This window comes from Peromyscus maniculatus, chromosome 6 (assembly GCF_049852395.1).
Source record: "Peromyscus maniculatus bairdii isolate BWxNUB_F1_BW_parent chromosome 6, HU_Pman_BW_mat_3.1, whole genome shotgun sequence".
In the NCBI taxonomy this organism is placed as follows: Eukaryota; Metazoa; Chordata; class Mammalia; order Rodentia; family Cricetidae; genus Peromyscus; species Peromyscus maniculatus.
The window spans coordinates 6,574,040-6,646,128 of NC_134857.1; the positions used below are offsets into that span (position 1 = coordinate 6,574,040).

Here is a 72,089-nt window from a genome sequence, read left to right on the forward strand (position 1 = left end):
TATTCTTCCCAGTCACTCTACAATGAACCTCACTGAAAGGATAGACTGGTTTATATCTTCAGAATTCTCACTGAAACTTGAGAAACTCGTTCACAAAGGCGTTGGGAGTGAGCCAATGGCGTGAGCACTGGGGGAAATCAACAGTCAATGTTGGAGAAGAGACACAACGAACTGCATCAGATGCTTTGCTTGTGGTAGGGTACAGCAGACGGAACAGATCCCGGGAGGCACAGGCTGGACCGGGAGACTGGCAGCTTCCTTCACGTGCAAGTCTCCCATGTTAGAAGCCACGATTATTTGCTCAAGGGCAGAAATCATGCGATAACCTCTGATATGCCCCTCGCTACCTTAAATGTAGCCAGGTATGGGCTGAAGCAGACTGGCAACTGATAGTAAGCGCCTGAGCAAATTGACCCATGTGTTAGCAGAGAGCTGAAGTTCACAGAGGAAGAGCCAGCCCTCTGCAGAGTGTCTTAATGCCCTAGCTGTAAAAGAAGACAAGCGTCCCAGACCACTGGTGGGTTTGGGAGGCTGGTTAGGGTTACCGGGTCCAGTACTGTCATGATCTCCTTCCACAGCTTTGGTACCTGGGTGAAAATGTCCATGGGTTGTGGAGGCCCATTCTAGTCTGTTTTGTTCATAAATGTGTGTCCCTGTCACTGACACAGACAATGGACCTGATGTATTGCTGGCGATCAGCAACCATTAAAAAAGAATGAGTGAATGTCTACAGAATTCTGAGTGTTGGGAGGCCAGAGCCAGGAAAGTTAGCATCTCTTGGTCTAGTGGCTAACCATGGAGTAGAGGACCCAGAGAATAGAGGTTTAGTAAGAACAGAGATGCCTGTGAAGTGTCCTCAGGACAGACAGCTGACGGGAGCTGAGCTGGGGGAACACCCAGGCAGAGGGAACATGTGCACTAAGGCTGCCATGAGAGAGCGTGAAGACAAGAAAACAAGTTGAGCTGGACCAGAATTCCCAGTACAAGAGATGAAAGATGGAGCAAGGAGCAAGTGGGAACCAGTTCATGAAGGTAAACCAAGCTTAGAGGCCATGGGGAGCAGGTGTGTCCAGATGTGAGGATTAAAGAAATCATCGTGGCTGAGATACTGAGATGGCACTAGATGTCCACTATGGAAGGCTGGAGACTGGTCAGGGGCAGCTTCCATGGTCAGCTCCTCGAGGAGTAGTGTGCTGGCTAGTTTTATGTCAACTTGACACAAGCTAGAGTCACTGGAGAAGAGGGAACCTCAATTGAGAAAATGCCCCAATAAGATCAGGCTGTAGGGTATTTTCTCCATTAGTGATTGATATCAGAGGACCCAGATCATTGTGGGTGGGGCCACCTTGGGCTGGTGGTCGTAGGTTCTATAAGAAAGCAGGCTAAGCAAGCCATGTGGAGCAAGCCAGTGAACAGCACCCCTCCACGGCCTCTGCATCAACTCCCGCCTCCAGGTTCCTGCCCTGCTTGAGTTCCTGTCCTGACTTCCTTCTGTGATGAACAGTGATGTGGAAGTCTAAGCCAAATGAACCCTTGCCTCCCCAAGTTGCTTTGGTCATCGTGTTTCATAGCAATAGAAATTCTAACGAAGACCAGAAGGAAGATTGTGTTAATGTTGAAGAACCTCAAGAGCAAGGATAGCTAGGTCTGCTGGTGTATGTCTAGTGTCTCTATTTAGCAAGTTCCAGGCCAGGGCTACATAGTGAGACCCTCTCAGAAACAAACAAACAAACGAAGGGCTGATTTTAACACAGGCCAGGGAGTATTCTCTCATATTCCCTCTCTTTGTCTCTCTGTCTCTCACTCCACCACTCACCTGTGCAGGCCTGTCTGAGCTTGTTCACAAGCTTGTAAGAAACTTAAATGAAGAGATGGGTAAAGAGAAGAACAGATGACAGAGTGGTCACCTGAAATGTTGCTCCTAAGTCAGTGTGTGTGTTTTAAAACACAGTCCATACAAAAGTATAGTCTGCTGAATGAATTCATTTCATTAAGCCTTCAGTGAGCAGACTGTGAACATCTGCCAAGTGGCTGGTGCTCATTACTAGCCATGGCTTGCATTTCAAGAGTAAAAGAATTTCCAAAGCACTCACTTCATGAAGTCATATCAGACAGAAGCAAATCAAATAGAACACAGTAGGCAAATACAGCAGATAACTCTAACTTTTTATGAGCAGCCAATGCCACAATGACACTCCCAAGACCTCTTAGCTGATTTATAACACACTACAAATCCTCCAGATAACAGAAGCTGACATGGATAACTTCTGGTTTAAATTATGTTTCCTGGTACTGCTTAGGGCCAGTAAGTAACAATTAATCAGTCGTTGTTTTGCTGGGTGATAGAGGGGGTATCTGTGAATTCTACACACCATCCTTACTTTTCTAAAGCCTTTTGTCTTTGAGAATTCATAATGAATATTTTTATATACAGTTAGCTTAATCACTGATTCATATTTATAATTTTTTACATAGTACCAATGTTAAAATGTATGTGATCTCTCTAAAAGATTGATTTACAAGTCGCAACCTTCAGCTTACATTGTGTGGTTAATTATCACCATGACTATGACTGTTTCATGCAATGTCAGCTGTGGCATTTGGAAAAGTAAGAGGGACTACACTTCCCACACTTGGCGTTTGTAATATGGAATCAGAGTAGATGGTAGCGACTGCTAGTTTGCTATTTGGTCCATGGTTACTTGGGGGAGGGACTTCTCAAGTTCATCTCCAATGCTGCATCCAGATGTTTGGCTCAGATGTTGGGAATAATGGTCTTCATTGTACTAATGAAGATCTGGCGTGAACCAAAAAAGAAAAAAGAAAAAAGAAAAAAAAAGGATAAAAGAAGAAAAAAGGTATTGATGGTGCTTTACATATACAGACGTGTAGCGCCATCTGCTGGATTCCAGCACACATGAGACAGCAGAGCACATGCTTCTACCAGCAGTGAAGGCCTAAGCAGCACAGCTCTGAAGGGGCGTGGCCCACTCAGGGCCTCAGACCCCAGTCTACTAACACTGGGAATACTTTGATATAAACAACCTTTCCATCCCTGGCTTTAGGAAAGAGCCAGAGAAAATTGTTAGCTGTTGTTTATAGTCACACACCTACACAACTGAGTATACAAACACACAGTCACACATACATACACACATATACACACATGCACATATACACACATGCACATATACACAGATCCATGCACACGCACATATACACAAATGTTTTCATACAGACACACACACACATGTACACATACATGTGTACATACACACATATCCAATACACACATGCTTATACATATCCATGCATACATACATACACACACATGCACATATACACACACCACTGTGATACACACACAGTGCACTCTGGCTTCATCTCATCACAGCACGTGAACATATGTGGACTGCACTCAATTAGTTACACAGACAGCACTTCTGCATGTAGTGGCTGACATTGGAAAAATAAATCTTCTGACTATTTCAGAAAATGATTAGGAAGTCTTTTAGGGTTGGGGTGCAGTCAGGTGGCAGAGTACTTATCCCGTGGGTGAGGCCCTGTGTTTGATCTGCTGTATTGGGAAAAAAAGATCAATAATTAGAGAAGCCTTTTTTATTGTTTTTCTGCATCAAAAAATGTTTTCTTTAAATATAACTATGGAAAATTTTCACATAAAAATACATATGTTGAACAACCCATTCATTAACTTGCAAGTATCAGGATGTTAACAGGTACCAGAGACAATGACCTGAACACTGGGGCAGTTCCAACAATGCCATCAGAGACACTGCAGTGTCTCTGCATGTCAGGTTAATGCTCCGTGGTGAGAGCTTGGAACCCACATTAATGTGCCCAAAAATCCCGATAAAGCCTGTGAAGGGCACGTTTCCACTAAGTACTAGTCACTGGACAAGAGCCACTGAACACGTGGAGCACAGCAGCCATTGGCCTCGCGACATTCTCCCTCTGGTGTCTATTACATCCTCCATCCTGCGATACTGCCTCTGGGGCCTGGGCACACACCAGCTAACGTGCAATTCCGTACACACCTTATCCTCAGGCATGATCTAGTTCTGCTGGGGATAAATTCCCTGTTTGTTCAGGTGTAACTAGGGAGGCAAGAGGCAGGTGAATCTCTGTGAGTTCGAGGCCAACCTGGGCTACCGAGTGAGTTCCAGGAAAGGCTCAAAGCTACACAGAGAAACCCTGTCTCGAAAACAAAACAAAACAAACAAACAAACAAAAAAGCCGGGTGGTGGTGGCACACACCTTTAATCCCAGCACTCAGGAGGCAGAGCCAGGCGGATCTCTGTGAGTTTGAGGCCAGCCTGGTCTACAGAGCAAGATCCTGGACAAGCACCAAAACCACACAGAGAAACTCTGTCTCGAAAAACCAAAAGAAAAAAAATTCTATAAAAGAAGATCTGAATAAATGGAGAAATGTACATTTCTGTGTGGGGAGACAACATAAAAACATTGTCAGCTCTTAAATTATCTCCCACATCCAATGTATTTCCACTGAAAGTCCTTGGGACTTCCTCATTTGAAGACAACGTCTCAGTCACTGTTCTATTGCCGTGCAGAGAACCCCATGACCAAAGCAGTTCTTAGAAAATGAAGTATTTAATCGCCGGGCTCGCTTACTGGGTCAGAGGTCCAGTCCATTATCACCGTGGAAGGGAGGGACCATGGTGGCGCACACGGCGCTGGAGCAGCAGCTCAGGACTACGTCCTGACCCACAGGCTGAGATGGAGAAAAAGTGAACCACTGGGCTGGGTGTGGGTTTTTGAAAACGTCAAAACCCACCCCCGATGACACACTTCCTCCAGAAGGCCACACTTAGTCCTTCTAATCTTATGAAAGAGTTCCACTCCCTGGTGACCGAGCATTCAAACAGATGACCCCATGGAGGCCATTTTTACTCAAACCCCCACAGACAAGTCAGGGGCTGGCCAAGATGTCTCAGTGGTTAAGGCTGCCTGCTGCTGCTGACCTGAGTTCCATCTCTAGGACTCACCTTGTGGGTGGGAGGAAAGAGCCAACTTCAGAAAGTTGCCTTTGGCCTCTGTAGGTGACATACATCTTAAATACAAGGGCGTGGTGGCACACGCCTTTAATCCCAGCACTTAGGAGGCAGAGGCAGGTGGATCTCTGTGAGTTTGAGACCAGCTTGGTCTACAGAGTGAGTTCCAGGACAGCTGAAGCCACATAATAGATAGAACTTGTCTTCAAAATAAAACAAAACAAAGCAACAACAAAAACCAAAAGAATAAAAACGTACTTTTTTTTTTTTTTTTTTTAATCATTTCCATTCTGGCGAGACGGCACAGAGTCAAGGCACTTGCTGTGCGAACTTCACAACCTGAGTATGATCGCTGGATCCCACTGTGCAAGGAGAGGCTGGCTGGCTTCTGTAGGTGGTTCTCTGGTCTCCGCATGTATGCCGCGGCGTACATGCTGTGGTACTCACAGACATGCACATCACACACACACACACACACACACACACACACACACACACACACACCTTAAAATTAGGCGTGTGACAAGAACAGCACATAGTTTGTTTTTAGGGTATTAATGGAAGGGCCAGGTCTTGTCACACAGCTCCTCCTCAGGACACAAAACACGTAAAGGTGAAAACATCTCCCACGAACTGCCACGGCACAGTCAGATGGACTGACAGCTCTGTGACAGCGCTGGTAGTTGGGTCAACTGTCACCCCAGACGCCAGAACGAAAAAGAAAGCACTGAGGACAGGATAGGAAAGAACGTGCTGTCTTACCAAACATGTTATCAGGGGATGATAAAGTGGGTGAGCTGTGTCCGGGTTCTTGGCCTCTAGTCAAAGGGTTGATGCAAAGGCACAGAGTTTCAGCAAGGTGACTTCATTCAAAGCAAGATGACAGCTCAGGTCAGATACACAGCTGGGACTGACTGTGGGCCACTGTGGGTCAGTGAGGACACCCAGGGCCTGATTATTGTTTTTGGCCATGTTTAATGGGGTTAGGAGAAGGAGCTCAGTGACTAGGGGCATAGTTTGGGCGTTTTGACTGGCGAGTTTGGATGACGTAATCCCTTGCTCAGTGTTCACGTTCCTTCCTATGATGCATGATTTCAATCTTATGCACGCCCAATTATGCATAGGCATGAGATGGTAAATAAGGGATTCTCCCTAAAAATCTCACTTAGATGACACTGTTTACCTTACTGTATGTGTATTCCAAACCAGTTTATGCCAGACCAGACCCCCTATCCTCACACCTACATGTATTAGGAATATGTCTGAACGAAAACCACCTCTCTTTGATGGCCATTAAGGAGAGGAGAATGTCTTCTGTTGTTCAGAGCAGAGTGTAGACACAGCTCAATGCAGAGGGACATCGTGGGTTCTAACAGGTGGCTAGGCCAGGTTCAGGGAGAGTGTGTGCACATGGCACATACAGATGAGGGGTTAGGTTTCCTGGTGCCTTGTTAGAACAGGAGTGCACAGTGCCCAAGCCTAGTGGAGTCAGGCTGGTAAGCTGTCCCCATGCTTGCCTGCCTCTCTGCGTCCTGGCCATCCTCTTCCTCTTCCTTTCACGTCCTGGCTGCCATGAGGGGAAGAGCTGTTTCCACCAGGCAATCACACCAATGTTGCACTGCTTTCCACAGGCCCCAAAGCAGCAGGACTCATCAAATGTGGGGCGAAATCTCTTACTAGGAGCCCAAAATAAACCGTCCTTCTTAATTTGGTTATCTCAGGTGCTTGTTACCACGATGGAAAACTGGCTAACAGAGACCAAGGGCAACATGGTGCTTACATAAAGGGAGGGACTTGAAATAAGTTAATGGTAACATACGGCACTTTCGGATTCTAGAACAGCTGCGAAAGAATAGCGGCTGACCGAAGGTGATAGATGCGTTTTGAAGATAAAACTGGCAAATTTAGTAATGGGTTTGAATCTATGAGAAAAAACATGAGGCAATTTTTTTGAAGGCAATTATTCTCAGTCGTAAATGAAACTCATTCACCCTGCAGCCAATTAACTAGGCCCCTCCGATTGTGAAGCCATGTAACCAGCTCCTTCTTTGTGAGGCCCCGCACACTGTGGCTGCAGGCGGCAGCATCCTGGGTGGTGCACAGAGCCTGCTGATTGGTGAGCTTCCCTGAGGGACCTTAGAGCTTTCCAGGGGATGGTCATGTTTCTGATTGCATGCTGCCCTCAGTGTGCACTCTAGACATGTATACAGGGTGCTGTTGTGAAGCCCCAGGTATAATTAGGGTTCCACTGGCCAGGTTACCATGTCCACCCTTAACGGGATGCAGAATAAGGAAGGTGTGACTGAGTCCCTGCATAGTGCCAGGTTCAAGTCCCTGGGTGCCATGTCTCAGATTTACATCTCAAAGAAGTGCAGATTTAAAGAGGTGAATGAAGATGAACTTGAAGACATGGTGGTGGGGGAACAGCTCTCCCAGCTGGCTGTGAGGTCTGACAGATCCTCAGTGCTGGTCCCTGCACTCTGGAGGCTTCCAGAGTGCTGCCCGTTTAATGATGCTGCCCACCAACAAAACATACACACTATCCAGAATAAATAAGTACGGTTCAAAAAAGGTAACTAAGGGTTGAAAGTCACAGCACTGGCCAGGCATGGCTTGCCCACCTGTAATCCCAGCACATGGAGGTTGAGACAGGATCACTGTGAGCTCAGCCATAGAGTTTCTATCTTAAATAATGACAATAAGAAATGGAGGCATTGGGGGGAATAGGATCAAAATACATTGTATGAAATTATAAAATATTAATAAAAGGAAGAAAATATAAAGCTAAATTTATCAAAGTAATAGCATTAGCTAAGTTAGAATTTACTGTGGTGCTATCTACCATCAAAGGCAATTTTCTGGTGGAGATGTAAGTCGGTGACAGAGGACTTCCCTGGGTATGTCCCCTGCTCTGGAAACTTTTCAAAAGCCAGTATTCTTTTCCTTGTACCATGAATCTGTAGTAAATATAAAATCTCTCTCTCTCTCTCTCTCTCTCTCTCTCTCTCTCTCTCTCATACACACACACACACACACACACACACACATTTATGACATGGGTATAGATGAGCATAAACATTAAATATTTTTAGATAGTTTGATGTCTGGTAAGCTGCTGTTTGTTTTCCTGGTCTTTCCTTGTAGAGCTGGTAAGACAAACAAAATGTTTTGTTAACTTTGGTCTTGAGATCTCAGCACAGGACTGGCTGGAAGTAACTGAAAACTGGAGGAGCCGCAAATGGCCAAGACCTTGTACAGTCAAGACTAGAGCGGCTTAAGCTCTGACGCAAGGCTTCCCATTGCTCCCGAGATTCAAAGAAATGCTTACAGGCCCTGAAATATAAAATGAGTATTTGTGTAAACACTGCCTACACAAATAGACCCATGTAGAGTTTAGAAAAGAATCAAGTGATCACCCAGTGTTTCAGATATAAAGTACCAGGCTGGGTTGAATTTAAAGGCCTCTTTCATCTCTGTTACGCTGTGAAACCTGTTACTTCAAGAGTCTACAAAGAAAACCCCTTAAATGTGTCCTCATTCACAACTGGAGAAAAGAAAATTAAGCTAACATGACCAGGGAGCCAGTGGTTTGGGGCCTCAGAAGCAAGTCCCTGAGGTGCCTGGAGGAGGTGCTTGCCTTCAAGGGGCCTTCAACCCAGGAGGTGGCAAACCGAGGTTCAGCAGAGGACTGTGGCCTGACACTCATCCCTCCAGCTAAGGCATGCTCCGCTATGAGGCTCCTTTTAGGGATAATTGATGGAGAAACAGAGACGAGCCTCTGTGCTCCCCTCTGTCTCAGTTATAGACCGACAAAGACGTCTTCACTCTGCAGACGGGCTGGTTATTGTGTCTGAATCTGGGGTAGGAGGGAGTGTGGGGAGCTGGGAGGAAGCGGAAGAATTCCTGGTGTATATTCTATCACCTAGGACCACTGATCCTTAAGCTGCCCCCTTTGTGGAACTAGAGAGATTGTAGGGTTAATTGTGTGAGCTGCCTCTCAAGCTGCTCCCATTTGGGGGGTGGGGTGGGGTGTACATTCTAATAGCTGGCTCCAAGAGCTGCCCATTAATGTCCTACATTTCCCCCTCCTATGTTTCCCCTTCCTGTCCCTGACTTTAGCTGTGGATAATGAAGGCGCTACAGCCACTGCCATTAGCCCCTGCCACCGGAAGCCCCTTAGGGGATGGGTCTAGAGAGGCCACAGGCGACCGGAAGAGTGAGCTGCTAGAGCCGAATGCTAGGACCTTGGGTTGGGTGCGTGACCTGCTGCAAGTGGGTTTGATAAAACTGGTGAAGACCATAACAACCGGAAAGAATTTAAGAAGTGAATTAACTTTTCAAATACCACATCCTCCTTGGCTTACTCTCACAGGAGTGTGTGGCACACACACAGCCCCCAAACGGCGTTTGGAAAGCAGTGGATTAGCTTTGTCAGCTTGCCTTCTGGGTAGGCAGGACTGTTGGGCTGTGCACTTCCATGCAGGCCTCCTGACTTGATCAGAACTTCGATGGTGTGAGAGCTGGAATGTTGCAGACCCCAAATTACCTCCGTCTGTCTTCAGTTTCCCTAACACAGTGGGAACCCATTGCCCATTTTACCAGGTAATACTTTCTGAAGTGTGTTAATTTAGCAGACTGTTAGCTTCCACCAACCCAGAAGCTAAGAATGTCATCAGATTATATCTAAAGCCTGTAGCCCAGACTTCCCAACTGTGCTATACTGTCCTTGGTGACATTTTCATCAGTGCATGGGAAAATGCCTCGATTTATAGTTTCCTTTTCTTCTGCAACTACAAACACGTCATCAAACAGTTTCCATGCTAGAACACGCTATTTGGGGCAGCCTGGATCTGTGTTCTCGGACCATGGTCCCTCACATATGGCTCAAGAATAAATTCGAAGTTCCTTTTGGGTACTATAGTCTCCCGCAACCTTGTGGTCCTCCATCCTCGCACCCTATAGTCCACCATCCTGGCATCCCAGGAACCCTGTGTCTTCCATTCCCTGAACTCTGTGATCCTCTGGGGCACCCGAGGTCGCAGATTTACTCGTTCTGGAAGTCCTGGAAGTATGCCTATCCTTGCAAGGAAAGCTGTGCCTCACAGAACCGGGCAAGCAACTCCCCCCACCCCACCCCACCTTCAGAAAGAACGAGGGAATTCTCAAAGGAAGTTCCGCCTTCCAGCCTTAGTGCTTCCTGTTTGGTAACTAAGGGCGCCTGGCTGTTGCTAGGACCGCAGAGTACAATCAAGCAGGCTCTGTAGATTCAGGCTGCGCGCTCCAGGGAAGGGTTTTGGGGTCTGTCTGCGCTCGCTTCAAGCCGAGCATCATGAGCAGCGAGTTTCTGTCAGAGCTGCCCTGGGAAGATGGGTTCGCTATCCCAGTGGCAAACCAGGAGAACAAGATGCTGGAGGATCAGGTGAGGAAGATCCGGTAGGAGTTAGGGGACAGACAGGAGAGGACCCGCTGAAGAACCGGGAGTGGGGTGTGGGGTTGGAGGGGTGAGGGTGGGGGCTGGTTGAGCACCGCCACGACAGCCAGATGAGGACCAATGGTAGGATGGAGGACTAGGTGAGGACCGACTAGGATGCATGGCCAGGTGGGTATCCATTGGGAATCAGGGGTCAAGACCCTCGAGGTCTGGGTGCCACGCTGCCCAACTCATCTGCGCCTACCATGCCCTGGCCTCATCCCTTAGGTCTGATGCCCATCCTCCTCACTGTCCCTGCTGCTCCTATCATTTATAACACATTTGAAAGTTTTATCGAAGTAACAATTTCTATTCAGGATCATGAAACCCGGAGTCTCGCTCCTCCAGCTGTTTTAGGTGCCAGCTAGCAGGCTTCCCTCATCCAACTAAGGATTGCAGATGGATTATTGGTGTTTGCCTAGTAACCGCTGTTTACGCACGTGAGCACGCAAGACAGCGATCTCGTGAGCATTAGCGTGTCTGTGATGCTTAAAGTGGCTTGAGTTGCTTTCAAGAGGGAACATTTCAGTGAAGTATGCAGTGTAGAGTTTCAAAGTGAGGATCAAGGTGTCACAGGAGGGTGAAATATTTCGCACTGTAGGACGAACTTGCACCAACTAGAATACATACCGTTTAATCCTCATGTTAAAAACAAAATCAAAAACTGCAACTGGCCCCACAAAGTTTACACATCTTTAGCAGCCAGCCTGAAGTCCCACCAAGTTGGTGCTAGGGTGTGGGGAAGATGGCCCAAGGACGGACAATGTGTACAAACTGACAGCGTAGGAGGGAACATTTCCTACCCTGTGAATAATGAAAATGGAAATCCTTTGAGTGGATCTGCTGAGAAGAGAGTGAAGTTCAGAAGTCTCTGCCCTGATTGCACGTCTGTTTGGGGCTGGGCATTTTCCCTTAAAGACCGTCAACCTTGGGATCCCTGACAGTGCGGGAGTCATAGCTGCCAGCTGTTGGCTTAGAACCTGCTTGCCACCCTGGTGTGAAGCTAGTGGAAACCATCACCCTTCAGTGCTATCACAAGGCACCAAAGATGTAGGGTGCCTTAAGTGGTGCTGTTTAGTGCGGCTGCATATTTGTCTCATAGGGCTTTATATTGCGTGTATTAACTGCTTTAAAAAATTATACAGCAGTGGAAAGAAATTCAGAGGCCAAAAACTGAGTTAATGAGGACATTATCCTGGGCATGGTGCCACACACCTTTAATCCAAGTACTGAGAAGGCAGAGGCAAATGGACTACTGTGAGTTCAAGGCCAACCAGGGCTACATAGTGAGACCTGCCTCAAACCAAACCAAAACCCAACCAAATCCCCAAATCACCACCAAACAAAGAACAAAGCCTGACATTATCAACTTTGTAAGTTTAAGATACTCAAATAGAATAAAATGTGTTTTTATTGGTCTTATCACCAGGGTTTATTATATTTTCGTGTAGTCCAGTGTTGTTTTGCTGCATATTTACATTGATTTAATGGTCCTCTCTGTGGGTGATGTTGCTTAGTTTAATCTTTCCTGAACTTTTCTCGCTGGTTGGGGTTTATTCTGGTCATTGCAGGAAGGTCCTGGGGTGCTATACTTTCAGCCATCCGCGTCCTTGCTCAGAAACCCCAAGCAGAGGCTTAAGACTCTGCCACTCCTCCATTCCTTCGACTGCCGCTGCGGTCCTGCAGGTCCCAGGAGGACTAATTTCCCACAGGCCTTGTTCTGCACTGCTGACTTGAGAATTCCTGATTCCCTGCTAGGTTGAGGTTCCAGTTCCAACACCACCTCCCTTGGATTATTTCCTTGTTTTGTTGAGATACTTGTCCTGTGTCTCCTGATTGTGGTTTGAATATGAGTTATCCCCTCAAAAGGCTGACGTGTTGAGGGCTTGACCCCCACCTGAGATGTGATTGGCTTGTGAGCTGTAACTTGGTCAATAGATGAACCCATTTACCACCTACTGTTTTATGGGCACCGAGGAGGTGGGGAATACTTGGAGGAAGCAGGTTCCTGGTGCATGGCCTTTGTAGGTTTACTGGCTCCCAGATCTTTCCCCTCTGATTCCCAGTTGCTATGAGGTGAGGGTCTTCACTCCATGTTCCCCACTGGGACAGTGCCAAGCAACCAGGGACTGACCTCCCCAGATCTGCTCAAACAATGCTTTCTTCTTAGAGTTGTTTTGCTTTATTTGAGAGACCATGAGTCACCTTCCCAAACGATGTGATGAAACACTCTGAGGCCTCCAGTCGCAGAGAATGGCTGTGTTTACCTTCACATTTGGTAATAGTTTGGAAATATATTTTCCCTAGGATTGGGAATGTGTTGTTGTGTTGCTGATGAGTGATCTAATACTGCGCTGATTTCCATTCCATTACAAATTCCTATTAGACAGAATCTGGGGAGACATTTGTGGGTCTAACTTCAAATGTTTGATTTGTTCTGGTAACCAAAATGATCAACTATGTTTTCAGGTTCTCTGCTTGTCACTTTCTGGGGCACTATGGTCTTGCAGGGGTCTGTTGTATTTCCTACCTCTCTCTCTGTGTATGTCCCTGTGTGTATTTAGTTCTTCGTTTTGAGTTCTGAATTATGTTTCCCCTGAGGTCTTGTTTATTTGTTTTGGTATATCATGTGTATGTCCTCAACAAATATCACTGTATATACTTCTATATTTAAAAAAGAAGCAATAAAGTCTGGGAGCCCTGGGGAGGGCTTGTCAAGTTATAATCATAATGCTTTCATTGGAGAAACAGAAGGTTCGTTCTGGAGGCAACATTGGCAAAATACTGCTGTAGTGAGCGACTTCACTAATGCCCTCCTCAGAATTAGACAAGTGTAATAGACAAAGACACAGAGATCATGAACAATAAAAAACAATAGAAAATGTAGAGAGAATATATCACTTGATACGCATCTTAGAAGGGTGCCCATAAAAAGCGTTGAGACTGAGTCATGTAGTAGACCCAAACACTGACCTTCCTGCTGAGAGTGAATGATGGGTCAAGAAGGCATCATGCTCTTAAAATGAATGACACCCAGCAGGACAGATGCCATGCAGCCATCCTTTTATGAGTGACAGACTAGTCAGATGAACAGGAAGCAGAATGCTGGTTTCCTGGGACCAGAGAGGGGTAGTGTGGGGAGTTTGTATTTAAAGAGCACACCAGTTCAAAATGGGAACTTGAAAAGGTGGTAGTGGTGGTGATGGTGGTGATAGTGGGTGGTGGTGGTGGTGGTGGTGGTGGTGGTGGTGGTGGTGGTGGTGATGGTGGTGGTGGTGGGTGGTGGTGGTGGTGGGTGGTGAGTGGTGGTGGTGGTGGTGGTGGTGGGTGGTGAGTGGTGGTGGTGGTGATGGTGGTGGTGGTGGGTGGTGGTGGTGGTGGGTGGTGAGTGGTGGTGGTGGTGGTGGTGGGTGGTGAGTGGTGGTGGTGGTGGTGGTGGTGGGTGGTGGTGAGTGGTGGTGGTGATGGGTGGTGGTGGGTTGGTGGTGGTGGTGGTGGGTGGTGGTGGTAGTACAACAGGTGAGTGTATTTAATTCTGTGCAATGTAATCTCAAAATGGTTAAAATTGCAATGTTTTTATTGTGTCATTTACTGTTATAGTCCCTAAAATATCATAAAAATAGAAATATTAAAGCTCATATTCCCTGATACAACAGAATTTATAGTAGATAAAACAGAAATCTTGCAAGCCATGGGCCCTGACATTAAATCAACAGAATTTACAGAGAAAATTTCAAAAAATCTTTTTTTTTTTAAAGTTTGAGGCATCTTTCTCTAAACACATTCTTGGTTAGTCTTATATCAACAAGAAATTGAACTGGAAAAATCCTTCAGAAAATAATTCAAGGGGACTTCTTTGTATCCAGATCCATGGGAAGCAGAAAAAGAAATTAGAGAAAATATGTAGCCTTACACACCTCCATAGTTAAACCAGTAAGTAAAAAAGTGAAGAAGCTAAGAACTCAGTGAATTTAAAAACAGCATCAAGGGACTGGAGAGATGGCCCAGCTCTTTCAGAGGACTCAGATTTGATTCCCAGATGACTCACACCATCTGTAACTCCAGTTCTGGGTGGTCAGATGCTCTCTGTTCACCTCTGCAGGCAGGAGGCATGCACACGGTGTGCAGGCAAATATGCAGACAAAATACCAATACACAGAAGACATAGAAGTAAGGAAATCTTAGCAACAGTGTCAAAGTCAACAAAAGAGAGTTAAAACCGAGAACAAAAGCTAATGCAACAGCCAGCATGAACAGAAGCCTATCAGACTCCGACATATTCACAGCAGTACTAAGATCTAATAATGCTAGTCTGCAGGTTTAGTAAAATCCAAGAAACAACTGAGTAAATCAGTGTTTTTGTCTTCACTGGGTAAAAGTCCTACGACTTGCTTCTGTGTTTCAGTGGAAAGGTGGTACCCTTGGTGAAGGCATGTAGTTCAAGACCATGAGGACACACTACTTCCTGAGCTCTCAGATGACCCAGGCTTGGTGCACTGTGTTCCAGCTTCCTGGAAACTCCTCAGAAGTTTATTTTGTTTGTTTAGCATCTATACAGTGTCTTATTTCTATTAGCAAAATTTGTTAACATACTGGTTCTAAGTATGCAAGAGTATTCTGTTAGGCTTTACCTAAATTCATTAAATCTATGAGTGTATAAGAGTCATCCTAGAAGAATGATCCGATCCTGCTGACTATGTATTCATTATTTGAACCTATGTAGGTTTTATGGCCCCAGCCTTTGCTTCTTTCTTTCTTTCTTTCTTTCTTTCTTTCTTTCTTTCTTTCTTTCTTTCTTTCTTTCTTTCTTTCTTTCTTTCTTTCTTTTTTTGGCGTATATGTTTGGAATGTGTGGTGGTGGATGTATGTGTGCACATGTGTGCACATGTGTGCAGAGGCCAGAGGTCAACTTTAGCTGTCATTCCTCAGGCTCCCTCTACCTTACTTTTTGAGGCAGGGTCTCTTATTGGGATGTGGGGCTCCCGGAATAGGCTAAGATGGCAGACCAGTGAGTCTGAGAAATCCTCCCATCTCTGTTTCCTCGGTACTGGAGCGACAAGAGCATGTCGTCATGCCTGGCTTTTTATGTGGAGGCTTGCAGAGCAAACATTTACTGGCCCCTTTATTTTCCTGATCATGTTTACCAAGTGTGCTGGCTAGCTGGGTTTTCTGTCATCTTAACATGAGCTTGAGTGATCTGAGAGAAGGAACTCACAACTGAGAAAATATCTCCATCAGACTGGCCTGTAGGCAAGGTTGTGCGGTATTTTCCTGATTACTGATTGATGCAGGAGGACCATGCCCACAGTGGGAAGTGTCATCCATGGGGAGGTGGTCCTGAGCTGTATAGGAAAGCAAGCTAAGCAACCAGTGTGGAACAAGCTAGTAAGCAGCATCCTCCATAGCCTCTGCTTCAGTTCCTGCCTCCAGGTTACCTTCCCTGCTTGAGTCCCTGCCCAATTTTGTCAGTGATAGACTGTTATCTGGAAGTGTAAGATGAAATAACCCATTTCCTCTTCAGTTGCTTTTGGTCATGGTATGTATCACAATGGTAGAAACCCAAGAAGACAGCCCATGGACTAGCCATGGGATAGAGTTTCACATTTGCCTACAGGGAAATAACCCTGCTATGTGAGAAGTGTGTTCCAGCAATGACCCTGCTGGTACTGCAAAGTGAAGGGTGATTACATCATGTAAACTAAAGTACTAATTGTCCTAATATTATCTCTAAGTTTTTTTTTTAAATATATCTAAAAGGTCAGTATGCTCAGTGGTGGTGGTGCACGCCTTTAATCCCAGCACTAGGGAGGCAGAGGCAGGTAGATCTTTGTGAGTTCAAGGCCAGCCTGGTCTACAGAGCAAGTTCCAGGACAGACTCCAAAAGCTACACAGAGAAACCCTGTCTCAAAAAACCAAAAGGAAAAAAAAAAAAAAAAAGAAAGAAAAGAAAAAAAATCAGTAGATTTTTAAAGAAGTTCTTTCTTGTGAACATTTAAAGAAGCCAAATAATGACATGTACTGGATGTAACCTTTTTTTTTTTTTTTTTTTGTATCCTTCCAAAACTTTTCATTTGATGTCTGAATTCCCAGTGTGATGGTATTTGGGAGCAAAGGTCTCTGCAGGGATGTTTGTGTAAGTTACTTTTCTGTTGCTGTGATAAGACACCATGATCAAGGCAACTTATTAAAGAAAGTGTTTAATTTGGGTTAGAGGTTTCTTGAGAGTTAGAGTCCATGGCAGCAGAAACAGCTGAGAGCTCATATCTCAAAACTGTAAGCAGGAAGCAGAGAGCACTGTTAGAAATGGCAAGAGTCTTTTAAAGCCTCAAGCCCGCCCCCAGTGACACACCTCCTCCAAGCCCGTACCTCCTAATCCTTCCCAAACAGTTCCACCAACAAGGGACCAAGTATATGAGCCTATAGAGGGCCATTCTCATTCCAACCATTACAAAGGCGGAGCTCTCATAAATTATATCAGTGTCCTTGTAAGAAGTGAAGAGAACTAACTTCTCTGTCATGTCTAGACACAGCAAGAAGACATTTGCTTGCAAGGTAAGAAGGGCTTCACTAGAAATCTTATAGTTCCTTAGCCTTCAGAGTTGTGGCAGATACATTTCTGTTGTTTAAGGCATCAAGTCTGTGGTATTTTTGTTACAGCATCTCAAACTGACTATGCTACAAAATAAGTGAAGATTTAGTTTGCTTGTTATTCATGACATTTATTACTTACAGTTATCAAAACTGCAGAAGGAAAAATCAAACTTGCAAGATCAGCTTCGTGACTATGAAGATCGAATTAATTCTATGACTTCTCACCTTAAAAATGTGAATCAAGAGTTTTTATTTACACAGGTAACGAAATATTGACACATGTTGATAGTGTTGTGTGAGATGTTCACCCTTAGTATGTAAATAATTATCTCAAATGTAAATACTATCTCAGATTATCTGTTAAGTATTACATGTGATTGATTCAATGTAAGCACCCTTTCCTCAAGTATTTATACCAAATATTTCTTACTTTTTGGTAAGGGATGAGTTTTAGCTTCTGACTGTCCTCTTACAGATTACTTTTCTTTAGTTTATACCATATAACATCTGAACTCCCGACAGTAGTCCTCCGAGAAGTATACGGTTAACCTCCTCATGGGTGGTGAGCAACAGCTGCTGGGTAACCACAGGCTAAAGTGGGAGAGATTCTACCCTGATGGAGTTAACAGACGTCCATCCGAGCATTGGGTTGGGGCTGTTTCATGCAGAAGCTTATTATATTTTATAATATAGAAATGTAAAGTGCTTCTATTTTGTGCATTATTCTTCAGTCTCTTTGCAAAGCAAGGGAGTATGAAATCGAAAGTGAAGAACATTTTAAGGCCATTGCTGAAAGAGAGCTGGGACGAGTCAAGGATGAGATCCAAAAACTGCAGAAGGAGATGGACACCATCCAGGAACGCAAGAGCGATAAGGAAGTGGGTGTGACTTGCTGTAGTCCTGCCTCTGCGCCTGCGCTCTCCAGGGAGCACCAAGCTTTTCCGTGATTTACTTATATGTCTATTTTTTTAACAATGAAAAGACACAGAGCTGTGGTTTGAATGAAATAATGATCAAATATTATGTTTCTGCTATTATTCTTCAGTTATTTTCATTTCCTCCAGGGACTCTGCTCTGCAGCCTGCCGGGTACAGGCGGCTCTGTTAACAGACATATCACTTTTGGTTTTAAATTTCACCTAAAACTTTTACCGTCCATACTCATTTGGGACCTGTCTTGGCTAGCATTTCTGTTGCTGTAATAAACACTGACCACAAGCAACTTGGGAAGAGGGTTTATTTGGTTTACATGTACTGATCTCTCTCGAGCGCTAAGAGAAGTCAGGGCAAGAATGCAAGCCAGAGCAGAGGCGGGAGCCATGGAGGAACACTCACTCCATACTGGCTTGTTTTTAGACTCACATTCGGCTACTTTTCTTATACCTCCCAGGAACACTACCCACAGTGTGCTGGGCCCTTCTTCATCAGTCATTAATAAATAAAATGCATATACACTCACATTCATATTTTAATGTTGTAATATAACATTTATATATGCAGTGCAATTAATGTTTACTGATTTTACTTATACATTCCCTGCTCTTTTGTGATTATAGATTCCTTAAGTAATATTTACAGACGTAATTTACCCCCTACACTATATTTAATTCAATTAAAAATGCTCCCAAATCTCTATATAAGAGGCCTCTTTAGGGTAGCAGATACGACTGGAAATGGATGGAGGGTACTTGTCAGGGGGTTTATCTATCATACCAAACAAGCTATTTTAACTGATGCACACACTCCCACACATTTGGGGTGACTTTGGTGTGTGTGGGGGATCTAATGAGTTCTGTATAGAGAACCACCCTCAGGCTTTTTCACAAGATCTTTGGCTTCAATGTTCTTGGCCATGTATGATCATCTCCATTTCAGAACTGGAGAATTAAAATACAAGCATGGTAGTGATAGAAGTGACTATAGCCGGGCGGTGGTGGCGCACGCCTTTAATCCCAGCACTCGGGAGGCAGAGGCAGGCGGATCTCTGTGAGTTCGAGGCCAGCCTGGACTACCAAGTGAGTCCCAGGAAAGGCGCAAAGCTACACAGAGAAACCCTGTCTCGAAAAACCAACCCCCCCCCCCAAAAAAAAGTGACTATACTGTGTTATATGGAAGGCAAGACTGGGTTTCTCCCTGTGTTTGGTAGTATAATGCTATGTTTTGTTTTAGTATGCAAAATAATGTTTTGTCCCCACCTTTTCTCCCTCATTCTTTGGAAATTAGACTGGCATATTTAAAGCTACTCAAAAGCTGGATGGTTTGAAATGTCAGATGAACTGGGACCAGCAAGCGCTGGAGGCCTGGCTAGAGGAGTCGGCTCATAAAGACAATGACTCTCTCACCCTTCAGAAGTACTCCAAGCAAGACGATAACAAAATCAGGGTGAGACGTTAGAAATTGCTAGAACGACTCCTCTCTGAGGCAACTTTTAAAACATGAAGCTGTAGTTACTGATGTTAAAGGCAACTATCCTTGAAGGTTTGTGCCAGGGACTCCTCTGAGAAGCTATTGAAATCCAGTGTCATTTCTCTAGAAAATTGACTGCAGTCAAATGCTACAGCACATTTTGGATTCTGTTGCTAATCCTTTGAAGCCCTCCGACCCACTGGAGAACTGGGTTAGGACTTTGAAGGACTTGTTAAAGCATTTTAGAAAAGAAAATTCTAGTCGTACTAGAACAATTAATTTTGGATACTTTGATATTTAATTTGAATATTACATGTAAGTTCTATTGATTTAATATTTTTTATTTGAAAATAGGATTTATTATTCAAATTGTCCTGTTTTCCCCATCCTTGGATGAAAATATGTTTACAATCTGAAAAAGGAGACAATATTCTACTGATGTAATGTTTTAACTAATCTTATTTGAGCATCAGTGAGATGGCTCAGTGGGAAACGTCTGTGGTGTGCAAGGCTGGTAACCTCGTTGTGAACACCATATGAAGATGGAAAAAAGGAGACCCCACAAAGTTGTCTTCCAGTCTCCACAATGTGTGTCATGGTCTAAAAACCATAATTATATTATACACACACACACACACACACACACATACACACACACACACACACACACACACCAAAAATGTTTTTTTAAAGACTAAATCTCATTACCATTTCATTATCTGGCATCTCTGGATAACTTTCTTTGAAGGCAGTACTTCAAGATGAAGTGCCAAATAGATAACTAATGGGGATATTAAGAAGCATGGAGCCAGGCGGTCGTGGCACACGCCTTTAATCCCAGCACTCGGGAGGCAGAGGCAGGCGGATCTCTGTGAGTTCGAGGCCAGCCTGGGCTACCAAGTGAGTTCCAGGAAAGGCGCAAAGCTACACAGAGAAACCCTGTCTCGAAAAACAACAACAACAACAACAACAACAACAAAAAAGAAGCTTGGAACACCAAATAGTATGTAGATATCCATACAACATCAAGCTATGTTCTGAGATATACAGTTGATTGGTGATTATTCTACTTCAATGTATTGATTTGAGATTATATTGCAATTGTTAAGTCATTGTAATATTATGTAAAATCTACTTGGAATCTCTCCTGGTGACAACGAGGTCAGTGTCACAAACATGCAATTTCTAGTAGATTAAATACCAAATGCATTATTTTAAATATTTTCAAATGGCAGGTTATAGTTGCCTTTTTTTTTCTAATTTGTGTTAAAAAGCATCTTAGAAACAAGTGCATTTTCAAGAGGGTATAATCAAACAGTAGATTAATCCTTGGGGCTAGACAATGAGGAAAATACATATTATTTTATATTGTTTATATAGTGTTTACATAAGATGTGATGAGAAAGAATACTAGATATGCTATATGCCAGCTTTAAAACTCAAATAACTGGTAGTTATGTATTTTCTATGTACCCACACCACAGGCACTGACCCTGCAGTTAGAAAGGCTGACTTTGGAGTGTAATGAGAAAAGGAAGCTTCTAGACAATGAACTAACAGAGACGCTAAGTGCACAGGTTGGTTTACAAAGTCTCCTTACTTTTCAAGGTGATATTTGCAGAAGCATTTTAGTAATGGAAGTGTAACCTTCTATCTGTCTTGACAGTTAGAATTAGATAAAGCTGCACAAGACTTCCGGAAGATTCACCTTGAACGACAAGAGCTCATCCGGCAGTGGGAGAGCACCATCCACCAGATGCAGAGGCGTGACCAGGAGATAGACAACTGTGCCCTGGTGAGCTAGCTCAGACCCTGCAATGCTGAGCTCTACTGTCTCCTGTTTAGCACATCAATTTAAAGTGTACATCATAGTCAGGCGTGCTGGTGCATGCTTTTAATCCCGGCACTCGGGAGGCAGAGGCAGGCAGATCTCTGTGAGTTCGAGGCCAACCTGGTCTACAGAGAGAGTTCCAGGACATCCAGGGCTTCATAGAGAGATCCCCATCTCAAAACAAAATAAACAACCACCACCACCACCAAAATAAAATGTATATTATACTGCTACTTGAAAGTCACTTTTCAGTGAGATTCAGTGGTTCTGGCAAATGGAACTCTATGGAGGTTTTTTTTTTCTTATAGATTATAATCCTTGATGATTGAGACTTTCTTCCAGTAATTCTGACCCATGGTTGTCTGTAGTAACTTGGGTTTCACATGGTGCTGTTTGGCCTCTGCTCTATCCTGTCTAAAGCTGACCTCTTAAGACTGGTATTTGATTTCCTTCTCAGTCTGCTCCTGAAAGCCCTACTTGGCTAGCTTAGCTTTCCTGCCCTTTCTTTTGTTCATGTTTCACCCCTTCCTGCCTTGTTCCCTTCCCATATCAGCCTTCTCCTTCTGTGTTTCAGCCACAAGAAACACTTCAACACAATAAACATTCCAACCCACATTTTAAAAAATTATTTATTACTTTTGAGATTTTAATATAATTACATCATTTCTATGTTCCCTTTCCTCTTTCCAAAGCTTTCCATATATCCCTCCTTGCTCTCTATCCAATTCATGGCCTATTTTTCATTAGTTGTTATATTATATGTATATATATATACATATATATACACACATATATACATACACGCACACATACACATACACACATGCACACACACACACACACACACACACACACACACACACACACACATTCACACACATATATCCCTAAATATAGCCTGTTCAATTTTTATAACATTGTTTGCAGGTATGTTTTCAGGACTGACAATTTGGTATAGGATAACCAGCTGGTGTGTTCTTCCTTAGGGAAGACTGTTTCTCCCACTCAGCATTCCTTAGTTGCCTGTAGTTCTTTGTCTAGGGTTGAGGCATCACGGACTTTTCCCATCTACTTCAGCATGTCTACTTGTTCAGTTCACGTTTGGGCAGTCATGTTGGTGAAACTTTCCAATTGTAGTTTTTGATGTTGCTAGGAGACACAGTCTCATAGAAAACGTCCAGATGCTCTGGCTTTACAATTTTTCCACCCTCTCCTTTCTCAATGTTCCCTTAACCTTAGGTGTGAGAGTGGACCAGGCTCTTCAACTCTGCATTTTGATTGGTTATGATTTTCTGTTATGGTCTCTGTCTGTCACAAAGGGAAGTTTCCTTGATGAAGAGTGAAGACTACACTTATCTATGAGTATAAGGAAAAGTATTTAGGATGTAGTTAGAGATTATATTGTTTTAGTAAAGTGGTCATAGGTTCTCCTCCAGCATCCATGACCTCACTAATCCTGGGTAGTTAGGTAGGTTTCTAACACCAGGAATGATTTTCCTCTTAAGTGGGCCTTAAGTCCAATTAGTCCAATTAAGATACTGCCAAGGTTTGACTGCCACTACTTCATCCATTGTGCCATGCTGGTTATTGATGTGGTTCATAGGCATCATAGATGGACTGTTGGTTGCTTCCCTCATTAGGAAGCTTGCATGGTGCCTTTTGATACCATGAAAGCTGGTTCTCAGGGTGAAGGCAAGGCTACCTGTGGATAATATAGCCAGCAGCTTCTGTTGGATAGGGGTTATGATCTCCTTTTTCTTGGAGTATTTTGCCTGTACATAAGGATTCTGAGGATTATTTTTATTATTATAACTTTAAGATAATCAAAAAGCCTGTAAGGACATTCTCACTGAAACCTGTAGTAATTTGAATGTAATTGGCCCCCATAATTTCATAGGGAGTGTCATGATTAGGAGATATGGTCTTGTTGGAGTAGACATGGTCTTGTTGGAGGAAGTGTGTCACTGTAGATGCAGGCTTTGAGGTCTCATATATGCTCAAGATACCACCCAGTGTCCCAGTTCACTTCCTGTTGCCTTCTGACCAAGATGTAGCCAGCACCATGTCTGCCTGCATGCTGCCATGCTCCCCATCATCATGGTAATGGCCTAAACCTCTGAACTGTAAGAGCCATCTCAGCTAAATGTTTTCTTTTTTAAGAGTTGCCATGGTCATGGTGTCTCTTCACAGCCATAGAAGTCATAACTAAGACAAAATCAATAACAAAAATGTATTTTTGTTGCATGTTGTCTTGTTGATACAGAGTCTCTTTGTGTACCCAGGCTGGCCTTGAACCATGAGCTCAGGGTTGCCTCAAACTTCAGCTACTCTCCACTCAACCGCCTGAATGCTGGCACTGTAAATATGTGCTACCACATCTGGCTAAGTTATTTTTAAAAAAGTAAAAATGGGTCTATACAGTATTTATAAATTTTCACTGAGGCCTAAGATTGTGTGCAAAAAAATATTCGGTACTATTTCTTTTTTGGGGGTGGGTGGGTATTCCCTTCCTGTATAAAGGGCTAACTGTTTCCTTGCTCTTCTGCAAGGTTCCAGAGAGATATAAAAAACACATTGGCATTCAGTAATGTGAATTCATAGATATTCAGGTGTAGCATATTGATATCCACCTTATTTTTAGCCAGGTGTGGTGGCACACACTTTTTTTTTTTTCTTTTTTCTTTTTCGAGACAGGTTTTCTCTGTGTAGTTTTGGTGCCTGTCCTGGAACTCACTCTGTAGACCAGGCTGGCCTGGAACTCAGAGATCCGCCTGCCTCTGCCTCCCGAGTGCTGGGATTAAAGGCGAGCGCCACCGCCCGGCCGGTGGTACACACCTTTAACTCCAGCTCTCTGAGAGGCAGAGGCAGGTGGATCTTTGTGAGGTTAAGATGAGCCTGGTCTTCACAGAGTGTTTCAGACCACCCAGGGCTACAACAACAACAAAACACTCCCTGCAACAGTAAAAGTATTTTTAAAGACTTTTTTTCCCTGTAAAAAATAAATACTGAATATAAAAATGAAAACGAAATTTCTTTGTATTTTAGTTGGTACTCAATATTTAAATGCACACATTTGTTTCAATCCTAGACATTAGCAAGGATCAAGCAGGAAATAAGAGAAAAAGAAGGTGTGGTGAAAGAAAAGATCAAGTTTCTGGAGAGTGAGGTTGGGAACAACGTAGAATACGAGAGAAGAATTTCTCTCGCCGAGCGGAAAGTTTTAAAGTACAGGGTGGATTACCAGCAGCATGAAGCCAGCAGGAGTCAGCTGAAGGACGAGGTGTGTCACCAAACACTGCTCTGTGTTCCTAACAGATTGCTCAGTCGATGCCAAAGGCCTGTTTGATTAGGGAGTGGCTTGCCGGCTCTTTTCCTTAAATCTGTGTGTGTGTGTGTGTGTGTGTGTTGTGTGCTCTCATGTATTTTTTTCTTTCTATTTTGGCAAGATTTCACTATGGCCTGGCTGGCCTGAAATTTGCTATATAGACCAAGCTGACCAGGAAATCAGAGGTCTACCTTCCTGTTTCTGCCTCCCACACAATAAAGGCATGTGCCACCATAGTGCACTCATATCCCCATAATGGGACTTTAGGGTACTTTCAATGGGACTTTAAGGTACTTTGTTTGAGCCCTTGGATGGCGAGGCCACAGGGAGTGTCTTAAACCTCAGGTCCTGTACAGGGATCTATGCTGGGCACTGCCAGAGCTCTTTCCAGGCCTAGCATCTGTGAGGATGTGAGGCCAGATTCTCCTAATGCTTCACATAGGGATCACGATGGACTTGGCACATATGAGGAGTGTTGCTGTAATGTTCTGAGAGATAGCTGGGATTGTCTTTCCAGTGTTGAGTATGTGTGACATTGGCTGACAGCTTCTGCCAGTGACCTGCTGAAGTTGTTTTTCACTTTGTTAAGGGACAATATTTCAGTCTGGCCGTAAGAGTAGGTGATGAATGACCTTGACACAGAGAGAGCAAAGCTCCTGTCCTCGACTTCTTTTGCAGCTTCCAAACAGCTAGACTGTTGCATAGTGCAAGTTAATGATCCTGTCCTCAGCAATGAAAGGACCCCCATGTTTCTGTACTGAGTCCCTGCTAGCTAAAGCTACTACTACTTAGGCCAAAAGCAGAATGCGAGAAACCATTTTATTATACAGTACGTTGTACATTCCTCTCTGATTATTTTTTCTGTCAAAGAGATAATTGCATAAGTTTCTAAAGAAAGTAATTTCTGCTTATGTTAGACGTCACTGCTGAGAGCTTTAACCATTGCAGGGAAGTGGACAGGGGTGTAATTCCCAAAGACCCAGCCGTCCTTCACATAATACAAATGAGTGGCTTCCAGGACATTCATGTAGTTGTGGGAATAGTCTGAATAGTCTCTGCTAGCTAACTAGAGTGTTTTTGTTACCCCCTAAAGATGTTTCTACACATACTTTCAACTTACATATGGAACTATTTACCATTTTCATGCTATGAAACAAGTCATTTAAAATTTGATATGGGAATCAGAAAGACCACAGATATGTGTTAATTACAAAAAGTTGCTATTTTAATGGGTGCTATTAGCTTAGAATTAGAAGTAGGGAGAATAGAGTTTCTCAGAAATGAAATTAATTTGTCCAATGTGAATATGTAATTTTTGTCTGTCTACTGACAAACAGCTGGATACTTTAAAAGCTACTCTCAATAGAACTTCCAGTGATTTAGAAGCTCTGAGGAAAAACATTTCCAAAGTAAAGAAGGACATCCATGGTGAAGCATCAAAGTAAGAAAAACCCATATAAATATAATATGTGTAAATATTAAATATATTTATGATCTGTATTTAGAAAATTACTAATGGTTACAATTATATAAATACTTGCAAGATTGTAACTGCTACATTCTTTTTGCTGGTGCTAGGGATGAAACCTATGGCCTTGAATATGGTAGCTGAAGTGTTTATTTACCATTCAGTGACATCCCCTGAGCTCCTCCCCATCTCCCTGAGCTCCACCCCATCTCCCTGAGCTCCTCCCCATCTCCCTGAGCTCCACCCCATCTCCCTGAGCTCCTCCCCATCTCCCTGAGCTCCACCCCATCTCCCTGAGCTCCTCCCCATCTCCCTGAGCTCCACCCCATCTCCCTGAGCTCCACCCCATCTCATTGAGCTCCACCCCACCTCCCTGAGCTCCTCCCCATCTCCCTGAGCTCCACCCCATCTCCCTGAGCTCCACCCCATCTCCCTGAGCTCCACCCCATCTCTCTGAGCTCCTCCCCATCTCCCTGAGCTCCACCCCATCTCCCTGAGCTCCACCCCATCTCCCTGAGCTCCACCCCATCTCTCTGAGCTCCACCCCATCTCCCTGAGCTCCACCCCATCTCCCTGAGCTCCACCCCATCTCCCTGAGCTCCACCCCATCTCTCTGAGCTCCACCCCATCTCACTGAGCTCCACCCCATCTCTCTGAGCTTCAGCCCATCTCACTGAGCTCCACCTCATCTCACTGAGCTCCTCCCCAATCTCACTGAGCTCCTCCCCACCTCACTGAGCTCCACCCCAGCTCCCTGAGCTCCACCCAGCTCCCTGAGCTCCACCCCATCTCACTGAGCTCCATCCCATCTCAGTGAGCTCCACCCCAGCCCATTGAGCTCCACCTCAGCCCACTGGGCTCCACCCCATCTCACTGGGCTCCATTCCAGCCTACTGAGTTCCACCCTAGACTACTGAGCTCTACCCCAGTACAGTCGCTCCATTATTAAGTTCCAGATTTTCTTGTTTTTGTTTTGTTTTGTTTTCAGAGAGGCTCAGAGCAATACTTTTATAGCCTATTAGATTCGTGATGGCAATGAAAATGTCTGCAGCAAAAGAAGCAACTATGTTTTTGTGTGTCAAATATTCTTTTAAGCATGCTTTCTATATTTCCATATAAACCCTATTTAGATTACAAAAACTTAAACGTCACAATGAAGTTGTAAAACAGAAATTAAAAATGATAACTGAGAAAACCATATCTGTTGAAGAGAAAGCTACGAACATGGAAGACATGCTGAAGGAGGAGGAGAAAGGTGTGAAGGTAAGGTTTGCTTTGCATTTTCCCAGAACCACAGCAGCTTTCAAAAGAGTAAAGTGGTTACTCTTGGGATCCGAGGACTGTGAAGTCTTAACGTACAGGGCTCTGTTTCTAAGGGCGGCCCCACACTATGCCCCCTAGCCCATTCCTGCAGTGCCCATTGTGCACATGCACCCCACATCTGTATCTGTCAGTCAGTGTGCTGCAGTACACATCTTAGCCAGTGTCCTTGTTCTATAACTTCTTCTGCTGCCTTATCATCTCGTGTGTATTTGTGATCAAATTCTCCCCTCCCCGTATTTTGGCCAATTGCTTGTATCACTGTTTGGTTTTTTTTTTTTTTTTGAGACAGGGTTTCTCTGTGTAGCTTTGTGCCTTTCCTGGAACTCACTCTGTAGACCAGGCTGGCCTCGAACTCACAGAGATCCGCCTGCCTCTGCCTCCCGAGTGCTGGGATTAAAGGCGTGCGCCACCACTGCCCAGCTCATCACTGTTTTAACCTCTTATAATCTGACAGTATTTTTGGCAAGCAGCCTATGAAATGGACTATTTCATTAATTATATTGGCCTCTTCATCCACCAGTCTCTGGTGTGCTAAAACCAACTTGAAAGAAACTGGAGAAGGTTGCCTTGCCATCCTGTCTTTGGAATCTTGAAGATGACATCAACATTTTTGACATGGTAGCCCTGTTTCCTGATTTTTCTGTATTTTGCAGACAGAGGAGGAGGAGGGATAATGAAGACATTACAGTTTTTGAGCACTTGATGAGGCTTATATAAAATACAACTCTGCTTATAGTTGATGACACCTGGTTCCTCAATGTGTTCTGAATTCCCGAGTAACAAAGCCATTTGGCCTGAGTGGTATTTAAGTATAAATCATGCCTTTTTGTTTCACTTTGCCTTAAGAACATGATTTTCTATGGTACAAATATGGACAGCTATTAGAACTTCTGAAAAAAAATCCTTGAAAAACTGAAAGTATATGAAATAGATCTTTTGATCACAAAGCATAATGAAAGTTGTGACATTTAAAAACTAATCAGGTGAATTGAAATCACTGTAGCTGCAATTATCAGTATAAGACTTGCACAAGACTTGGCCCATCAGCATTTCACCACAGATTAGGGGAGGACCCTTGAGACTCGCCACTTCCAGAAAGACATTGACAATTAATCCTTATTGCAGGAGCTGCCAATAAGCTACCCTGCAACACTGTATAACTTTTCACCCATGCTCAGTCAAGTAACTAATTAAACTCAGTGGACCACATAGAAAGAAGTCATGGAAGGCCAGGTGTAGTGGCACACGCCTTTAATCCCAGCACTTGGGGGGCAGAGGCAGGTGGATCTCTGTGAGTTTGAGGTCAGCCTGGTCTACATAGTCACAGGACTGCCAGAACTTCACAGTGAGTCCCCGTCTCAAAACAAACCAATAACTGAGAAGTCATGAAAATAGGAGGTAGACTTGATGAGAAGAAAGGTGCTGGAGGGAGAGGGAGGGGGATAAGAGAAAAGAAGTCGGGTGTAGCGACTACAATTCATTATATAAATGTATGAAACTGGCAATGAAAACTGGAATAAAGAAATAAACACCATTTGAAGACACATGGTAGGTATCTGACTATATTGCTAGCTAAGCAATGCTAAATGAAGTCACTAAATTGAATGAAAATGATAATAGGAGGACACCCAGGCTTTCTTAAAAGGATGAAGAGGATTGAACATGTCACACATGGCGAACAGCTACAAAAGACTTTTTAAAACTCGTATTTAACAAGGAAAACTAGATGTACTTGACCATAAGAATACTGGTGCAGCTGTAGCAGTGATAACATTAGAGGGCTGTGCTTGTCACTGTTTTCATTTGTTTTGGGAAAAGCTCAATGGACTTGGCCACCACTTAGTCTAGACTTTCAAATTGTGCTGAGTAATCTTTGGGAAAGTCTTGAGTTCAGTGAGAAGTGACAATTGCATGAGAAATACCACATCGATTATTGGTTATTTCTTGATTTGTGAAGGTTTGGTCATGTGCTTGTTTTGTTTCACATCGAGGCTCATTAGCTACAAAGGGGAAATGTGGTTAGGAGTGAAAATTATTTCAGTATTTGAAAGTGGTAACTTGCAGTTGGTCTGGGTTTGGTAGGTCAACAGGAAACTTGGAATGTTTGTCATGAAGCCTTGACAAGGTAAGTGCTCTTAGAGAAGCAACAGGATCGGACTTGCTCCTCTTTCCCAGAGGCCGGCACAAAGGGAGACTAAGGAGTGCCAGCCTCAGTGAAAGGCTGGGCATGAGGTTTGCTGGGGGCTGGTTCCTACCAGTTCTCAAGAGATGGCAGTTCAATTTTCAGGAATGTTGTTAAGTTCACTGCTAAATACAGTAACCAATAAAACCCAAATTGTAAGTAGACATAACTAAACACATTATATACAAATCAGAAGTAACAAATAACATTCATTATTTTTGAATTATACTCTATGATTAGCTGTGTACTCAAGGTTAAAATGACATCTCTTACATATGCCATTTGTATGTTGGTTTGCTTCTGTATGACATCTCATGGTAGTGTAACTATACAAGTAGCTTGAAATTGCTCACTGTGGGTGTGCTTACACCATAGAAGGAGTATTTGCCTTTAGTCTGCATCCACTGGAGAGCTGACGGCTAAGTTTTCACCCTGATAGTGGCCCTAAGAAGTTCCCAATTGGACAGTATGATCTCTTCCTTGAAATCCTCAAGACTATCCAGTGAGCTCTGAAATCACAGGGTGTCTAGTTCTGAGGCTAGGGATGGAGTTAGGATGATAGGTCAAATGATGCAGGACTAGAAAATTACAACCTCATTTCCAGTACAGGAGAAAGGAGATTTGGAGGAGTGGTGGAAACTTGGGAAAACTTTCTATTTTTCAGGGGCTAAATGTTGGCTGGGAGGGTCTTGTTTGTTTCTGAGCTCCTAAATTTTAACGTTCATGTGAATACCAAGTTTAAGCTGTTATAATTTAACTAACTGCCATATTCTCACAATTTCTTATCAGGAAGTGGAGGTTCAGCTGAACATAGTGAAGGATGTGCTATTTAAGAAAGTTCAAGAGTTACAGAATGAGACAATGAAAGAGAAAGCCCTGGTATCAGAGATTGAAGGAACCAAGTCCTCCCTGAAACATCTTAACCAGCGGTTACACAAACTGGATTTTGAAACCTTGAAGCAGCAGGAAATAATGTACAGTCAGGTAGGTGCTTTTCTCTGTGAGTATCTTCTGTGAGGATTTGTAACGCCTGTGGTGGTCCAGTTACCCCAGTGCCTCAAGAAAATGAGGTGTTCTAGATATCCTAGATGGAGAGCAGATGAGAACAGCTGGCTACCATGCTAGGAACGCAGAGCCTTAAGTTATTGTTTTCAATCTAAAAGGAACAGGCCAGGGGACAGCCACTCCAGTGAGGGAGAAAGGACTGTGCTTTAAAGGAACCTGGAGCGGTGGGAGCCAGAAAAAACAAAAGAGGTCTGCAGACACGAGCATCTCCCCCCACCTTATCTCCACAATACAGAGGAAGGCTTTCCCCCTCAGTCTTGCCTACATACCCTTTCATGTTTGTGATCTATTTCTAAACGCCTCCCCCACACACCTTAATTTCTTAATCTGAAAATATTACTAGTTTTGCAATATCATAGATGCTAAAATAAAATTTAAAAAATTCACTATACATTGAGCTTTCCATGGTTACTGTGACAATTTTTTTTTAATCCTTTGAAAACTGTCCCTTGGGAATCCTCATGGATACAGATCCCATGATTTCCTAAGCTCCCCGAGGCACCGCGGTTGTTTCCTGATGATGCCTGTGTTGCTGTCCTGCACCCTGACTGCTGAGCAGTGTTGTTGCTCCCTTTAGTCTGGAAAGGATTTTATCCTAATTTTCTGAAGGACCAACTTGACTTTAATAACTAATGGTGCCCAGACCAAAGTTAAGAGTGCATGTGCTGCTTCTACATTTACACAGAGACGCTCATTTGTATACACTCACTAACTTCTTTTCTTAAAAATGATTAACAGGATTTTTACATTCAGCAAGTAGAACGCAGAATGTCACGGTTAAAGGGAGAAATTAATTCAGAGGAGAAACAAGCCCTTGAAGCAAAAATCGTTGAACTTAAGAAGACACTGGATGAGAAAAAATCCACACTTTCTCTTTTGGAATCGCAGATCAAGAAGCTCCATGTAACTCATCTTTTTTTTTTTTTTTTTTTTTACATGTTCCATATCCTGCTGAGTGTTCAACACATTCCTGTTGTGGTCAGTGATTGCCTAGCTACCCACACACATAGCAAATGCTTGTATTTCTACGCTTTCAGAATGTCGTGCCCCTCACTTGAGCTTTTACTTTATATAATGTTGCATTACATGTCTCTACCACATTGTTTTGCTTAACTCTTATAAATGCCTGGTAAAGAAGATGGTTACCATTCTAGGCAAAGACACTTGTTCAGGGTTACACAGTGAGTGCATGGAGAGGAAGGATTTAAACTCGGATCCATTTGACTTCAAAGCATCCTTACAGAGTACACTATTTAGGATATTGGCAAACTCCATTTTTTGCCACAGTAAAAATTGCTACCAGGAAGCTTTTCTTTTTTTTTCATAACTAATTTGTTCTCATGCAACTATGCACTTATAATGTTTGGAACAACTACAGTTAGAAGGGAGCACATTTCATCTTTAGGGATTTGATTATGCCTGTTGTAAACCTCTGTTGAAGTTTAAATGGTGGGAAAGGGCAAGGGAGGGGGATGCAACCTTAGCTGGTGAGCACTAAGTTGGAAAGACTGGTGATGAGTGGCCTCCAGTGGTCAAAAGTAGAATTGTTAGTTAGTTGAAGGCAAGACATTTATTTTACAATGAAGCTTTTTCATTGGAGTTCATAGTTTGTAGCTTGATGACATAGTTTTCAAGTGGTACCTTGATTTGCTGGAAAATATCACCGGCTTTGGGATCAGGCACAAGTTTTAATGTTAAGGTTACCTGACTACTGCTATTTTAACGTTCTTGAGCATAGTTTTCTAATTCACTAACAAGGGAAAAACAGAAGCAATTCGTGCCGAGTACACTCCACATGCGGTGCTGTTTTGACCATTTACAGTAGAACATGAGGACCTGAGTGTAGAGATAGGAGTGGGCTTTTTTAGCTGCGCTGTGTGGGGAGCCCCCAACGGTCTTTGGGTTCTTAACCAGCCCAGCTGCTCTTGTCACTATGAAGCTGGCTGGTGCACATGCCCATTCTGTTTCACACAAAAACTCACAGAAATGTAAGGAAATCGCAAGTTAATGCTGGCTAAACCACAGAGGATATGCTCTTCTCTGCAGTGGTCAAGCTGAGAGATTCTGTGAGAAAAGTCCCACTCCACTTGAGCTCTTACCTTCGAGAAGGGTTTTATTTATGATGTATGTGTGCAGGCATGCATGCCACTGTGTGTATGGTCTACCTGAGCCCAGAGCCATGCTATTAACCAAGGGTCCTTTGCTCTCTAGACCTGCAATGTTTTTGTTTTTGTTTTTTGTTTTTTAACCACCCAGCACTTGGTGCCCTGTAATGAGCTATTAGCAGGGTCCTTTCTCCTTGTGGGTGGTGATCACCTTGAAAACCAGGCTGAATTGGAACTGTACATAATACTTCTTGGAGTTATTGCTCTCAGGCTAATGCTGAAACATCCCAAATGGTAAAAATAACATTTCTGTGTGAATACATGTGGATATAAATAACACGAGGAGAGGTTGAAATTTTTAGCTGTCGTGTTGAAACATGACTTAATGCAAGGCATATCTATTATTGTCTGCAACTCATTCCATTGTTTTACACATATATTCCTTCCCCTTTTACAGAATGATCTCTATTTCATTAAGAAGTCAAACGGCAAAAATAATGACGAGAAACAGTCTCTCACGAATAAAATAAGTGAACTGCACCTTTTCGTTGACAGATCAGAGAAGGAACTGAACAAGGCTAGAGCTGCAAAACAGGTGAGCTGAATCTGCATATGAAGTAGGTAAGTCACACGCTTCCACAGGGATCACAGGAAAGGTAAAACAAGGAAGAAATTGAGGATAAGTCACACTCTTCCACAGGGATCATAGGAAAAGTAAAACAAGGAAGGAATTAAGGGTAAGTCACATGCTTCCACAGGGATCACAGGAAAGGTAAAACAAGGAATTGAGAAAATTATCCATAATAAACACTATATCCAAAATGAAGTGTTAATGTGTATTATTTCCTATTTTAGAAAATTGCCTCTATTATGTTTTACTCACAAATGTTTGATATATTACACGTTTCCTACAACATCAACTCCTCTTTAAGATGTAATTCTCCAGCATTTCCTACGGGACAGTTTATGAGCTTGCATAATCTATCTTGTGATCTGGGGCTGTTTATAATATATGTTAAGCGCTGTGGTCCAGTGTGTTGTCGAGTTGCTACTGTGTAATTAAGCTAACAATGAGCATGTTAGAAACTTTAAGCTGTTTTAAAGCCAAATTGTCCTCTAGATGGTTCCATTAATAATCTTTCACCAGCCATGTGTAACATTCTATTTATTTTACCAGCACTGTGGCTGGATCATGTTTCCTACTTGATGGACAAATATGGAATCTCAGTATTTTAGTTTGTACTTTTTATTTGGTAAAATTTTAATGCCATTTATTTAACGTTTAAAACATATCTAAAATTATATCATGTTCCATAATTTTTAATAGTCAGTTTTGATGGTTCATTTTCTTCCATTAAGGGATTTATATTTTGTTGTAAATTGTTATGTACAGTATTGCCAATACTTCCTCCACTTGCCTTTAAATTTTGAGTGTTTCTGACATGAATCATTTAACATTGTTTCAAGGGTTTTTACTCTATGTTTAGAAGCTTCTGCTAAGTCAGTCCAATGTTTGCTCTTTATACTGGGTTGCACTGATTTCATCTGTTGCATTGGTACTTCTCATTCATCAGGAGTATCTTTCTGGGCATGTGAGATGTAGTGATCTCATTCTTGCAAACTAAAAGCTGTCCTTGAGAAGCAGCCCGCTTTACACTCCAGGCTGTTTGCTCTGTGGTTTCATTGGAAAGTCAATCAATTTGTTGATTTCAATTAATACTCTACACATGACAGAATGATTTTAGACTATAGATGTATTTCTACACTATTTTGTGATAGCTATTTTGGAGCATAAAGTGTTTGTTTGTAGGACTTATATGTTCCCTGGGCATTACATTTCGATTGTAAGAATAACAGTGTATTCTAGTAAAGCTTGAACTTAAATTTGAATAAAAATGATTTGGAGCAGCCATAGCTCTCCACGCTGCCTTCTTTCCTGGCTAATGTCTTAGTCAGTGGTCTACCTGGGAAACGTTTTCAAGTTTGACTTTTACCACAATAAAAAATAAAAATACCTTGGTTTTGGTATAGAAATAATTACTCCAATAAATGAAAACTTTGTTGTTGGTAGGATTTGATGATCGAGGACAATCTTTTAAAGCTTGAGGTTAAACGCACCCGAGAAATGCTTTACAGCAAAGCAGAGGAAGTACTTTCCCTGGAGAAAAGGAAACAGCAGCTCAGCGCAGCAATGGAAGAAAGAGCTGAAGAAATTAAGGTGCACAAAGCGATGCTTGCCTCACAGATCAGATATGTTGACCAGCAGCGGCAAACTGTGAGGTAAGTATCAGTTTTTGTTTTTTCTGCTAAAGAACTTTGTAAAACAATGTCAGGGTGGTGTCAGGAGAGCCCCCTGCCCCAACAACACCCTTATGGTCCACCTTTCTCTGACTCATCTGAAAGGCTTTTGACTTCAATAGAAGACAGGATACACTGAGCCAGAGGTCTAGGTTGCTTCCTTTAGGCTAATCCTGTACCCTTGAGACTCATATCCCTAAGATGAGTAATCTATTTGGACTTATTTTTTTAATGCATGTGTATTCATGTATATGTATACGCAGGTGCATATGTATGTTCCTACATGTGGAGGCCACAGGACACTCAGGTGTCATCTCCAGGAATATCCTATCAGACAGGGTCTTTCACTGGCCTAGAGCTCACCAATTAGGCTGGTCTGACTGTCCAGTGAGCTTCAGTCACCATCTTCAGATTCTGGGGTCACTGGTTCCTGCTACTGTACTTGACACTTTTACATGGGTTCTAGAGTCAAGCTTGGGTCCTTATGCTTGCAAGACAAGCACTTTGCCAATTAAACTATCCCAGCCCTTGGAACTGAGTTTTGTATGATTTCTAAAAATGGTCTAGTAAAACGTTCCCCATATCTAACTCTATTAAGCTTACTGAAGCAATTTTCATGTAGAACATTTTACTATCACTTATGTGATTATTGCTATTTTTTATTGTTACTTCCTTTTAAAGCATGCCATTTTCGATTGGTTACTGGCATATACGAATATTACACAGTTAATTTCTATGTATTAAGTATTCAATATTCTTACTAAAGTTGTAACTTTAACGCAAATTTTCTGGGCATTCCATTCATATCACTTTTGAGTAATTGCTTCTTTCCAGCCTTTAAAGCTTTTTTCTTTACTGTACTTGCTAGCTCAATACTAAATAATGGTAATTACAGGTACCTTTGTCTTTGCCAGATCTCAAAGGGTGGGTTTCCTTATAATTCAAGGGCTTCTGTAATCTAATAAATCTATTTATTTTTTATGGTGCTGGGAATTGAAACAAGCTAACCTACACTCCCCAGTCCTGTTTTACCCTTCATCATGTTTAAAGAGCTAATCTAGTTTTACTTTTTGCTCAAATCTTGCTTCAATTTTATTTAACTGGAAATACACATTAACGTTTATATACTTTTCTGCATTTATTGACATCACATATTTCCTTTGATCTGTTAATTACAATGATCAGTTTATTGAAGTTAAGCCAACCTTATATTCCTGGAAGTAAATTTACCTTTTGTACACATTGGATTTTGATAGATGCATTTTAAACCTGTATGCAAATGACCCTTGGTTCTCTTTGCTCCTGTTACCAGGTTTTTACAGTGTGTGTTTCTTCATAAAATGATTTGTGTGTTCCTTACCTTTCTCTATTCTGGTTATTAAGTATGCAAATGAAGTTTTTCTCTTTATAGAATTTTCAAGACCTCACTGGTGAAGCCATTGGGGGCCTGAATATTTTAATGGGGGATGTTCAAACATTGATTCAATTTACTTATTATTTCAAAAATGTACTTGCTATTTCTATATGATTTAGTTTTTATAAATTTTATTTTCTTTGCAGAAGCAGCTCTTGCTGGGGCCATACTCCAGGAGTATATTTATTTTTGTTGCTCCATCTTGCCTTCCATTTTTTCATGAACTCATGAAAAGATTTTTTTCCCAAATGATTTTTTTTATCTTTGGTGTTTGTCTCTCTTTTAAAAAAAATATATTTTATTGTTTATTTTTGAGATTGGATATTGATAATAAGCTCAGGCTGGCCTTGTCCTCACAGTCCTGCATTAGCACTGAAGGTGTTTGCCACCATACCCAGCTCCTTTTCTTGTTTAGAAAGCTGGAAAGGTGAACTTCTGCTCAGTCTGCCATCTTTAGCTGATGAGAAAGTAAGTTATGATCACACAAGAATGAATACCTTAGGTCGTTGCAGGGAGTGAGTCAATCTACACCCTGCCATACAGATGTTAGCATTATTAGTGTAACTCCTGAACACAGCTCATAAGGTAAGTTTACTGAAAAAAAAGGAAAAAGTAACTAACATTTACAAATCTGATACCAAATGTTGGGAAATAGTTCATGAATTATTTTATTTTAATGCCTTGTAAAGAGAGGTACCTAACTCATGTTCTACTGTTTGAATAGCAAATTAAGAGGTCATATTTCCCTCCAGAGCAAAAATTAGGTGTGTTTATTTCCCACTTGAAAATATGTGGGATTCCTGAACTATAACACAAACCTGTGGTATCTACCTGGGCCCCTTCTTGTCTTCATGAGATGTGGGAGCAAGCCATGGAGACAGGAAGCTCCTATCTCCTCCTATGTCATGAACGATAACACCCTTCATCTCTGTTACATGTCTCATGTCTTCTGCTAGAATCCATGGAGCTATGACAAGTCAACTTCACACAGAATTATTAAAATAGGGGAGCACTTAACCTGCTTGAGTACAGCACAGTAACAATACAAGTGCAAAGCTCTTCAATAAAAACACTAATTTTAATTTCTTTGTTTTCACATTAGTGCTGAGTTTCATGAACGGCTAAGTAAAATTGATAAGCTTAAGAACAGATATGAAATTCTTACTGTTGTTATGCTGCCTCCTGAAGGAGAAGAGGAGAAAACACAGGCCTATTATGTAATAAAGGTAACATTTCCCTGATGTACATTTATGATTGCATGAAATACACATATATACATATACTCACACTTCACATCTCAGATATACAATGTATTTTCTCTGTAACTAAAATTAGTCTAGCTTTTATCAGAAATTATTCATAGCCAGAAATAGAGAAAAGCAGTGTCATGTTTGTGAGGTTGTCAGTTCTGTTGGATTGAGGCCCACCATAGTGACCTCATCTTGCCATCTGCAAAGGCCTGACTTCTCCTGAATGAGGTCACACTAAGTTACTAGGTGTTGGGACCTCAGCACATTGGCCACAGTAGCTCCTGGTATTGGTCCTGCAGTAGCCTTTGGCTGATGTATAGGGCATACCAGGTTGTTTTCCATATTTCATCTTTAATGTCTGTTTCTGTTTAAAAGCAAAACTGGAAAACATACCAAAGAGCTATCACTCTTCATATTTCATTCCCAAGATGCTCAGTCTTGATAAGCTAACAGTCTTGTTCTGACCAAACTGGAGTGATACTGTCCAATAAAGCTATTTTAAAAAGCTGTGATATTAAAGTTATATTTCAAAATACAAACTTTCCAACACCAAATAAATGTACATTTTATATATTCGTACAAAATATGATTTACCAACAGAGAGAGTAAACAACTATTTTAGGATTTAAAGGCACACCTAGAATTAAGTCAGGAATTTTTAAAGGATGAACAAATCAAACTAATTTGATAGATTTTGGGGAAATAACTGGGTCCTGAGGATACTAACCTCATCAGTGGATTAATCCATTGATATTTAATTTAGTGGAATTACTGGGAGGTAGTAGGGCTAGCTAGAGGAAGTAGGCCACTGGAGGCATTCCTAGCTTAGGTTTATCTTGCTCCTTTGCTTCCTGGCTAGCATGAAGTGAGCAGCTAGGGCTTAACCACAGATACCCTGTCCTGCTTTACTGCAGTCCAGAAACAGGACCAAGTGAAGGGACAAAGCCTCGGGACTGAGCAAAAATGCACGTTTACTTCTTTATGCCAAGTATTTTGCCAGTGACAGCTGACAAGTAATATTTGTTACAAAAGTATGTGTAACTCATATTTTGAAACATAATAAAAATGCCAGTCCAAATGTAAAGAATGGGGGCTGGAGAAACGACTCAGTGGTGAAGACCATGTATTTTTGCAGAGGACCAGAGTTTAATTCCCTCATCAGGCAGCTTACAACTGCTTGTAACTCCAGCTCCAGGGACATTCCTAATGTCAGGCACACGCACATATGCAGACACATACACATAAATAATTAATATATTAAACAGCTTTCCCATCAACGTGGTTTAAAATATCTAGTGACTGAATACGATTCTGATTAAAAAAGGGGGCTTTACAGCAAGCAGCCTTTAATATATACTGATGCTATTTTGTCAACCTCAGAGTTCTTTGGAATTGTAGAGAATTTTGAAGGAGCCCATCATAAAAGTTACCTTTGTAAAAGTGCATCATGTAGGAAATTTGGATTTTTAAAGCAATTTACAGGACTTCATGTTTCCTAGCTACATTTATTACAAGCATTACCATCATTTGTACAGTTATCAACATTAAAAAAAAAGTTTTTCTTTATGTGTAGGTATGTGTGTCTACATGTGAGTGCAGGTACCCGAGGCCAGAGATGTCAGATCTATTTGAACTGGAGTTACAGGTGGCTTTGAACTGCCTGATATAGGTACTGGGAACCAGACTTGGATTCTCTGGAAGAGCAGCAAGTACTCTTAACTGCTGAGCCACCTCTCAGGCTCCAAAGTTATCTTTTAAATTATAATAACATATATTAGAAAATATACCCACATTGTGTTTCTGAGTATACTCTGGTCACCTTTTACCCTTATCTGAATCAAAGTAGAATCCAGTTCCCAAACCTTTCTCAGACCAAAATATCCTTCTGATTCATAGTTTCAAGACCTTCTTTGAGTCACCCCATTTATCTCTTGCTTAGCTACCCCTCTCATCCCCCACCCTTCTTCCTGCACTGGCTACATTTCCACCATGGTTTTGTACCATATATATATATATATATATATATATATATATATATATATATATATATATATATATATATATATATACACACACACACACACACACACACATAAACTGTATTTTGCTGACTAAGGATTAGGTCTTGTGTTTGAAACTGAGTGCAAGAAGTAAGTATATGCAGGCCCTAAGGTAAGTAGAGATGGCTGTGAGTTAACTGTTCTCTGCTTCAATGCCAGATCCTGATAAATGACATCAGTATTATTCTGTACTTTATAGGCTGCTCAAGAAAAGGAAGAACTTCAAAGGGAAGGTGACAGCTTAGATGCTAAAATCAACAAAGCTGAAAAAGAAATCTATGCTCTGCAGAACACCTTGCAAGTACTGAACAGCTGCAACAACAATTATAAGCAATCTTTCAAAAAAGTGACTCCATCAAGTAGGTAGCAGTCATTACAACACGTGATGAGACTACAGTTAAATGAATGTGGAGGAGGAATATTATAATTCATGGAGAATAAAATGTGCCATGATTGAGCCTAAAAAACAAACAAAAAAACCCAATTGTTCATCTCCCTGAATGTTTTAATCAGTATGAGGTGATTTATATCATTAGTTTTATTGGTATATGGCATATCTCTTCTTTAGGAATTCGTTTTGAATCTGAAAAATAGATATTGCTGTTGTATGCTTACTAAATAAGAAATGTCTACTACATATCTATCCTGTTTTTCATATGGATCTAAGACATTTAACCTTTCGTAACAAAAAAGGTAGTTGTTTGTTACTATATATATATATAGGCTTTCTATATATTACACTGGAAATTAAAATTCTCTTGTAGGTGATGAGTATGGATTAAAAATTCAATTAGAAGAACAAAAAAGGGCCGCGGAAGAGAAATACAGATACAAACAAAGGCAAATCAGAGAAATTCAAGAAGATATCCAGGTGAATTTTACAGGTTTTTTAGTAATTAGCCCTAAATAAAGGTCAACTATCATTATTACTACTTAACTCTTCTACAAAGAGCCCCTTTGGGGAAACAAACCACAAAAGACATAAGCCTCATATAAAGGAAAACAAGTGAAGGAAACATGGAGTCAGTCAGTTAAAATCCTATTGCTGGGTACCAATAACTTTATTAGTTATCAACCACAGCTGGACAGTTAAGAGTTCTCCAACAACCATTACTCAGTGACCTCACTGAATTCCTTAAGGAGCACATTAAGATTGTAAACACAAGATTTAAAACTGAAGATCTAGGGTAAGTAGACACTAGGGCAAACCCCGGAAAGACAAGAACATGCTTTGTTATGTAGGCTCTAACTTAGGGAACACATGACACAAACTGTGAATCTTTAAAAACTGGATAATTTCAAGTAACTTTATAGTTTTTCCAATGCTATAAAAAGTTCCCAGTTAGCCAGGCGGTGGTGGCGCACGCCTTTAATCCCAGCACTTGGGAGGCAGAGGCAGGCGGATCTCTGTGAGTTCGAGGCCAGCCTGGTCTACAAAGTGAGTTCCAGGAAAGGCACAAAACTACACAGAGAAACCCTGACTCGAAAAACAAAAAACAACAACAAAAAAGGCAAAAAAAATTTCCCAGTGGAATTACATTCAAAACTCACAGCATCATTCTTCTTATACACTACTAATACAGTAAACATAGTACATATATAAGCAAACAAAATAATTAAAATTGAGGGAACAGCTGGCAATTGGCAAGTATGTCCTTTTTATTCTGACCATGAATATGGTACTATTTTATTTTCTACAGAGCATGGAAAATACTTTTGAAGTTATAGAACACTTAACAAATAATGTGAAAGAGAAATTATCAGAGAAACAAACTTACTCACTTCAACTCCGCAAAGAGACTGAGGAGCAGCAGCCGAAAATGGAGCGCGTGACTAAGCAGGTACTGACAATTTCTTAGAGCCGGCCCTAGCATTCACTGTCATGGACCAAATGCACTCAAACCCCATTTCCTGAACTTGGTGGAAAGGAGGTTTATGTAATATCTGACTGTTGTTATTAACAGTGTGCCAGACTCAGGAGAGAAATCCGTATTTTGAAAGAAACAAATGAAGAAACACTGGAAGAACAAGACATTCAACTCCGTGAGATTAAACAGTTTCACAAGGACATTGACCAAATGTTAGTGAATGTCATGGAAAATGCTGAAATGCACATCATTCTTCAAACATATTTTGAGCAGGTAACAGAGTATAATATAGTATGTCTGTGTATCTAATTAGTTTTCTTCTAAAATGTGGCAGGACTAATGATTTAAATATTCTTCCAGAATGGGTTAGAACTACCTACAGCGAAAGGCCCGAGCTCCAGATCTTCTTCACAGTCTTCACACTTATCACTGAGGTAAGGGCAAGGTTAGAAAGCAGGACAACTCTCACAGCTGCTGCTCGCCAGCACGCTACCCACTCTCCTCACCTTCAGCAGCCTCACTATGCAAACACAGTATAGCAAGACCCCTGCAGCCCCGTGCATTCTAACTAGTACGCTATTTTAGGGGTACGAGTTGGGTGAAAACTGAGGTGATACAGCTAACATTTTGGGTGAACTCCAACTCTGGGAAAATTTAAATCTTTTTTAACTGTAAAAGGGCAAGTCAGATGTACAGAGGTTTGTAATTACAACTGCTTCTTTGAAATTCTATGTAACCAGCTTCGACTTACAGTGTCTTACTTAGCTTAATGCAACCCAGAAACCTATCAGTAGGGATAAGTCATGGCCACGAAGTCTTTGTTGACAGATTTATTAATGATGATGCTGGTTTTACAATTTCTACTGCTGACAGCTATTTATTAGTTTTTATTAGTCTGTGAAACTCTCAGAAAATATTAATAAAAAAGGGATCCTCCAAGACAGTGTTTTAAGTTTAAAAAGCCTGCTTCTATATAAATATTTTAAGCTACTCAATATACTTACTATTAACATATTAAATTTCTTGTATTTTTAATAAAATTATTTTAGAACTGAATGGCTACTTTCCAAACACTCTCACCGTTTTTCCTGGCAACACACCTCACTTTCCTCTTCAGCTCGAATGACTTAAGACTAACATTTGATGACTTTTCAAGCACTTGCTCCTCTTTTTTTGTCATTTTACAAAATATTGCTTCCAATTCTAAGAAACTGATTACAGTTGAAAACGATTTGCTCACAGAAACAATTATTGAACTACTTACTTAAACTATGTTCATTTCTTCTTTTGAAAGAATTGGTCATACTTTAAATTTTTATTAACACTAATGGTTTTCCTTGTTCTTTACTTATGGAATTATGATTTTTTTTTTGGCCAATAAGGTCTATTTTAAGTACATTTTGCATTATGTTTATAGTAAATCCTTTCTTGTTCTAGGTCGCCTGAGAGCCCAGGTTCTCCCGCTTCTCCCGTTTCAGCTAAAGTATTACAGATCAGCTTCCCTGGGTCTCCGACAGAAAGCAATGGTTCTAGGTCACCTAGTAATGGCAGCAATTCGAGTACTCCTAAGGGAAAAAAGCCCAGCAAATAAGCATTCTTTAAAATCTCTTGTGCAAATTTTGAACACAAATGAAAATCGCATTAATGGTTAAGTCTCCCTTTTTCTGGGGTTCCATTTATTAATGACACATACAATCCTACTAAAATAGTATTGGAAGTACCACAGAGCAAAGTTCTGCATAGTGGCTAAAACAGCTGTTGAGAAAAGAACAAAAGCAGTTGGTTTTGTTTTCCCCTAGTGTTTTATTCATAGAGAAAGAAATGCAGAACCATAGCCAGGTCATGTGTGATAAAGTGTGGAGGGTGCGGGGGTGGGGGGTGGGGGAGAGAACACTGATGTCTGTAGTGTTAGATGTCTTATGCAGTCACTTAGATTAGAAAAGAAGGTTCTCTTAGGAATACACTTCTAAAGGTTCACTGCATGTCTTAATAAGGAAATTTTCATTTACTCCAAAACACAAAACGACTTTTTAAAATTAAAAACAAAAAGCAAACAACCATATTCCTCCAATTTTTTTCTGAGGGTGACACACACCTGTTATAGGCCTTTTTTTGGTTATAATTTGTAACAAAAAGATAGCATCATTACCCTTCCCTTGGTAAGAAAAACACTGTATGTGTGCACACATATACATTTATCTCTATATATGCATACATCAAGTACAACTTAAGTTGCTAAGACTGTACTCTGACCTTGAAAAAATTGAACATACTAAATTTACAATGGAGGTAGATATTGCATACTATATTTAAAATTAGTTTTTTCAGGTAATACTTTATATCCAGCACTTTGAACTTCTTGGACTAGAGTGTGAAATACTACTATAAAGCTAGATTTTTAAATATATTAGCATTCAGGTATATAAAGGAACTTCTCCTTTAAACCTTACAACAGTGATTGTCTTAGAACCACTACTCAGCTACTTCTGAAAGCAGTAGTGGTAGTTTCTACTCATAATCTTTTTAATTCAGAAATAGAAAGGTATAGTTAAATGTAATAACTAAAATGGCAAAGAAAACTGTGGGCACTTTTTAGTTGAAACGCTGCCAAAATGCATGATGTTTAGGATCTAAAACTGATTAATCCAATCATTTTGTTTACTAATGTTGTGATTCTCAGTCACTTATTAGTTTGTAAGTTACTTGGAACTTATACATTAAACTTTGTGTTCTACGAAGGTGAGGTTTTTGTTTCTTATTAGGAGGCTTACTTTCCTATGCTTTTTCTTCTTGTAACACAGGGATGATTAACTGTATTACAGGCTTATTGAAGTAACATATAAGCAAAACATACTGGTCTTGAAGCATAGTAATAGTATTATAAGTAGTTAACTTCTACCTATGGAGTCACTACTAGACCTTAGTCTGGAATGGCCAGCATACAAGTTTACATTTAATCACTACACTAACTGTATGTAATAACGCTAAATGGCAAGACAAAGGACCAACCCCTCTGTTTGCAGATCTGCAGTTACCTTAACATCCAGAAGTCACAGTTCTACTCGTGGAAACCAAGACAAAGCTAGCCAGGGTACATACAAACTATGGACATATTAATGTGAAAGAAACAACTGAAGACATCACTGAGGATCAATTAAAACCTATATTTTTTCCTGTGACAACTCCTTAAATATCCCAAGGAGCTAGATGCTTAGATTAGTGTAGACTGCTTAAATTAGCATGTCCTTTCCTACTAGGAAAGATGTAATCCTATTAAGAAGGCTGTAATTTCCAAATTCTGGTAGCCTACCCCACAGGCACTTTCCTAAGGGTAAAGTAAGATGATATGGTTAAGATTATAAGGTATATAATTGGGATTCTCAATGATCAAGCAGTGTGCAGAGAGGTGGTTTCTACTCTTTAACAAACCCCCACTACGTAGAACTAAGACTGGAACTATTAATACATAGAGCACTCTTAAGAGTTCCTTGGTGCTGGCCTGGCAAAATGGCTCAGTGGACAGAGGTACTTGCTGTCAAGCCCAATGACCCAAGTTTGATTCCTGGGATCCGTAAGGTAGGAGAGAATTGATTCCCTCAAGTTGTCCTCCAATCTCCATATATGTGGCACAGATGCTCACTGTTCTCCCCACCCCCAGTCCCAATAATAATAATAATAATAATAATAATAATAATAATAATAATAAAATAATATATTGAGTTCCTTGGTACAAAAACTAATACTGAAGTGATTATCCAATTTATGCTGCCGTTATTTACTGTTCTTAATTAAGGTTTCTTTTCCTACTGTACTGTTTTTTCAGTAGTTTTCTATCACTATAATTTGGAACAAATAGTACGTATCATTACTAAAACTTTAGTGTTTTACTGTTATAAACAAACATGCAATGAGTCTTTTTCTGCCACTCCCTATTTCTCTCATGTATGTCTGCAGGTGGATTCTGTTTAATGACTAACAAGAGATTAAAAGCTCACTGCCATTTACACTTTCTAGAATCCTAAATGAAGAGCATCGTAAGTGCAACAGCTATGATACCTACTAATGTCTCCAAGAGTCTACTTTTCAATTTTTAGTGATTTAGACACGTTCTTTGGAAGTCCAAGAGGATTCCTTCATTAGCTGTTTGTGTAGCTATGGTGTTTGTAGGTGGCTGTCAGAGGACAAGTTCTGTCCCTATGCCTTGGGGTCTTGGGATTGAACTCAGGCCATCAGCTGGGATGGTACTTCTACATACCGAGCTATCCCAGAGGCCTGGAATTTATTCTATCATTCACTAGGATTCAGAGAAAGGCTTCAATAAGGAGAAAATAATAGAGAAGAGTAAACCGCAAGCCAGTCCCTCCCCTATTTAGAAACATGCCTACTGACTTCCCAAGCATTTGCAATATTAAGACAGAAAAATCCAGATTTACAGGGTGCTTCTCTGCTGCTATTTTTACTAAAAATTATTTTCTATTCTCATCTAGTCTTGTCTAGAATTCCCTAAGGGTTTTGTCAATATTTAAAGTTAAAAATTTTCTTATGACCATAACCATTAAGTAAAAATAATAATGGAGAAATAAGTAAAACAGGCTCTGATTAACCAACTTTCATGGTCTTATTATTCTTAAGGTCTTTTGTTAAGCTGGGAAGAAAACAATGTTCACAAACCATTTACATCAGGCATTAAGAGGTAAACCAAGTCATAATTTATCACTTAAAAATGAAATGGTGCAAAAAATTTAATGCCTAAAACAAATGACTTAAAATAGAACCTAAGAAACAATCAACCATATAATATTCCCGCCCCCCCAAAAAAAACTAATGGCTTTTTAACAAAAGAGAATAAGTATTTTTTGATAAAACATCCAACTGTTTAGCGCAAACGTATTTCTCTCCAACAGTGAAATATGATAGGCCTAGGGTTCTCACAAACCACAATACAATGAAGAAACAAAGTGCTCAGGAAATATCTTGAGGTGAAAAGTTTAAGTTGACAGAGTAAGAGCTCTATCTGCACATACCTGAAGCACTATGATGAAGGGGAAAACTGAAACAAAACCTAGAAACATCTTGTCATCTGCTGCAAATAATTTTAGATCCAGAACTGTTTCTTAGGATTAAAGCATCCCCAGACTTCTGAAAATTTAGTGAAAATTTCCTAAGCAGATCACTTTCTTGGCTTATTTCCTTTTTCTTTCTCAAATTCAGCTATCTGATTAAATATATTGAGTAGATTTTGAGGTAAGTTTTTCTTAATTCTGCTTTCTGGTTGCTCTTTGCTATTTAGTGTGTCTTCTGGAGCCTCGGTTTTGTTACCCTCTCCACAGCTGTCCTCCTTTACATATGCACGCTCTCCCTGATTTGTACTGAACTGGTATCTCTGCTCAGGTCTACTGTCACGTGATCCAGAAGTGTATTTTTTGTGTTTTTCAAGTGACTTCCAAGAGTAGTCCGAACTTGCTGGTGAAGTAGAGTACTTCACAGACCCTGGCTCCCACCTCCTAGAGTGATCTTTTCTTCCCTCTGTGTCCTTTTCAAATCTCCTAGAACTAGAAGCTTTCATCTTGTCCTCTGAATTTCTACAGAAGGAATCTGAGGAATTTCTCCTACTGGAGAAATACCTTTCTGACTTATATGGCTTTTCGGTTTTGCTACTACCTGCCTGGGTTTTATAGTTATTGTAAGACTCTCTTGTGTCTTCAGACCTACCTCCCAAATCATCTGGCACTTCACCTGAAGATGTGAGAAGGCATCTCTCTTTCTCTTTTACCTGGGTGTTTGGATATTGTAACCTATCCTGCTTTTCCAGCAGTTTCTCCACTTCTTGTTTTTGATTAAGGAAAGATGCTGAAGTATTAGTTGGAACTGGGTAGCAATCATCTTTCCTATTCTGATCTATGTGACTTGAAGATGTCTTAGACCAGTGCCTCTTTGAACTGCGAGAAGACTCTGAACGATTCCTCTTACTTTTCTTATGCCGTTTGTGACTAGAAGAGGAAGAAGATGAGGAAGAAGAAACGGATTCATCAGCAGAAGAAACACTTGAAGAGGAAGATGATGATTTTCTTCTCTTCTTCTTCAGCCTTAAAAAAAAGTAGTTAGCTCATCAGACAAGTACAAGAAAATCAGTCAAATATCCCTCAAGATTTGACCTTATTTTGTATCACTTGCAGATATTCTATAATCTGTCACTCAGACATAATTACAATCTCAATTAATGCATCAAGTTTTACCATGAAGCATGACTTTGGAGAACGCCTATGGAGACAGGTGTCACTATAGGCAAATCTACTACTTCTGAAAGATGCAGTGACTTCTCTATCATTGCTTTATGCCTACCTGGACAAGAAAGAAGAACCTGAGTTTTCTATCCAGCTACCTCTAGTTTCATCATGTTTCCCCTCAGCAAACAGCTCCTTTTTTTTTTTTAAGGGCCAAAGAGCTCTTTCCTGAATGCAGGAGCAGACTGTCCTGTGCACTGCAGGTGTTTAACTGTTCTCTAAACACTAGATGCTAGTATTTTTCCACAACTTACAATGACTACAGAACAAACCACCAGTATCTAAGAACCACAGTTCTTCTAAAAGCCTATCTCCCAGAAACAGTTAAATAACTTCTTCTATATTTTAACCCTAATTTTTAAAAAGAATTCTAAACTTAGACACTACTTCGCTTAATTTCTTTGACATATAAACATGTGGAACATATGCTTGCTAAGAATTATCACTTGGGATACTTTTTTTCTTTTTTTACTTACTTCATCTCCACATGGCACTTTGGTTTCAACTCAGTAGTTGCTTTTAAATTTAAAAAATACTGAATATTATAGTTTACCTTTTCTCCTCTTTTAAGAGCTTACGCAACTTTTCTGCACTTGTTTCTATTTTCTTTGTTTTCTGCTTTTCTTCCTTTTCAGCTTGTTTTTCTCTTAATTCCAAAGATTTCTTTTAGAACCCAGATATCGGAAAAAACCACACGTTAAAAATAAAAATAGCAGAATAAGCAATAAACAGTATTTAAAAGACCACCCCCCCAACCAGAAGCCCAATTTAGTATAATCAAATCACCATACAGCCAGTATTAAACAAGTTATTTTTTTCCAAATAAAAAAATTAATGACACACGTTTGGCATTAATCATTTGAATGGCCAGAACAGTATTGAGGACCATATTGCAGTTGGCATCCCAAGAAAAACAGGGAAGCCATTGCAGTAGTACCAATGACCCAGAATGCAGGTAAGATAAAAAAAGATGAAAAATTATTTTTAAAAATTGAAAAATGTAAGCAGGACATAAATTTTACAATCAATATTCAAATAAGGACATTCCACAAAGGTGAATTGAGGGAAAATCACCATGTTCAAATACAAACCATTTTAAAAATAGCACAGCCCAGTTGGATGCATGATCACATAAGAAATCATTTTCCAGTTTGTGGATGGGGTGAGCAGCGCCAGATGTCAGACACAGCAGCAATGGTCCAATTCGGAAGGAAATGCATGAGAAAACATCATCATCAGTATTACAGGGAAGGACCGGTACAAATGTCTACAGAGGTTTGTACAATTAGCCCAATTACATCAGCAGTACTCAATCTTATAACCACCAGGTAAGCTCCCTACAAAGGGGAACACTCAAAATCACACACTGAGTTTAGGTATAGGTATTCTCTAACAGTGCTATTTTTCTTTGGAATATAAACAAAAAAGCAGTGATAATACAATGCAATGTCAAACCTAATTAGGAAAAGCTACTCATTTTCATAATAGTTCATCTATGTAATCTAGTTTTTCCTAAAAGAAAATGACATTTTGGTATTAATTTTAAATACCATTAAATTTCAAAGAGGAAATAAAGAATCACCTGCATATATTTATGAAGTTTCTGCAAAGCATCCTCTGCATCTTTAAAAGTCTCATCCAAAGCCAGAGCTTTCTTATAGTAACTTTCAGCATTTAAAAACTTTTCTTCTTCTTCTAACCTATTAGGAAGATTCAACATTTTGTAAACACAAATTTAGCCAAGTACACACAGAAGTCATCAGAAGCTTATGACAGAACTCAGAGGAAAGTTATGTTTAGTAAATTATTTTCTAATTACCTACTCATGTGCTTACTTAGTAAAAAGACAACTTACATAAGATGGCTTCTTAAAAGTAGTTATGAAGTTTTCCTTTCTATGGAAAAATTTGCACTGGAAACCATTAAAATTCTTTGGAAATAATAACATACACACAGAGTTGTAGATATCATTATAACCTACAACCATTATCATATAATTTCTAAGTCTATGCTGTGGAAAATCAAAATTAGAAAGTTTGGCTGGGTGTGGTGACATACAATTTGTTATCCCAGCACTTGGGAGGCAAAACAGCAGAGAGTTACTATGAGTTTGAGGCTAATCAGGTCTAAATAGCAAGTTCCTGGCTACATAGAAAAAGAAGTTTGTATATAAGTCAGTGAAAGGACTTTACAAAGTACTTCTAGTGAACTGAAGGAAAAATTATTACTGAAAAACAAATGGGGTTAGTTTTGTGTCAGTAGACTGGATGTAAGGAGCTGAGGGACAAGAAAATCATGACTAATACTTGTGGTTTGGATAAATGGTTAATGCAGCCACTCACTCAGCTAAAAGATGCCAAGACTCCAGGAGTAAGACAACCTCATTTCAGTGATACTAGTTCTTTTCTTGGTAACAGTGGAAAAGCTTCTCCGGTCACTAATTGAAATCTCTTAATTTGGAATTTGTGGCCATTCTCATCCTACAAATACTTGGATGGAATGCTCATCCAAGCAAGAATGGCTAGGCAGAAGACATATGATATAGAAGATATCAATCTTTCTTCAATAATAGCAAAGATGGCTAGGGATGTAGTTCACTGGCAGAGTGCTTGTCAGGCATGTTTGAAATACCCTGGGTTCCACTCCCAGTATTGCAAAAAGAAAAGCAGCACAATGATGTTATCATAACATTTTACAGCTTTTAGTTATTAAAGCTGACTATTGCCTGCTGGAACATGGTCCATGAATGAAGCTGTGTGAGATTTCTGAGAGCTTGTTTAAACTCCAGGTAAACAATACAAGAGTCTTGTAATCTGTTACTCCATACAAGGATTTGTTATTGGCATATGCTTCCACAAGTAGTATGTAGGAGTGGGTTTACTTTGGATTTACATTGCTTCTTACTTTTATTACTGAAAAGTGTTTCCACACATGGGTTGCCCTTGTGACTGTATACAGCATAAACTCGTCTGACCCTGCTTCACCCTCTAAATAACTTCATAGTATAAATTGTCTGATGCTCTGAATAAAGCTGGCTATTGCATGAGACTTTAGCCTGCCTCATTTTTAGGCTCTATTCTCCCAGGTTCAGGCCACCAACTAGAGTTTAGTTGCAACACTTCCAAATACTTCTAACTCCACCATTTAATCTGAATTTGTGGAGCTTACTAGACAGAGCAGAGCTACAAGCTGAATATAACAGCAGAATCTTAATCACAATTCACTAGAAATCTCTCAATTCATATCTGCAACATTACATACTATTACAATAAAATGATTTAAAAACTAAATCCTTCATTAGAGCAAAACCTGGTATATACTCTGGAATAGAACACTTACTTATTCTCTTGTACTTTTCTATGTAACAAAAATATGCATTTAAAGCAATTAACCCTGAGGCACTACAGTATCTGAGCCCCCCCCCCCCCCAGTAATAAGGCAGGAAAAAGGGACAGAAAGGAACCTGACACCCAAAACTGAAACAAAGAGTACTTTGAATTGCACATGTTAAGAAGCTACTTCCTGAGCTGGGCGGTGGTGGCACACACCTTTAATCCCAGCACTCGGGAGGCAGAGCCAGGCGGATCTCCCTGAGTTCGAGTCCAGCCTGGGCTACACAGTGAGTTCCAGGAAAGGCTCAAAGCTGTACAGAGAAACCCTGTCTCGAAAAAAAAAAAACAAAGCTCCTACTTCCTTACATAAATCTCAGGGTATTCCAGGAGCTGGTTGCAAATCGGACTTTTACTATGAAATGAAACCCCATACTTACTGCCCTCCCCTTTCGACAAGTGTCTGGCAGAGGTATTTTCTTGCATTCCTGTGAGTTGGGCAGTTTTCTAATGCTAGCTCAAAATCTTCTATTGCTTTGTTCAGACTTCCTTTGGTTGCATATCTAGAGACATTAAACAAAATTAGAGAAATTTAATCTTGTGACCTACTTAAACATTTTTCATTCTTAAAAATACTCCTTAAAATCCAAAATTCACTTACAGTGCTCCACGAGCTACCAGAGCTTCCACATTTTGTTTGTCTATTTCCAGAGCTTTATTGTATTCATTCATAGCATCCACATGTCGCCCAACCTTAAAATAATCGACCCCAATCTTCACACTGAAAACACATTTATAAAACATCACAAATACTTCACAAAGTATCTAATAAAGAAAAGGTTATTAAGAATAATTATTAAAGAAAATGTCTTTAAATTGGACAAAAATGTAGTTTTCAAATTACTCTCAGTATATGTGCAAAGCATCCTGCTTTTATAGATTTTCATAGCAAACATTTACAAAACTCAGATATCAAGACACTAATTCTGGAAAACAATTCTGAATAAAACTAAAGTCTGTTAAGATTCCAATATTAAGACCAACGTACTACCTATAAAAGGAATGTCAAAAAGGTGTTCATTCATCTGTAAACACATTCTAGTGTCTATGAAGATGAAGGAATGCACCAATTGCCAGAACTTTCATACTGAGAGTAACTGCCACTGTTAGACAAAACAACCTCCATACCATTTCAAAGCCCACGATGCTGACTGCTTCTTTCTTAAAGCCAAAGCAAAATCATCTTCAGAGAAATTTTTGCTATGAAAGAAAATAAGAGCCAAAAGATGTAAATACTTTATAAAAGTATAGTTCATTCTATCTCTGGTAGATACTCAACAGTGAAATGGTGAATATCAAGCAGGAAATTTGTATTACATTTATACAGCAAAATCCTTTAACTATCAGATGTGAGTATTACTGTTAAATAGCTATTTTTCTTTTCTTTTTTTGGTTTTTCGAGACACGGTTTCTCTGTGTAGCTTTGTGCCTTTCCTGGAACTCGCTTTGGAGACCAGGTTGGCCTCGAACTCACAGAGATCTGCCTGCCTCTGCCTCCCGAGTGCTGGGATTAAAGGCGTGCGCCACCACCGCCTGGCTGCTATTTTTCTTAAGCACATACACAAAGTTTCTGTACCTGTCTCTATTTGGTCACATGGCATATCCCTATCATTGTTTAGAGTCCAGACCAGGAGCAGTTATGGCCTTCAACATATTCCTGTTGCTATGGTCAAATACATTCTTCAGCTATTCAGCTTCTGAGCTAATTCATTCCCCTCACCACTTAGAGAATGCAGATCTACTTTTACCTTTGTAGGCCTCTCATTAAAGATGGTGGATGAGACTCATCTATTCCTAGTTTCTCTAGAAGGAATTCAACTACTCCTGGATTAACAAATCCCAGAGAACTTTGCATGATGTTTTCGTAGGACTCCAAGGAATTACTATTTAGTTCAACACTCCTCCTTAAGGGGCAAAATCAGAAACACAAACACATGAGTACAATGCACACCAGCTTCTACTAAAGATATTACTATATGAGGTTTAAAAACTAACACCATTTTTGTATACCAAGCCTAAAGTAACTTAAAGGTTATGAAAATGAAAACCCACTTTATAATAAAGAAATTATAGTTCTACTTTGTTATGAGTATATAAATGATAAGTACCTGTAGTACAAAGGTAGCTCTTCAGAAGTAATCACACCTAGTTTAATGCCAGATAGGTGTGGTGGAAGAGATGAGCTATACAGAGATACTGCAAGCTTTTCATGATATCTGTCAATATCCTTGATTCCAGCTTGAAAAAAAAGAGACCAAGAAATAAAAAAGTGAAAACAAAAATAAGCTTTTCAAACATTACCTTCATTATACTTTCAACATTAATTTGAAAATTTTAATTACTAAGTTGAAACTGATCACCTCGAATTATGTCACCAGTTTGGTAATATGATAAAGGATCTCCATGGTTACTGTGAGAAGGCACATCTCTTAAGGGACAAAGAGCCTGCAATGACAAGTATTTGAAAACACCACACATTTCACTCTTTGACAAGAACACTATCTCCTTTTATCTTAGCTATTCATTATGACTGGGCAATATTCAACATGAACATTAATAACACTAAAGTCTAACACTTTCTTTTTAATCAATGCATAATTATACATATTAATAGGGTACAATTATACAATACTTATAGGGTGGCCATTCAATTTAGATTGTATAATTATCCTAGTAATAGAAATACAACATTTCTTTGTATTTAGAGTCTTCAGCCTTTCTAGTTATAAACTTCAGTCACACTAGTGTGCTACAGAACACTTTCCTCTAATCCAACTGTATTCTGACAACAGTTGTCTACCTCCTGTCTATCCTCATCCCCTTTCTGTCTCCTCTTACCACTATTCTATTTTCTTTGTATCAACTTTTGGGCTTTTATACATAACATGAATATGTGGCATTTGTCTTTCTCTGTTTGGCTTATTTCACTAAAGATTGGGTCTTTCAGTCTCATCCATTTTGCCAGAGATGGCATAGTTCATTCTTTTTGATGGCTTTATGCATCTGTTAACAGACATGTCAGTTACTTAAATTTAAGATTTGTAGTTACAAAAAATTTGTGTCCAAACACAATAAAGCTTGTTTTTTGTTTTTTGTTTTCCCTGAGACAGGGTTTCTCTGTGTAGTTTTGGTGTCTGTCCTGGATCTCACTCTGTAGACCAGGCTGGCCTCGAATTCACAGAGATCTGCCTGGTTCGGCCTCCTGAGTGCTGGGATTAAAGTTGTGCATTTCCATTTGCTAGTTTTGTAGTTCTTCCTTTTCAGATGGTGAGGCAGCAAAATCAACTGCTTTAAAGGGAAACATTCCAAATTGAGGCAAATTATTTTATATATTTATTCTGAATATATGACAGGAAGTTTTTGCTAAATTACTCACATGCAAACATCTAATGCCCAATTAAGCTTATGTTTAACCAGATGTATGTCCAGAATACCAATGGGCATCACCATACCAATTAGTAGATCTTTATAATTTTAAAAAAAGAAACTGACCTGCAACCAGAGTCCCCCAAACCCTAAAAAAACAAAAATGGAGGAAATGTAATACTCTAGTACTTGTTTTCTTGATACAGCATTTCACTACAGAGATCAGGCTGGCCTTGAACTCAATAGAGACCTGCCCATCTCTGCCTCCTGAGTACCAGGGTTAAAGGCATGCACTACCAATGCCCAACTCTCTAATACTTTCAGTAAGAAGAGCCACTGTATTTTTCTTCAGCTTATATTTAATCCCCCAAAGTATCCTAACAGGTAAATTTAAGAGGAACTGAATAAGCACATAATTTTTGCATGGGATTATTACTACCAAATAACTTACTGTGATTTCTAAGTGAGATATGTCTCTCATGATGCCACTTCCTAAACAGATCAACACCATGAAAAAACCAAATTCCCGAATAGAGCTGATTCTTCCAATCACTATATCACCACGTTCAATATCTCGGAAAAACAGCTCTCGCCGGTCCATGCTTGGGATCTCCATGAATTGCTCTAAAGGTGGCATGACCGCATAATGATCTGAAAAAAAGTTTTTTAAACAACCACAATAATTCCGACTTTCCACGATAATTTGCGATCCCGCTGCAAACCATCGCTCTCTAGCTTTCCAGACTCCACTTACTGTCCCCGTCGTCGTGCACTTCGGAGGGTGCAGGCGCATCTGACTTCCAAGACAGGGCAAAGAGCAGGTCTGCCTTTTTGGAGATGAATTTTTGTATTTCAATGTTGTCAACTCTCTTCTCTTTCCTTAAAAGACGAGTGATTAAACTTGTGTTACGAGCAAAGCCCTCCGTGCATCCAAACTCGTGCCAGTGGTGTTCATCACCCAGTCCTCCCCAGGTTCCATCCAGGCTGTGTCTCTGGAGGGATTTTTATTTCATTTATTTGTATTATTTTGCCTTTCCATATGTTTACTCAGTGCAGATGTGCGGCATCTACGTACCACTGTGTGCAACTGGGGGTGTGTTTGTGACAGGATAACCCGGGGAAATCATCTCCTACCACGTGAGTCCTGGGACTCGAACTCAGGTCGTGAAGCTTGACGGCAAGTGACTTTACCCACCGAGCGCTGGAGGAGTTTCAAGCCCCATCTCCCACGGCCGCCACTTGGAAATGGGGGCGGGGAAGCTCTGAGAGCTTTGCCAGCGGTTCAGAAGGAGCCAGTGGCAGGCCACGCTCCCCGGCCTCCCGCTCTCCCGCCGGCCCCGCGCACCGCCGCCCGGCCCCGCGCACCGCCGCCCGGCCCCGGTCCCCGTACCTGCCCGCTCCCTGAGGCGGCGCCGCGCCGCGGGCTGGCTCGGCCGCCGTGCCCAGCAGGTTCCGGAAGTGCGGGTTGTCCTGCTGCTCGCTCCGCAGCAGTGACAGCAGCGCCGGGCCGTGGCAGCCCAGCGACTGCCGCAGCAAGTCGCGGTCCATGACGAGCCCGCCGGGGTCCGGCTCCCGCACGGCGAAGCCGCCACGGTAACCTCCCGGAAGCGCTCTCGGCGGCCCTCTGCCTCGGTCTCGCGAGACCCAGCGCGGCTACGGGAAGCCGCAGGAAGCGCGAAGCGTGTCCGCGGCTGATGGCGGGGAGGCCTGGAGGCGTGACTTAGCACGCTTGCGTTCCGCTCGTACGTCGTTTCGGATGCAGAGCGCCGCCAGGGTGCCTGAGCGGCCGCGGAGGCAGCTCCCTCAGCCCCGTCTGCTGGCGGCCGGTGCCCTCCTCGGCCCCAGGAAAGGGGCGGGTGGACCGAAGCAGCCGGAGGTGTGTGCACCGTGTACCCCGCCGTCCGCCACCAGCCAGGACCGCTCTAAAGTGCCGCACGCACGTTCCCCTTCTGGTTGTGGCTTTGTAGTTGTTGAGGCGATGTCTGTCGCACGCCTGTGGTGCACAGTATGACGAAGAAGAACTTTAGGTAGGCGAGCCTAAAACCCTGGCGGCGGCTTGCTGCCTCTGCTTGTGCTGGCCTCGCACTCTGTGACACCCGGCACCCAAGACCCGCACCCACCGTAGAGGGCCAGACCTTTTAGAGTTACAGGAGTTTTGAATTCATTTCTTCTCTGACAAATGCCTGATTTTTGAAAGGGACAGAACACTGGATATTTGACCGGTCCACAAGGGGGAAAGAGGGCGTGAGAGGATCAGTGTCAGGGTTTTCAGCATGGCAGCCAAGGGCTCTATCACTGAGCTACAATCCAGCCTACAATTTTTTAAAACTTGAAAAAAAACTCCAAGAAATTTTTAAGAAATATAAATAATTTAGTGAACTATAGGATTGGGGGCCGGTGCGGGGGACAGAGATGGTAAAGGAAATCGTGAATGCTAAGTATCCCAAACACATTTCTAGGACCACTTCTGTCATGATTTCAGATTTCCTTTCTCTGTGAACACATCCGTGTATCCTTTAACAAACACCCTAGACTCTAAAGATGAAAATACTTCTGGCTCAGAGTGTCTCAGTCTACAGGTGGACTAGACAGAAGAATACAGACGTAAAACTAATGCTAAGTGAATGGAGGTGCTAAGGTGTCTACTCGGGTCCCTCTTCTCTAGGCAGAGGGTAGTCAGAAAAGGAGGTGAGCAATTAAGTACAAGTGTGAAAAGTCAAGATGCATCCTGGAGACCACATCATCTTATTAAATAGATAGGGGGCATTTCCAGTAACAGGCATTCTCACTATATAAACGTCATTTCAGATTAGTGGGAAGAGGACCCTTACCACCCTCTGTGCAGAGAAAGAAAGAGAAAGAGCGGAAAAAGAGGAAAAGATTAAGTTCACGATTTTTTTTTTTTTTAGCAAAAAACCACAGAAATTTAGGTGAAGCGAGGTAGCCACATGGAGCAGTAACAAGTGTATTTTAATAGAGTTTTTTTCGATTTCTCAAGTTTCCCCAAATAACGTGTACAGCTTATGTGTTATCATTTATGAGGGATGTACAAGTAGTACAAGTAATTTTTTACTTCGTAAGAAACAGATGTATATAGACAGGTTCTGGTTTTGATCCCACTGCAAACTGTCAACAAGACCTCGTTCCTATTTAGGGTCAAGAAAGGTGTATATCAGGAAAGGCAGGCACCAGGGATTTTTCTAGCTATCTCTTGGCCTATCTCCACTTTTCATTTTTAGCTTCTTTTAATGATTGCCTTCCCCTTCTTTAAAAAAGTAGACATGACTTGTTTATATATTTCTTTTGTTTCCTTGAGACAGAGTCTTGTGTAGCTCAGGATATCCCAGAACTGAGTAATTGAGGTGACTCTCTGAACTCCCATCTTCCTGCTTCCTCCTCCTGGGTGTTGGGATTACAGGCGTAGGCCACCATGCACAGTTTTATTCAGTACTGGGTATCGAACCTATAGTTTTGTGCAAACTAGCAAGCACTCTGCTAGCTGAGTTCACACTCTCAGTCTCAGAGAATTAATATGGAATCTTAACACAAATTTTCATGTGTCTTAGTATACCAGATAGACTTATGTATATGCTGTCATTCTTTTTTATGTTTGTGTATTCACTGTTTTCGTTTATCACAACTCTCTAAGTCTGTGGTGGTGGGCCTTATTTCATAGGGAATTTGTAATCAGTTGAATTCTGATCATAGAGGTGATGAGTGTGAGACGCTGGAAGATCACCAAGAGGAAAAGCTCTCAGGGACATGTGGTCACAGGGAACACCACTTAGGAAGCTGGTGACACATGCACTAACAGTGGTGACACATTTCCTAACAGCACTCCACTGTGCCCAGGTATGTAGTAGGCGACACTCTAGATATTAGAGAAGGGAAAACAAAGAAAGCCAGGATCTGGGAGGTGAAAGCCATAGAGAGAGTGGACACCAGCTGTGGGAAAGGAGAGACAAACCACAGCCCTGGCAGCCAAGGCAGTAGATGGCCAGTGCTGCCAGGTTCCATACAGATGAAGATACAGGGAGCATCAGAAACAAACAGAACCCGAAGAGGAAGAAATCATGCATTTAACTGTTTTGAGATGAGTTAAGAAATGTTTTTTTTTCTAAGCATAAAATACCAACATAGTTTACAAAATGTTTTGTATTAAAGAAAACAATTTCAAATAAAAAGGCATTCATTTTAGAGTAAATTTAGCTCCACAGCAAATGTGAGTAGAAGATACAGACATTTCCCTAGTATTACACATGCATAGCCTTCCTCATTATCAAAATTCCCCACTAGAATGGGACATTAGTTGCAGCTAATGAGCCTACACTGACATACAATATCACAGATACTCCATATTTTACCAAATAATTCATATTTCATGATACAGACAAATATATATGATACATGTTCCACATCATGGTAGCCTACAGAGCAGTTTCACTGCCCTAAAAAAATGCTCCATGGTCTGTTTATTCTTCCCTCCTTCCCCAGAAGTCCTGACTACCAAAGAACTTTTTACTGTCTCCATGATGTTTCCTTTTCAAGATTATCATTTGTTGGAATTATTCAGTGTGTAGCCTTCTCAAATTTGCTTCTTTTACCCACTAATATGTATTTTAGATTCCTTGGTTTCTTTTTATATGTTGGTGACTAATTTCTCCTTAATGCTGAATAATAAATATCCTATTCTTATGATAGTGACAGCAATCTACAGTGAGAAGTTAGTCTCCTTTACTGAGTCCATTTAAATAGCACTTTCATCTGAAAATCTCCTCATAGACACACTCAGAATGAATACTGAGTCAATGATTTGGGCATTCTTTAATACAGTCAAACTGATACATAACTTGCAAATTCATATGTTTTTAAATGTATATCCTGAAAGAACATGCCTTCAGCTAACCCTCTGAATGGCATGGAATGGTAAAATGCTGACAACTGCATACACACTTAGACAATACAAATTTGAAAGTTAGTATTTTGACTCAAACACTTATTAACCTCTCCATAGAACTTTCTTCTTTTTTCAAATGGCAGAAGAGAAGACAGAGACTACTAGCTGGTGCCAATCAACTCTTCGTTTCAAGCCAGGCATGGTGATTGGCACACACCTACATTCCCAGAATGTGAAGCTAAGGCAGGGGGCATGCTGGCTGATGACTAACCTGGACCACACAGAGAGACCTTATCTCAAAACAAATGAAACAAAAAGGATTATTTAGTTACCAACCATTCATTCACTTATTTTGGATAAAGTAATAAAAAGGATTTTTTTCAAGAATAAAATGAGGACAGTCAGAGAACTTCAGATTCTCTATAAAAGTGTAATCATCAAGACAATGTTCTATAGGTACAAGAATAGACAGTTCAGTGTACTGACTAATGAGCCCAGAAATACAATTATATAAATAACATCAACTGATCTTTGACAATGGTGAAGATAATCCATGGATAAAGATGATCTTTTCAACAAACTGTACTGCAATAACAGAACATTCACATGCAATTTTAAAATAAGAATTCCACATATAGACTTTCCTTTCACAATAAATTAAAATGGATCATGGATCATAACCTTGTGGAAGTCCAAGAAGATAGCACAGGAGAAAACACAGACCATATTGGCTTTAGACACCACACCAAAGACATGATCCATGGAGAAATTAGTGACAAGCTGGTCCTTACCAAAATTAATTTATCTGAGGCTGGAGAGATGTCTTAGCAGCTAAGAGCTCTTACTGCTCTCTTGAGAACCCCAGGTTCTTTTCTCTGTTCTCATACAGTGGCTCACAATCACCTACAATTCTAGTTCTGGGGGAACCCAATGGCCTTTCCTGACTTCCAAGGTCAACAGGCACACATTCAGTGCAAGTATATAAACACAAACATTAATATACATAAAAATCTAAAAAGTTAAAATTTTTCTAACTTACAAAAGATTCCATTCAAACAATAAAAAGATAAACCTGCCGAAAATCCATAAGCCTGCAGAAAATATTAACAAAAGACACATACAAAAAATTCTTAATGAGAAAACCAATAAAATTATTTTTAAAATGAGCTAAACATTAACAGCGTGTCTGCCACCAAGAAGATATACAGATGACAAACGCACATATGAAAACATATACTACATCATATCGTTTCAGGGAAATTAAAACTACAGCAAGGTACCACTACAAGCTTATTAGACCAGGTTCCAGAACATTGGCAATACCAATGTGATAATATAAAACAGCAGAATTCTTCACTTGTTGGTTTGAATCCTAAATGGTACAGCCATTTGAGTAAAGTTCTAGTGCTTTCACAAAAAAAAAAAATTGCCATAAAAACCCAGTGATACGTTGAACTTACTGTGGTAGCTGAAAACTTACACACACAAAATGGTACACATGGATATATATCAGTTTAAATCATAGTTATCAAAAATTAGAAACTAAGCTGTCTCTCTATGCGTGGATGGATAAGTTATGGTATCATAAGACAATGGGATATTTATTATTCAGCATTAAGGAGAAATTAGTCACCAACATATAAAAAGAAATTGAGGAAACTTAAATACATATTAATGAATGAAAGAAGCAAATTTGAGAAGGCTACATACTGAATTATTCCAACAAATGATAATCTCAAAAAGGAAAAATCATGGAGGCAGTAAAAAGTTCTTTGGTTGTCAGGACTTCTGGGGAAGGAGGGAAGAATAAACAGACCATGGAGCATTTTTTTAGGGCAGTGAAACTGCTCTGTAGGCTGCTATGATGGTGTCATCCAGTCCTCCTGAGAGCTTGAAAAGGAAACAAGGCAGAGGAGAAAGGAATCTGTGTCTTTCTTGCTCCAGTGCCTGAACGGGGACATCTGATTTCATCTCCCCCAGATTAGAATTTGTATCACTGACTGCTCATTCTCAGGCCTGTGGACACAGACTAACTTTTCTGGGTCTGAAGCTTGCTTGTGCTGTATTATAGGTTTCTCAGTCCCTTTAATCTGCTGCCATAGTTGTGTGTCATGTGAATCAGTCTTCATTTTATAGAGTATATATGAATATACACTTGTTCCCATTACTAGCGAGTAGTTCCAGCTACAAGCCGTCTGATAAAGGTTGGTACATCTTCATTCATCCTAATACTCCTTGCTTGAAAGGATTCTAAACTCTTTTCCCTATGCCAGAAGAACAACACTTATCTTCAAGAAAGAACATTTTGTCAGTTTAATCCACTTGAGGGTGCTATATGATCACTATTGCATCAGATTGTGTGTTCATGGCCAAAAAAGCATAGCAACTAAATATGTATTATGGGATGGAGATCTATGACTTACTTTAGGACAACTATTTTTAACATTGCCTCTATCTTTTAGGGGCTGGTGAAAGTTTTGAGGATATTATTTTAATATAAATAAATTAATACTCTATTGTTCATCATTGCTTGTCTTAGTATTTTTGAAGTTTTAGTTGTTGATTTTTCCCTCCTAGAGTAACATTCACTGGTTTTTGTTTTAACCTAGGTGAGCAATTCTGAACAGATCCAGAATATGCATAGCTCCAAGGCAAGGGAGAAGAGTATTAGCATATTTATATTATGACTTACAGTTGGTGTATGTATCACTCCTGGGGAGGCATAGTATGCACTCCAGAGATGTGCAGTGCTTGGCCATATGATGTGACTGTAGCCCTTTATAACATAGTCCTTGTATAATATATAAGGTATCTTGGCGATGTACAGTGCTTGACTGTATGGAAGGCCACCTGAAGTCCTATTCTCTGCCAATATTTCTTCCATGTTTGTATTTATTTACACAAAGGACTAAAAAATAAAATGAAAGTGCATCGGAATAACTCCATCATAATTGTTCAAAAAAGTTGAAAGATATGTTCACTACTGATATGGGTTAGGTTAGGTTAATGTGCGTTCTTTTTTTAATAAACTTGTTTGTGACTGTTCATAAACATACACACACAAATACACACATAATAGATTCTTAAGTTCATATTTTGTTTTAGAATACTATACCAAAGAACATGTGATGCTTTTAACTAAGAAAAATGGAAAGTAAAATGATAAATAGAATTTGTTGTAAGACATTCTAGATTGCTTTGGTGATCATTTTAAATTCAAATTACACACTGCTCTAAAATCAGAATAATTAAAATTATCTTTTAGTTATCAAATACTAATTTTTGTATTTTATTGATGACAGGACCAAAAGAAAATGCCAGTAATTAGAAATACATTAATTGTTTAGCATATTGCCCTCGTCAGCGGAACTTACTGGAAGATCCTTTATATCAGGGAGAGGATTCCACATTCATTTAGATCTGACCTTTAATTGTCCATAGACACAGAGTTTCAACTGTGAACTACATGAGTCTATTCATTCAACAAGTGTTTTTTGGGGTTGGGTGCTATTTTAAATGTAAAGGACACAATAATGAAAACGACACACCAGCATTCCTGCCCTCTTGAAGCTCCTATTCTAGAGGGAGACATAGGAACCAATAAGTGTTAGTAAGTTGGGCAGTGTATTGGTTACTATAGAATATTAACTAAATCAAGGGCGGCAGTGTAGGAGAGGGACTGGTGCCTTTTTCAATAGGGGAGTTATGGAAGCTCACTGAGAAAATGTTTAATCCAGGACTTCTAGAGATGAGGCATTAGTTATTTAACTTATCTGAGAGAAAAAGCAAAAGAAATAGCCAGAGCAGAGGTTCTAAAGAAGGTTGACACATGTGAGGCATGGAAGGAAAAAAGTGTGGTAGGAATAGTATGACCGACCATTCAGTGGTAGGTCACTACATGAACTTGGCTTTCACTGTTAGTGGTTGGAACAGATGGGCATGACTTGTTATAAAAAGATACTGTATGGGCTGGAATTGCCTACTTGTCATAGGCAATTCATAGGAGGCTAAACATATCTTCTTATGGAAATAAAATGGAAATAAAACCTTAAAGTTTATATTTCATTATATAAAATGAGAATATGAAGTTTAAGTGTTTATAAAAAGATTAAGAGTTTGAAAAACTTACTATGAAATAGGTACTTATCACAATGGAAATAACTTTAGCCTAGGAGTCCTAGCTATATTTTGGGCAAGTAATGTAATCACCCATGCCTCTCCTGTCACTCAAAACCCAAGGTGTTGTATATGATAAATTTTGATATCTAAACCTTAATATTTTATACTTTATTAAGAAATGACCTGTGTAAGTCTTACATAAAACTCGACTTTAAGCTGCTGCACTTTTTTTTCTATGAAATTGTATGAAGCTATTTTTCTATTATATTATAGTGCTGGTAAGTGGGTTCCCACTGTTACTGGTTTCTTTAAGTGAGTGAGATTTTTCTGGTTCCTTTAGGTGTAGTTCAGGAAAGGCACCAGCCACAGAATTACAGGAAGCGATTGGCTAGTTACTGTTAGGAAATTTCAGTGTGGCAGTTCTATAAGGCACATTCTGGGCACAGATCCTTAGTTTTAAATTTATGTAATTTCATACAGACTCAGCATAAAATTGAAGTAAGTTTTGGCCAACAATTCATACATACTTGGTATAGACTAACCAAACTGACTGGACACCAATCTAGATAGCACACTAATAATGTATTCTTGGTAAGATATCATTGCTATGTGGATCAGAGATTCATTTTTAGTTTCAATATATTCTCTCATGGAAAGATAACTTTAGTTAGAAGTTTGTTAGTGAGCCTGGAATAAAAGCAAAGATAAACAAATGCAAAAGGAAAAAGAGAAAAAGCAAATGCTATTTGCTTAGTATAGTAATGAAAAACACCACCAGTCAGTGCATTTATTTCCTCTATGTGGATATTACTGCTAAGGTTATCAGATACTCTGCTTCCTCTGTCTCCATGTACAACACACATAATGTACATAACATATATACATAACTGCTGATGTGCATATTTAAAAACTTCTTTCCAAGGTAGTTTTCAATATTCAGTTTCAATATTGAATTTCTCAAGAATGGAAGCCCAGAATTCAACAGATGTAAACATAACTGAGTTGTTGATGGGAATATAATTAAGAATTCAACCCAGTAAAGCCCCTCCTTTATTATATTCTTTTTCTGACCTCTGTACATGAGTGATGGTTGGAGAGGTTTATAAGCTTTAAGGGACCCCTTAGTCTTGTTAACAGATGACTTCTTCAGGCAGGCTTCTGTGTTATTGATGATGTTTCAGTATAAGTTATGATCATATGTTGATCATTCTCTTTGTCTGCCCTTAGCGACTCTGGAATTGTATATTTATCAGACACTCTAGCCACACATAGACAAATGTTTATTTACCCTCACAAATAGTGATTCTTACTTATTCTTCTTTGATCTTTCTTAGCTTCACTTCTTTAGAAGGTAATCTTCTTTCCAAGTTCAAGAGGCTCTATTGTTTCCCTAAATAAATTCATCATAGAGCCCTCCATGTCCTGGCCTCTGTCTGTATGCCTTAACTCTTGGTCCTTTCTATCAATCATCATCAAGATGCAGTCTTATGGATTTTCTGTTGATTTTAAGTGCTCCTATGTTTTTCATTCCTCATAGCTTTTGTTGGTAAATTTTCAGAAATGCTCTTCCTTCATTTAACCTTATTTTCTTTTTGTCTCTGTATCTAAGCATAAAGGATATACTTCTTTCTTTTAACACTTCATTTATTTTCATCATAATACCAATGATAATTACTTTCCCTTCCTTCCTTCCTTCCTTCCTTCCTTCCTTCCTTCCTTCCTTCCTTCCTTCCTTCCTTCCTCCCTCCCTCCCTCCCTCCCTCCCTCCCTCCCTCCCTCCCTCCCTCCCTCCCTCCCTCCCTCTCTCTCTCTCTCTCTCTCTCTCTCTCTCTCTCTCTCTCTTCCTTTCCTTTTCCTTCCTCCCTGATGGTAACAATCATGAATACAAGAATTGTAATTAATTCATTCTGATACTTATCATAACCAACTTATTCCAGATACTTCTAGACTCAGAATTCAGTGGTGAACAAATCATAGAAACATTCATGTTGAAAAGCATAGTATAAATTGCCATTCCTAATATTCTTCTTCTATCCTGAAGAATTTTTCTCAAATTTAAACTCATAAATATGGGTTTATAAGTTAATAGATTTTAAAAATTCTGTCTGCTTCACAGAATAAAAGAAGTAGAACCTTGTTGGAAAAACTGTGTCCCTGGTGGGTGAGGGCCTTGAGTATTTATTGCCTTCCCCCATTTCCTGTTCTCTCTCTCTCTGATTCCTGTGTGTGGATGAGAATGTGATTGGCTGCTCTCCTGCTCCCACTGTCGGCTTCCCTTGTCTGTTGCCTTCCCTGTCACCATAGATGCTAGCCCTCTAGAACCATAAACCAAAAACTAGTTTTCTTTTATTTATTTAAAAATTTTTATTCATTTTACATACCAACTACAGATCCCCCCATCCCTCCTCCCACTCCCTACCCTCACCTCACCCCACCATCCACCCCTCCTCCCCTCCTCCAAAAGGGTAAGTTCAAAAGCTAGTTTTCTTCTCTAAGATGTTCTAGTGCTATTGTAGCACAGCAAGAAAAAAGTAACTAATAGTATATTAGTTATAATAAAGTATTCATCTTCCAACTCTCCTCATTTGCCCCGTCTTGTTAAAGCTGTCTTCCGGCCTTGTCTGTCCACATCACATATCTGCACTGTAGTCTTGCAATGATAATTCCATTTGACCATACAATCTAGTTTATATAGCTATGGAAATGAAGCATAAGGTATGGCCATTTGACTTATGAGTTAGTAATAGATTTTTTTCCCATCTAAATGATTCATTTGTAATCCTTTCCTGAGTCAGAAACTTAACATAGAAGTATAATCATTATTTTAGATATTTGACAGAAATACTGTAAATGAGAAAGTTAAAAGCTATGACTTTCATTTTCACCTGGACTGAGTATCTGGTACCAGGCTGTGGTGGATTGGAAGAGAATGGCCCCCATAGTTTCATGTATTTGAATACTTACTCCCCAGTTGGTGGAACTCTTTGGGAAGGATGAGGAGGTGTGGCCTTGTTGGAGGTTTTGAAACCTTTGAGGTTTCAAAAGCTCATGCCATTCCCAATTAGCACTCTCTCCTCCCTCCCTTCCCCTTTTTCTTTTTCTCTCCATCTCCCTCCCCCCATGCCTCATTCAGGTGAATCCTTGTGATTCTCAGCTACTGCTCCAGTGCCTGCCTGCTGCCGTGGTCCCTGCCATGATGGTCATGGACTCTAACCCTCTGGAACCATGAGCCCCAAATTAAATGCTTTCTTTTATAAGTTGTCTTAGTCATGCTGTTTGCCACAGAAATAGAAAAGTAACAAGGGCAGAAGTTGGTACTGGGAGTGGGGCTACAGCTGTGACAGGTCTTACCATGCTGTTTGGGGGAGGAATTCGAAAGACTTTGGGACTTTGGACAAGAGGAAAGCAGTTGAATACTGCAAGTGGGGCATATTGGGCCATTCTAGTAGGAGCATGGATGATCATAGTTCTGAGATCTAGGAGGACTGTGGAGGCCTGGATCAAGAGGTTTCAAATGGGAAAAATATTAGCAACTGAGCTAGATACCATTCTTGTGATATTTTGGTAAAGAATGTTGCTGCCTTTGTCCTTGTCCTAAGAATCTGCCTGAGGATAAATTGAAAAGTTTTGGGCTAATTTCCTTAGCAGAGGAAATTTCAAGAGCCTAATATTGAATCTGTCACTTGGTTTTTAGTAATCACTTTCATGCAGTTCTCTAATGAAAAGGAGCAAGTGGTGCAAAAAGAATTACAAAATGTACAGTTTAAGGAGAAAAGGAGCATCAGGATATTGATGTTGGAGTCAAGGCTTGTGCTAAGAAAGATCAGGAAAGGCTTGATTCAGAATGGAATAAAGTGTGCAGTGCCCTCAGGGCAAGACCCTACTCAGCTAAGCTTCCAACTGTACAAAGAAAATGCCTAAGGGATTAAAGGAACATTTATACAACAAAGGAAAGCAACCAATCAATGCTATGCAAATGTAATTCAAGGAGAGGTTCAGGTTCTACCCAAGGAAGCAGACATCAGCCACACGGTTCTGGCTTTAAAGTCAAGAAGGATATAAGAGTAAAGGGGTTGTGGAATATTCTGCTGAAGTTAAGGAAAGCCACCGAGGCCAGTCATGGAACAGGGAAATCATTGCATAGAGACCTGGAGAGGCCATTGCTTGAAGCTGTGAAAGAGAGCCTGGATTGTGTTGGAGTCCCCACAATGTTGGAGATGCCAGGGCTGTGGGATATCTGTTAAGGAGAGCTGCAGACAGGGAGTGGAACTAGTCCAAGAGAGAACAGTGTTACAGTCAGCAAAACTGGAAAGGCAGAGTCATCTAAGTCCTTTGATATCAGACATAGAACTATAGAATTTGGAGTTCATGCTACTGGGTTTCAGTCTTGCTTTGGTCCAATATTTCCTCACTGTGCCCCATTCCTCCCTTTTGGGATTGTAGTGTATATTCTGTGCCAGTGAATGTTGGAAGTATGTAATTTGCTTTTTGCTTTTACAGGGGTTTATAGTTAAGAGATTACTTTGAGTCTCAGAAGAGACTTGGTACTTTGAAATACTATGGGGACTTTTGAAGTTGTAATAAGCACATTTTACATTATGATATGGCCATGAACCTATGGGGACCAGGGAGTAAAATGTGGTAGTTTGAGTGAGAATGGTCCCTGTATGCACATGTCTTTGAATGCTTGGTTCCCAGTTTGGTGGAACTGTTTGGGAAGGATTAGGAGGTGTGGCCTAGTTGGATGAGGTGTGCCACTGGGAGAAGGCTTTGAGGTTTCAAAAGCCCATGCCATTCCTAGTTATCTCTCTTTGTCTCAATCTTGTGGTTCAGATGCAAATTCTCAGCTGCTTCTCCAGTACAATTCCTACCTGCCTGCTGCCATGCTCCTTGCCATGATGATCATGGACTCTACTCCTCTGGAACTGTGAGTCCTAGATTAAATGCTTTCTTTTTAAAATTGGCCTAGTCATGATGTTTTATCACAGCAATAGAAAAGTAACAAAGATCAGTCCATGCCTTCCCTCCCACCCAAACATATCATTCGCCCCAAAGCAAAATAAATAATTCCATACAATAAAATGGCAAAGAGAAAAGGATAAGACAAAACTGTTGGTTATGCCGCGGAGACCATGCCAGCGGAGCAGCGTGCTGATTAAAGAATCATAGCCATGGTTATCTTTTTAGAGCTTTATTGGGGGGGGGGGGGAGAGAGACAGAGACAGAGACAGAGAGACACAAAAGGGGGGAGGGAGAGAGGGGAGCCGATGGGAGGAAGGAGCAGAGAGGAGAGGGAACAGAGAGCCCATAGAGGGCCCACCTGCTTTTTAGGCTGGGAAGTCGGTGAAGGCTGATGACATAATTAAGGATCAAATCCTTACATCCTAGACTTTCCCTTATAAAAAAGCAAGTAGATGGGACTAGGGGCGTCCTTCCTCTCAAAAACTGCTTTCAGCTGACTTGGATGTTGGTTGGCTCTGGGGGAATGGAGAAGAGGAGTTTTCCGAGGTAGACAGGCGTTGTGGGATGCTGTCTGTCATCCGTTTGCTCTGGAGACATGTATCCCTCTTGGCTGTGGCTGTGAACTCTCTGTTTGATAAGATGCTGGTGACATAGAAAAAAATTTAGAGAGATAAAAGAATCATTATACATTTATCTGAGGTAGATCCGGCCTGTCCCTATGGATTTTGAAACATGTTAAGCTTTATCAGAGACAGATTATTTTAAAGCACCTGTTTCCTTTACTAGTTCAGCATCTAGGAGACAGGTGATCAATTGTTAAAAGCATCTCATAGTAATAGATGTTTATATTAAAGTCTTTTTGTAGTGCCCAGACGCTTTTGGGTCTGGGGGTGTAAATACCATTTAGCTGTTACAGTTTCTTATTTGATGATCTCTGGACTCCGGTTCTGTGGTGGTCCTGTACCATTAGCTTAACAGTGAGTTAGAATAGGGAACTGGGAAGAGAAAAGCTTGTGGTGCATGAGAATTTTTTTTTTTTTTGGAATTAGGGACAAGGCAAAGATCAGGGCCCTGTCTGTATGCACATGAGAAACACAGGCAGTGGATCTGGAGTGAAGCAATGAGCTCTTATTTTAGGTGGAAGTCCTTTTTCATTAAGTAACTCTGAAAGTGCAATTAAATCAGGTGAGGTGGTAAGGCTGTCCTCTGTACCCGACAATAAAGGAGAGGTGGCATCCCAAAACTCCCAGGACTGAGTCAATGGCTCTGGTGTCCAGAAGGAAAGAAAGGGATTGCTTCTCTGCTGTGTTCTGGGTTCCCTGCCATGTCAGTAGCCAAGCCTAGGTCTGTTGGAGGTCTTAGCTTGATGTACCCATGCATCTTGGTGCCTGGGGGCAGTCAGCTGACTCATCTTTCTAGGCAGCACTTTTAACAAGGCTGTTGATGGCTGGGCAGGGCATTCACTAGCCTGTGGCCTTTTCCTCACTTAAAACAGGGACCCAACAGCTTTTGGGAGTCGGCGAGTGCCAGCACTTGGCAATTTTGTTTTCGGAGTTTTATCTTTTCCCTGGCACACCTTAAATGCCACAGATGACTCTTTTGCCTGTGGGGTCAGGAGCCTTGCTCTCCAAATGCTTAAGTTTTAGTTGGGGAGGTCTCGGGAACAAGAGACGGATTTTACTCTATGTCCTGAAAATTTTTTTTTCCTGATTATTGGTGGCTTAAGGACAGCTTTTGGAAGATCTGTCAGTAGGCTATAAGCTGATTTTTGGCTTAAGAGCCATCCTGACTATTGTAAATTTATTTGTATGGATCTTAACCGCTTCCAGACTCGGCTGTGTTTCTCAAGGCAGTTTGAGAATGAGTGGGTGGAGTTAAGGTGAGTTAGGGCGAGTCATAGAAACCACCCAACCCCGCCCACTTAAGCCCGCCCACTGCCTGTGGAAGTCAGACAGAAAAGGTTTCATGTGGAGACGCAGAAGTGGGGAAGGAGAAGGGTTTAGTTAGAACTTTAGTAGAAAGCTTGGAGATAAAGTATCTCTTATTTGCACGTTTGCTGGCAGAAGTTCCCGCAACTCTGTTACGTGGCCAAGTTTACCAGTGCCCGCCCCTATCCACCAATGTATCCACCCCTTTGTCCCATGACTGTAGCCGAGAGAAAAATAAAAAAATTAAAATAACAAACTGGGATCAGACTACAATCTTGGGCATCCCCAAAGAGTGGAGAGAGAGCCATGAGTCAGCTCAACTTCGCCATCCTCTTCGTCAAGGGATGTGAAGGGCTGCAGCTGCACTGCAGTTGGTCCACTTGGTAGACCAAGACAGCATTTACTTTCTCATCAGAAACGAAAATGTGCTGTTGCAAGTATAGCCTGAGGACAACCCCCGGGGTGTCCATCGCAAAGAATATGGCTCAGACTACAGCCGCAAGAACAGCAGACTTACTGTGGTGAAGAATCATGGCAGTAGCGGTGGGGGTCCAGTGGAGGTGGCAAGGGATGTGCGCGCCCTCTCGCTCACTGTTTCGAAGTCTCGCAGTCTCGCTGGATGGGGGAAGACGCTGCAGTAGTCACAGCAGGTCCTCGGTGCTCGGTGGTGTATCCGAGTCATGGCACCAATGTTGGTTATGCTGCAGCGCTGCTCCTTGTGGCTGGCGACCATGCCGGCGGAACAGCGTGCTAATTAAAAGAATCATAGCCATGGTTACCTTTTTAGAGCTTTATTGGGGGGAGAGAGAGACAGAGACAGAGAGAGAGACAGAGACAACAGAGAGACACAAAAGGGGGGAGGGAGAGAGGGGAGCCGACGAGAGGAAGGAGCAGAGAGGAGAGGGGACAGAGAGCCCACAGAGGGCCCACCTGCTTTTTAGGCTGGGAAGCCGGTGAAGGCTGATGTTGTAATTAAGGATCAAATCCTTACAAAAACAAACCCTGGTCACTGAGGCAAGGCAAATGCTCTGCTACTGGGTGCTACTCATAGCTTTAGAGACACTTAGACCATGGTACAAAGAGGCCTAACACAGACAACATGTATACTAGTCAAGGTTATCTAGAGGTACGGAGCTAATAGGAGGACTCTCTATGTATTTTATACCTATATATCTATGTCTATCTATATAGGATTTACTAGTGTGGCTTATAGACTGTGGGCCTGCCAGTCCAACAATGGCTGTCTACCAACAGAAGGTCCAAGAATCCAGTTCAGTCCACAAGGCTAGATTTCTCAGCCGCTCTTTAGTATATTCTGGAATCCTGAAGAAGTATGTTCTAATTCCAGTGAAGGAATGGACTTGCCAGCCAGATTGAGGGTAAGTAGGTGAAGAACAAAGAGCCTCCTTCTTCCACGTCCTTTGTAGAGGATTCACTGGAAAGTGTGGCCCAGATTAAA

General features: G+C 40.9%; 2 protein-coding genes across 3 annotated transcripts; one reads left to right on the top strand and one right to left on the bottom strand.

Annotated features, from left to right (window-relative positions):
* The first annotated feature begins 10,173 nt into the window (after positions 1-10,173).
* Ccdc39 (coiled-coil domain 39 molecular ruler complex subunit) lies at positions 10,174-44,350 on the top strand. The gene is made up of 20 exons (XM_006971113.4): positions 10,174-10,449; positions 17,233-17,352; positions 17,823-17,969; positions 19,314-19,472; positions 20,981-21,073; positions 21,163-21,291; positions 24,416-24,607; positions 25,990-26,093; positions 27,251-27,383; positions 30,415-30,609; positions 31,429-31,593; positions 33,253-33,390; positions 34,867-35,075; positions 37,610-37,733; positions 40,017-40,176; positions 40,582-40,688; positions 41,518-41,658; positions 41,782-41,958; positions 42,046-42,119; positions 43,123-44,350. Exons 1-20 carry the CDS (start codon positions 10,360-10,362, stop codon positions 43,274-43,276), a joined length of 2,811 nt encoding a protein of 936 aa, XP_006971175.1. The 5' UTR covers positions 10,174-10,359; the 3' UTR covers positions 43,277-44,350.
* A 1,929-nt stretch (positions 44,351-46,279) lies between these two features.
* On the bottom strand, positions 46,280-56,810 carry Ttc14 (tetratricopeptide repeat domain 14). 2 transcript variants are annotated; one of them, XR_013051992.1, is made up of 12 exons: positions 56,115-56,810; positions 55,479-55,603; positions 55,176-55,375; positions 53,719-53,803; positions 53,467-53,596; positions 53,107-53,262; positions 52,487-52,558; positions 51,960-52,079; positions 51,739-51,861; positions 49,061-49,669; positions 48,523-48,632; positions 46,280-47,771 (listed from the first exon to the last, which is right to left on the bottom strand). XR_013051992.1 is itself a non-coding variant. In XM_006971114.4 (12 exons), the coding sequence occupies exons 1-12, from the start codon at positions 56,270-56,272 to the stop codon at positions 46,856-46,858; spliced, it is 2,313 nt and encodes a 770-aa protein (XP_006971176.1). In that variant the 5' UTR covers positions 56,273-56,810; the 3' UTR covers positions 46,280-46,855. The 2 variants fall into 2 exon arrangements, 1 of the variants encoding a protein (XP_006971176.1); XM_006971114.4 differs by having other exon boundaries at positions 49,552-49,669.
* Between the last annotated feature and the right edge of the window lie 15,279 nt (positions 56,811-72,089).

Coding starts and splice junctions, on each gene's coding strand:
- Ccdc39 (XM_006971113.4), top strand. CDS start 10,360: ATGAGCAGCGAGTTTCTGTCAGAGCTGCCCTGGGAAGATGGGTTCGCT. Junction 30,610..31,428: donor AGGAAATAATGTACAGTCAG/GTAGGTGCTTTT, acceptor AATGATTAACAG/GATTTTTACATTCAGCAAGT. Junction 40,177..40,581: donor CAAAAAAGTGACTCCATCAA/GTAGGTAGCAGT, acceptor ATTCTCTTGTAG/GTGATGAGTATGGATTAAAA.
- Ttc14 (XM_006971114.4), bottom strand. CDS start 56,272: ATGGACCGCGACTTGCTGCGGCAGTCGCTGGGCTGCCACGGCCCGGCG. Junction 55,604..56,114: donor CCGCCTCAGGGAGCGGGCAG/GTACGGGGACCG, acceptor TCGTCTTTTAAG/GAAAGAGAAGAGAGTTGACA. Junction 53,597..53,718: donor AACTGGTGACATAATTCGAG/GTGATCAGTTTC, acceptor TTTTTTTTCAAG/CTGGAATCAAGGATATTGAC.